Source organism: Astatotilapia calliptera, chromosome 23 (assembly GCF_964374335.1).
Source record: "Astatotilapia calliptera chromosome 23, fAstCal68.1, whole genome shotgun sequence".
In the NCBI taxonomy this organism is placed as follows: Eukaryota; Metazoa; Chordata; class Actinopteri; order Cichliformes; family Cichlidae; genus Astatotilapia; species Astatotilapia calliptera.
This window is the reverse complement of record NC_137443.1, coordinates 47,968,567-48,040,655: the sequence shown is the minus strand read 5'-3', so window position 1 is coordinate 48,040,655 and position 72,089 is coordinate 47,968,567. Positions and strand designations below refer to the sequence as shown.

The 72,089-nt window shown below is 40.8% G+C and overlaps 4 long non-coding RNA genes across 14 annotated transcripts; 2 read left to right on the top strand and 2 right to left on the bottom strand.

The window, feature by feature from the left end:
• The first annotated feature begins 13,065 nt into the window (after positions 1-13,065).
• On the top strand, positions 13,066-17,673 carry LOC145424476 (uncharacterized). 6 transcript variants are annotated; one of them, XR_013905568.1, is made up of 4 exons: positions 13,066-14,339; positions 15,918-16,034; positions 16,151-16,254; positions 16,359-17,673. It is a non-coding gene; the product is annotated as an uncharacterized LOC145424476 (long non-coding RNA). The 6 variants fall into 6 exon arrangements; XR_013905566.1 differs by adding an exon at positions 14,532-14,639 and having other exon boundaries at positions 16,151-17,673; XR_013905565.1 differs by having other exon boundaries at positions 16,151-17,673.
• Positions 17,674-37,991: 20,318 nt separating this feature from the next.
• LOC145424474 (uncharacterized) lies at positions 37,992-61,151 on the bottom strand. Of its 6 annotated transcripts, none has more exons than XR_013905557.1 (5): positions 60,874-61,000; positions 60,476-60,527; positions 60,003-60,125; positions 59,233-59,390; positions 57,707-57,912 (listed from the first exon to the last, which is right to left on the bottom strand). It is a non-coding gene; the product is annotated as an uncharacterized LOC145424474 (long non-coding RNA). The 6 variants fall into 6 exon arrangements; XR_013905560.1 differs by having other exon boundaries at positions 60,685-60,896; XR_013905559.1 differs by lacking the exons at positions 57,707-57,912; positions 59,233-59,390 and adding an exon at positions 37,992-38,415.
• On the top strand, positions 40,100-41,122 carry LOC145424475 (uncharacterized). The gene is made up of 2 exons (XR_013905562.1): positions 40,100-40,395; positions 40,555-41,122. It is a non-coding gene; the product is annotated as an uncharacterized LOC145424475 (long non-coding RNA).
• A 3,782-nt stretch (positions 61,152-64,933) lies between the features above and the next one.
• On the bottom strand, positions 64,934-66,332 carry LOC145424473 (uncharacterized). Its single transcript, XR_013905555.1, has 4 exons — positions 66,176-66,332; positions 65,776-65,854; positions 65,342-65,458; positions 64,934-65,173 (listed from the first exon to the last, which is right to left on the bottom strand). It is a non-coding gene; the product is annotated as an uncharacterized LOC145424473 (long non-coding RNA).
• Positions 66,333-72,089: the final 5,757 nt, after the last annotated feature.

Below are 72,089 nucleotides of genomic sequence, written 5' to 3'. Positions count from 1 at the left end.
TAAACTGTGTGGATCCAAGCGGAGGGATCACATTTTAGTCATTCAGTGATTCAAAGAATATGAACTTTTAATGTTCTTTCAGATGTTTTCTGACTCTGAATTTTCTTTTCTCAGTTCTGAGGTTTTTCTAATTTACAATTAAAACATTTTCAGCTTTTTTCCAACTTCTTCTTCTGTGTAACCTTCAGCTTTTAGCAGTTCAGCACTTTTGTTTTCAGGTTAAATTCGGATTTTTTTTTATCTCATTCAAAATTTTTAACTCAAAATTCAGCAATTAATTCATTTCAGTGCATACATTCAGATTCAAGCATTCACACTGCAGTTTCTTCAGAAAATGCACTTTCTAGTTATTAGTGTGAATGCTTGAAAAGCATTCACAGTATTGTTCTTCTAATCTTTATTATTAGTGTGAATGCTTGAAAAGCATTCACAGTATTGTTATTCGAATCTTTATTATTATTATTATTATTATTATATATTCCGTACGTTTTTTGGCATCTCACTCCTTCAAAACCGCTCAACTTAGAAAAACCATTCAAACACCGTTAGATTCCTATTCTTTTGGACATGAATGCTTCTACTTTTCTCATTTTTAACATTTATATTTTTAATTTTATTCAACTTTATTTAACAAAAATTTATAATGTATTTCAATGGAGAGACCCTTCAAATTCTCATTCAACTTCCTCCTCTTTAAACTCTTACTACTTCCACATACGTTGACATAGAGCCACCATTCAAACTTTAAAACGAAGACAAGACATTCAACTATTCAACTTGTATTTATCTTTTCAATATCTATTATACTTTTTCTTCAGTTCCAGTTTAAGTTTCATGATGTTTTTTCACCCGTTTCAGAGTTTATAATGGGTGTGTATGGGACGGAATGTTGGGGCTAGAGTGAGACAGCTCAACTGCTAGAGTGAGAGGAGCAAAAAAATTTATCTTAAAATCTTTTTTAAAACTGCTGCTGTGTCCGCAGCGTTTGCTCTACAGGTATGATTTTACCCTCAAAATGTAGCCATCGCTGTCCTCTTTCATCCAATGTGTTTACTATTGTACTAGGTGTTATGGTTTTTTCATAAATGCCACCAATGCACAGCCTCCTCCCTCCAACTCTTCCATAGACTCTAATGTTAAACTTGCTCAGAAGGTTCGTTTGAAAATCAGAAGAGCATGGTGTCTTTACACTGTCACCACGTCCATATAATAAGCTCCACAGGCATGAAAACTGAGAATTAGGTAGACTAGACATTGCTGTCGCTCACGGTGAAAGAATTTCGTCAATACGACTTTTACTTTTCATTTGGGAGCGATTTGTTTCAGCCTGACTTTTCTGTTCATTTTAAGCAGCAAAAGTGAGGCGCATGTCTGTGTACGTGTGTATGGAGCCATTGGGTGCGGTCACTATAGCAACCAGGCTCACACCTGCCTGCTTAACGAGCTCTGCCTGCCACTCTGCCAAGATTCATCTTAAACACTTCTCTTTCAACTGCTGCTGTGTCCACAGTGTTACAGCCATCATTTTACCCTCAAAACGTCGCCATCGTTGTTCTCTTTCCAACATCTTGTCTTTCAAAGCTCAGACATTTAAACTTTTTAAACTGTGTGGATCCAAGTGGAGGGATCACATTTTAGTCATTCAGTGATTCAAAGAATATGACCTTTTAATATTCTTTCAGATGTTTTCTGACTCTAAATGTTCTTTTCTCATTTCTTAGGTTTTTCTAATTTGCAATTAAAACATTTTCAGCTTTTTTCCAACTTCTTCTTCTGTGTAACGTCCAGCTTTTAGCAGTTCAGCACCTTTGTTTTCAGGTTAAATTCATTTTTTTTGTTTTGTTTTTTTATCTCATTCAATATTTTTAACTCAAAATTCAGCAATTAATTCATTTCAGTGCATACATTCAGATTCAAGCATTCACACTGCAGTTTCTTCAGAAAATGCACTTTCTAGTTATTATTATATATTCCGTACGTTTTTTGGCATCTAACTCCTTCAAAACCGTTCAACTTAGAAAAACCATTCAAACACCGTTAGATTCCTATTCTTTTGGACATGACTGCTTCTATTTTTCATATTTTTAACATTTATATTTTTCATTTTATTCAACTTTATTCAACAAAAATTTCCCATGTATTTCAATGGGGAGACCCTTCAAATTCTCATTCAACTTACTCATTTTTAAACTCTTACTACTTCCACATACATTGACATAGAGCCACCATTCAAACTTTAAAACGAAGACAAGACATTCAACTATTCAACTTGTATTTATCTTTTCAATATCTATTATACTTTTTCTTCAGTTCCAGTTTAAGTTTCATGATGTTTTTTCACCCGTTTCAGAGTTTATAATGGGTGTGTATGGGACGGAATGTTGGGGCTAGAGTGAGGCAGCTCAACTGCTAGAGTGAGAGGAGCAAAAAAATTAATCTTAAAATCTTTTTTAAAACTGCTGCTGTGTCCGCAGCGTTTGCTCTACAGGTATGATTTTACCCTCAAAACGTAGCCATCGCTGTCCTCTTTCATCCAATGTGTTTACTATTGTCCTAGGTGTTATGGTTCTTTCGTAAATGTCACCAATGCACAGCCTCCTCCCTCCAACTCTTCCATAGACTCTAATGTTAAAATGGCTCAGAAGGTTCGTTTGAAAATCAGAAGAGCATGGTGTCTTTCCACTGTCACCACGTCCATATAATAAACTCCACAGGCATGAAAACTGAGAATTCAGTAGACTAGACATTGCTGTCACTCACGGTGAAAGAATTTTGTCAATACGACCTATACTTTTCATTTGGGAACGATTTGTTTGGGCCTGACTTTTCTGTTCATTTTAAGCAGCAAAAGTGAGGCGCATGTCTGTGTACGTGTGTATGGAGCCATTGGGTGCGGTCACTATAGCAACCAGGCTCACACCTGCCTGCTTAACGAGCTCTGCCTGCCACTGTACCAAGATTCATCTTAAGCACTTCTCTTTCAACTGCTGCTGTGTCCACAGTGTTACAGCCATCATTTTACCCTCAAATTGTCGCCATTATTGTTCTCTTTCCAACACCGTATCTTTCAAAGCTCAGGCATTTAAACTTTTTAAACTGTGTGGATCAAAGTGGAGGGATCACATTTGAGTCATTCAGTGATTCAAAGAATATGACCTTTTAATATTCATTCAGATGTTTTCTGACTCTAAATGTTCTTTTCTCATTTCTTAGGGTTTTCTAATTTACATTTAAAACATTTTCAGTTTTTTTTCCAACTCCTTCTTCTGTGTAACCTTCAGCTTTTAGCAGTTCAGCACCTTTGTTTTCAGGTTAAATTCGTTTTTTTTTTTTGTTTTTTTTTTATCTCATTCAATATTTTTAACTCAAAATTCAGCAATTAATTCATTTCAGTGCATACATTCAGATTCAAGCATTCACACTGCAGTTTCTTCAGAAAATGCACTTTCTAGTTATATTTTATTATTATTATTATCTATTCCGTACGTTTTTTGAAAGCCTACTCCTTCAAAACCGTTCAACTTAGAAAAACCATTCAAACACCGTTAGATTCCTATTCTTTTGGACAACACTGCTTCTATTTTTCATATTTTTAACATTTATATTTTTAATTTTATTCAACTTTATTCAACAAAAATTTATAATGTATTTCAATGGGGAGACCCTTCAAATCCTCATTCAACTTACTCATTTTTAAACTCTTACTACTTCCACATACATTGACATAGAGCCACCATTCAAACTTTAAAACGAAGACAAGACATTCTACTATTCAACTTGTATTTATCTTTTCAATATCTATTATACTTTTTCTTCAGTTCCAGTTTAAGTTTCATGATGTTTTTTCACCCGTTTCAAAATTTATAATGGGTGTGTATGGGACGGAATGTTGGGGCTAGAGTGAGACAGCTCAACTGCTAGAGTGAGAGGAGCAAAAAAAATAATCTTAAAATCTTTTTTAAAACTGCTGCTGTGTCCGCAGCGTTTGCTCTACAGGTATGATTTTACCCTCAAAACGTAGCCATCGCTGTCCTCTTTCATCCAATGTGTTTACTATTGTACTAGGTGTTATGGTTCTTTCATAAATGTCACCAATGCACAGCCTCCTCCCTCCAACTCTTCCATAGACTCTAATGTTAAAATGGCTCAGAAGGTTCGTTTGAAAATCAGAAGAGCATGGTGTCTTTCCACTGTCACCACGTCCATATAATAAACTCCACAGACATGAAAACTGAGAATTCAGTAGACTAGACATTGCTGTCGCTCACGGTGAAAGAATTTTGTCAACACGACATGTACTTTTCATTTGGGAAGAATTTGTTTCGGCCTGACTTTTCTGTTCATTTTAAGCAGCAAAAGTGAGGTGCATGTCTGTGTCGTGTGTATGGAGCCATTGGGTGCAGTTACTATAGCAACCAGGCTCACATCTGCCTGCTTAACGAGCTCTCTCTCACTCTGCCAAGGTTAAACCTAAAAATGTTAGATTGTAGTAAGATTAACTTTTTCAATAGTACAATAAGACAGATTTGACAGGGTTTTGCCACAGATTAATAGTTTGTCACTAGTTAGTATATGCCAACTAAGTAGAGCATTGTGATTGGCACAAAGGTTTTTCAGATCTGGGCAGTTGGAGTCAGTTGATGACTTCAAAATCATCCTTTCTGACTGGATAATTAAAGCTCTCAGCATCTATTGGTCTGTAGTTAATTTCCCCACCTTTTAACTAACGTTTAACTAATCTAATCTCATTTAATGTTTCTGTTTATAGTCTGTATAGTTTATCTCCCCACGAATACACTCAAAGTAGTCTTAAAATAAAACCCACAAAACAGTTCAAGATTTAATACTTTTTATTTGCTCATTTAATGCCAGTTGCCCTGTTTTTCTGTATGTCACTCATTCGCTTATACTTGGGCAAAAAGTACCAATTTGTACACTAGTATAGTGTATTTTTTCCCTCTATCTCTCTATGTCTGTCACACACAGAGACCAACACACAGACATGTATATGCTCATTATTGCTGTTCAAACTGATGGTCAAATTTCCAAGCACCACCTGAACGCCTCATCTGTTTTTAACCTATCACTGGACCAACTGTCGTCATTCCGCTTCGCTCTCTGCTGTGGTAAGTACAGTACACTCAGTACTGCAGTGTTTTATTTTTATGATGGAAAAAATACATGTTTGACATTTAAACTCACATATCAAGTCCAACAGAGTTAAAAAGAATTCAAAGAAGAAAGAAAAAAGAATAACCTTCGCTATCATTTATATACGTTTATGATGTTTTGCTGTTAGCAGCAGTGCTAACGCTAGCTTCGATGCTAATGCTAGCAACAATGCTAATGCTAGCAACAATGCTAACGCTAGCTATAGTGCTAACACTAGCCTTAGCACTTGTTAACTGACAAAAATAATATTCCTGTGATATTTCTTGCCGGTCAGTGAGACAAAAGTAAGAAATGAGCTTTATTATTGCCATTGTGGCTCAGTTTTAACAGTAAGAGTGCTAGCGCTAGTAGCATTGCTAACGCTAGCTGCAATGCTAACGCTAGCTGCATTGCTAACACTAACTGAAGTGCTAATGCTAGCCGGAATGCTAGCGCTAGCAGCAATGCTAAGGCTAGTAACAGTCTAACAGTAGCCTTACATAAGTGGCAATACTTCAGTTAATTAGTTTGAATTGTAAAATGGCTGCTGTATCAGTTGGTGTGCTATATTACTCTATAATTACCCTGCTGACTATAAGTTCAGTGTATCATGTTGTGTGGGCTTTGTATTTCTGTTAGTCTGATAACACTGTACAGACAACTAACGTATTATTTCTCGTGTTACACTTTCAGGAACCTGACTGACACTGTGCTTTGCCTGGTAGGTGTGCACATACTGTAAGAGAAGTAGACCAAAATAATAAAATAATCTGACTAATATAAGATGTAAAGTGATGGGTTCAAACTTTGTGCTAGACCTTTTAAACACAATTTTATAATAAATACACATAAGTGCAGCTTAACAATTGGGCTAAAATATTTTTTTCGTACATTTTTGTAGTCACACTACATGTGATTAATTAATGATTCACTCAATCATATTTGTATTTAAAAATATTATTGCTGAATTTAATTAAATATTTATTCCTTTAAAAAGTGCCCAATTATGCAACTTTTTGCACATGGCAGCCGACAACAGTTTAGCTTGAATATTTGTTTTGTCCTTTTTCAGTAGTCACAATTAGTTCATACAATTACCATGTGATATAATTTTAATAAAATAATTTTTTTCTTGTTTTTTGTTCACAGTGTGCAGAAGAAGAACAAGGACCAGATCTCCAGTCTTCTCTCTCACATCCCAACCCCCCAACCCCTCTATCCTCTGTCCTGCTCCACCTGTTGTCTCTGCCTTCTTTCCATCTGTATTTCACTCTGTGGTTTGTGAGAAATTTTGCCAAACCAACAATCCTTTTGCGGTTTGATTTAAAGCCGTGTCTCTCCTGCTCTGTCTGTTCTCTCTGCTAAATTTTCTCTCTACCTGTTTTTCACTCTTGGCTTGCTGCTGAAAAACGCCAAGCCAACAAAGCAATAAAGAGTGCATATTTTGCCTCAACCTATGAACAAACTGAACAAACAAAGAAAAATCTGCGGTTTGATTTAAAGCCGTGTCTCTCCTGCTCTGTCTGTTCTCACTGCTAAATTTTCTCTCTACCTGTTTTTCACTCTTGGCTTGCTGCTGAAAAACGCCAAGCCATTAAAGCAATAAAGAGTGCATATATTGCCTCTACCTGAGAACAAACTGAACAAACAAAGAAAACTAATTCACGGTTTGATTGTGATTTCCCAGCCGTGTCTCTCCTGCTCTGCCTGTTCTCTCTTCTAAATTTTCTCTCTACCTGTTTTTCACTCTTGGCTTGCTGCTAAGTTGTGCCAAGCCAATAAAGAGAGTGCATAATATTCTCTCAACTGAAGAACAAACTGTCAAACGAAAGACAACTGTTTAAGACAAATAAAAACTGAAATATAAAAACAAAGACAACATCTCCTGGTGTGTGCCACTCTTATCTTGTGAACAATTTTTCTAAAGACTAAGAAACACTTGCAGGTGTGTGAAAATGCCAAGGAAGCAGAAAAAGTCACAAGCTGCAAAACAACGCTGGAAAAAGTTTCATGAGTTTCACAGTGTACCAACATGTGAACAAGCTGAGTTTGATTTTCCTCAGAGCTCTGCAGAAGACAGTGTGTCTACAAAGACCAATTCTGACAGTGTCAAACAGGCAGGTCAACATGTTCCTGCACATGTACAACAGGTATCTTATGCTGATGCTGTAAAGAGTGGACTGCAGCATGAATTTAATGAACAACATGAGGTGTCATGTGACCCACAGGTGGGTTATGCTGATTTTTTGAAAAGAGGCTGTCACAGTGATGTGGCAGGACCATCTCATGCAGAAAGACTGAACCTTGAAAACCAGCCCTCTGTTATACATGTCTGTGCATCTCGCAGCCAGGCTCATCCTAAATATGGAGACTCCAGAAACAAGCAGTGCACATGTAACTCACTCACATTTCTTGCTTTCCTTCATGAGAATGAAAACATGACTACAGCTGACCTAAATCTGGTCTTGGATAAAGGTGATGTGATGTACAAAGAGGCCAAGAAAAGATTTCCTAAAAATATTCATTTGGCAACCGATGAGCTGCCAGACAAAGTTGATGCTCGCAGGTCTATGTATGATGTCGACATGACACAGCCTTCCCGGTATGGGACATTTGAAGAACCTCCAGAGGAGGCAGTAGATACCTTTCTGAGCTTAGAAGCAGGACTGAGCTGCCTGTTGTCAGATGTGCAGTATGCCTTACTGATTATGAGTGGATTGTGTATCGCAGTGTTCAGATCCACATCAGGCATATATGGTTTCTTTGACCCACACCCCAGAACACCCAGTGGTCTTCCTCTACTACTACAGTCACGTAATCGTGGTACAGCTGTGATGCTGAAATTCACACTCCTCAGTGACATGATTAAGAGGCTCCAAGATTCTTATGAAATGATGGAGATATCACCCTCTTGTAACTATGAACTGAAGCCTGTGCAGTTCTACAGTATAAGCACAGTCAACCTGAGTGATACTATCACAGACACAGTCTGCAGACCAACAGCTGCCACTGCTGTGGCACCTACTCACTCTGATACAACTGTTGATGAAGCAAACCCCTCTACTCCAAGGAGAAACACAACCACTGATCCGACTGAAAATATCTTTTGTCAAATGTCCATTTGTACGCCACTGGTGAAACAAAAAGAAGTCCACATGACTCAGTTCACATCATATGAAGATCAGAATGAACCTCCTAATATACCAACTGAAGAACTATGCAGTGAATTAAGTTTCCTTCCATCAAGTGATGCTTTTTCATGTCAATCAAATGCTGCCATAACAAATGTTGCTGCCTGTGACCTTTCTGATATAGTTTTACAAAAACTGAAAAAAGTTAATAAACAACAAAGGAACAAAATGAAAAGAAGATTAATGGCATCAGAGAAACCCAGAAATCAGAGAAAAGAAAACCAAAAAAGGAAAGAACAACAAAAGTATGCTTCAAATAAAGATTACAAAGAAAAGAAAAAATCTTGCACAAGCGAGACATATAAAAACAATCCTGAAGTTAGACAAAAACAACAACAGTATATGAAAAGACGTTACTGTGAAAATGATGAATTCAGACAGAAACAACAGCAATATATTAGAAGACGTTACTGTGAAAATGATGAATTCAGACAGAAACAACAGCAATATATTAGAAGACGTTACTGTGAAAATGATGAATTCAGACAGAAACAACAGCAATATATTAGAAGACGTTACTGTGAAAATGATGAATTCAGACAGAAACAACAGCAATATATTAGAAGACGTTACTGTGAAAATGATGAATTCAGAAAGAAACAAAAACAATATGTTAAAAAACGTTTTTCTGAGAATGCTACAGTTAGAAAGAAACAACAACAATATATTAAAAGACGCTACTGTGACAATGCTGAATTTAGACAAAAACAAAAAAACTATATCACTAAAAGGTATCAAGAGAGCCCAGATTTCAGAGAGAGACAGAGATCTCGAGTGACTCAGCGTTATGCACGTGATAACGCATTCAGAGTAAGACACAAACAACTAATGAAACAACTAATGCGAGACAGGTATCAAAGTAATCTTGCCTTCAGGATTATGCACAATATGAGATGTGCAATGAAAATAAAAAGGAAATACAGATGGGTGAACAGACAAACCCAAGAGAGTGACAACAGTGTGATCAACGAGGCCATATCTGTGTTCAAATCACAAATCAAAGCTGGACCATCATACCCATGTACTGTATGTTTCAAGGCTTCATTTCCAAACCAAGTACGACCCTGCAGAAGGTCAAATTATGTCAAAAACCCACATGTAGTTACAACATGTTTGACAGGAAAGTTTGTTCATGTTTGTGATGAAAACTGCAGAAATGAGCAGTGCAATGTTCCCGATGAGAGAAAGAGAGAGTGGATTTGTCACACCTGCCACGATCATCTTAAAAATGGATCCATGCCAGCACTTGCTGTTGCCAATAAGTTGGATCTTGCTGATATTCCAGCTGAACTTTCTGATCTCAACATACTGGAGAGACATCTCATAGCCAAGTGCATACCATTTGCCAAGATCATTCCTCTTCCCAAAGGCAGACAAAGAGCAATTAGAGGAAATGTGGTCTGTGTCCCATCAGAGGTACAGGAAACTGTTGAAACACTACCTCGATTGAGAATTAATTCTCAGGTCATGAGAGTAAAATTGAAGAGACGCTTGTCTTACAAAGGTCATCAGCTGTTTCAGACTGTAAGCTGGTCTAAACTTGTGCAAGCACTGCATAAACTCAAGCAGATTCATCCACAGTATAAGGATGTGAGCATCAGAGATGATGCTGAGCTGTGTGATCCAACTCTTCCTGATGAAGATGATGAGGATGATGATGATGAAAACATGAATGAGGACGATTATGATGAGGCTGATTTAATGGAAATTGACAGCTGTGAGAAAAATGCACTGAGTGAAGCACAAAATATAAATGAACAGGACATTGACATGTTACCCTGTGATGGTGAACAATCGCATGAACAGATGAGAGATGATTCAGAGCAAGCAGATGGACTGACTAATGGTGGTTTTGCACTCGAGTCCTGTTTGCAGCCCCCTGATGTGGCTGAGGAGATATTATGTTTCAGTGAAGGAATCTACTCTGTTGCTCCTGCAGAGAGAAACAATCCAATAAGTTTTTTCAAAACACCTAAACTGGAGGCCATGGCCTTCCCTGTGCAGTTTCCTACAGGCCAAAACACACTTGATGAAAGAAGGCTGATCAAAGTATCCCCCAGTGGGTATTTCAAATCAAGACTTTTCTGCATTGATGATCGTTTTGCCAAAGACACAAACTATTTATTCTTTGCACAGTTTGTGACTGAAATACACTTGGCTACATCCAGCATGACAGTACAGTTAAGGAAGGCAAAGCCTCTGACCAGAGATGGTAGAAAAATAACCTCAGGCATGTTACAAGATAAACATGAGGTGGAGAAACTGGTGCGAAATAAAGATGCAGTGAGATTCATGCAGCCTCTGAGAGGAACCCCAGCCTATTGGGAGAAAACAACAAGAGATCTTTTTGCCATGATCAGACAGTTGGGAACTCCCACGTTCTTTTGCACATTTTCAGCTGCTGAAATGCGCTGGCCTGAAGTGATCGAGGCAATAACAAGGCAGCAAGGTGAACAAGTGAATTTTGAAGGACTCGACTGGTCAGCAAAGTGTGACATCCTGAGAAGCAATCCTGTCACAACAATGCGCATGTTTGACAAGAGAGTTGAAGCATTATTCAGAGATTTACTCTTATCTCCCGCAGAGCCACTTGGCAAAGTCATTGACTACTTTTACAGAGTTGAGTTTCAGCACAGAGGAAGCCCACACATACACTGCCTCCTGTGGGTAGAAGGTGCTCCTGTGTTTGAGGAGGATGATGAGCAAACTGTTCTTGATTTTATAAACAAATACATCACAGCTCAGCTGCCTGATCCACATAAACAACCTGAACTGTACAAAAAAGTAACAGAAGTGCAAAAACACAGTAAGAACCACACAAAGACGTGCTTTAGGAGTTTAAGCTCCGGGTGCCGTTTTGGTTTTCCCAAACCACCCTGCAATGAGACAATGATCACAAGACCCAGTGAGGATGATGCACTGGAAGTAGAAACGGCAAAGAACAAGCTCAGACCACTGAACCAGCTGCTGAATGAACCTGAAACTGCTTCCATGAGTTTAGAGCAGCTCTTGGAAAGATGCAAGTTGACACATGCAGAATATGAGAGATACCTGAATAAAATGAACATGAGGAGTACGATCATACTAAAGCGTGATCCAAAAGACTCTTGGATAAACGGCTATAATCCACATCTGCTTGAAGCCTGGAACAGTAATATCGACATAAGCTTTGTTTTAGATGCTTTTGGTGCTGCAAATTATTTAATGAAATATATATCAAAAAAAGAGGGCGGGCTATCTGAGTACCTGAAAACTGTCATTGAGAACTCCCATAAAGACAGTGTAAATGAGTGCGATGAAATGAGAGCCGTCATGCAGGCATATTCAAAGAAGCGAGAGATCAGTGCACAGGAGTGTGTTGCTCGTGCATGTGGTCTTCACATGAAGCAATGCTCACGTGCTGTAATATTCATTCCAACTGATGATAATCCTGTGAAAATGAGTCGTCCCCTGTCAGTTCTGGACAACACAACACCTGAGTCTTCCAATGTTTGGATGACATCTTTGAATGACAAATACAAAGCCAGACCTGAAACACCAGAGTATGAGGAGATGTGCATGGCAGACTTTGCTGCTACTTGCAGGATTGTCTATGGCCAACAGAAAAAAGGTAAAGATGTTTTGCCCCTTCTCAATGAGATGGGGTTTGTGCAAAGGCGCAAAAACAATAAGCCTGCTATCATCAGATTTCACCGCTGCTCACAAGAAAAACATCCAGAGCAATATTACGGAAGACTGCTTAAACTGTACCTTCCTCATCGTTCAGACCACGAACTGAAAACACCATCGTTGCCAACCTATCAGGCTTTCTATGGTGCTGGCTGTGTACAGCTACCAGGTACTGACCATCTTGAGTACGTGCAACACATTGTCAAAAGAAACAGAGAAAAATATGAGAAAAACAGTGAGGAGATCGAGAGCGCTGTTGAGGAATATGAGCAGAACAGAGGTGTGACTGACGAATGGTGTAATCTGGCACCTGAATCAGATCTCGTAAGGTTGCCACTTGTTGAACAAGAAAGAGAGCGAGACAATGAAAATGAACAGGAAGATGTGCCCGACTACAGCCGTCAGGCTGATGCTTCAACAGAAGTCAGAGCCATCAGGGAACCCCCTGCTATTGATCCCACATTGTTACGTCAGATGTTTCAGAATCTGAACAAGAAGCAAGCCTGCATATTTTATGCAGTTAGAGACTGGTGCATTAAAAGAGTCTGTGCTCTAAATCCAGAGCAGTTTTTCTTTTATATTAATGGTGGTGCTGGAACAGGAAAATCACATCTTATCAAATGCATCTACTCAGAAGCATCTAAGATACTGAGCAAAGTGCCCAGATATGCAGACGACGTTGACATATCAAAACCCACTGTCCTGTTAACTGCTTTCACTGGGACTGCAGCTTTTAACATTTCTGGAACAACACTGCATTCTCTTCTCAAGCTGCCTAGAAGCTTAAAACCTCCCATTCAGGGACTTGGCAATCAGCTGGATGAAGTCAGATCAGAACTTTTGAATGCTGAAATAATCGTCATTGACGAAGTGTCTATGGTGTCAAGACATCTGTTTGCATATGTAGATGCAAGACTCAAACAGATCAAAGGGACTCGGAGACCCTTTGGAGGCATGTCAGTCATTGCTGTCGGAGACTTCTATCAGCTACCCCCAGTGCGACAGTCTAAACCTCTCTGTGTGCACGACCCGTCTGAGATCGACCTGTGGCAGGAGCATTTTCAGATGATCACTCTGACTGAGATTATGCGTCAGAAAGATGATGTTGTCTTTGCAGAGATGCTGAACAGAATTCGTGTGAAAGGAAAGTTGGATGAGCTTTGCGAAGCAGATAGAAATTTGTTGTCACAGGCCATAACTGAACCAGCCCTTTGTCCAACTGATGCGTTGCACATTTTTGCAACTAATAAAGAAGTGGATGCACACAACTCTGCAACACTGGCTCTGCTCCACACTCATATCATTGACATCCATGCAGATGATTATAGAAAAGATCCTAGAACTGGCAGAATGGCACTTCAAGACAGACCATTGAAAGGAGGTAAAAACGAGTTACCAGACACACTGAAAGTTGCAGAAGGAGCTCGTGTCATGCTCACCAGAAACATTGACATACAAAATGGTTTGGTTAATGGAGCTTTTGGAATACTACTTAGAGTAGTTCACTCTGAAAACGACCAACACATCATCAAGCTTGGACTTAAAATGGATAATGAGACATCTGGAAAGAATAACCGCACACCAGCAGACGACATGGTGTACATTGAGAGAGCAGAGGAGAATCTGAAGCAGAAAGGAGTGGTACGAAGACAGTTCCCAGTGAAGCTGGCCTTTGCATGTACAATACATAAGGTACAGGGTATGACAACTACATCAGCTGTTGTCTCTCTTAAGAGCATTTTTGAGCCCGGCATGGCCTACGTAGCTGTCAGTAGAGTGACGTCTCTCAGTGGACTGTATCTTCTTGATATGGAAGAGAAAAAAATATTCACCAACCCAGAAATCACTGCAGCGCTTGAGAACATGAGACAAGCCAACCTTGATGACATGATGCCTCTTCTACACGTGAGGCAAACACTGAGCAGGTCAGAGGTTTTCACCATTGTTCATCATAATACAGAGGGACTGCCAGCTCACATTAATGACATCAAAAGTCACCATGAATTGTGTCTAGCAGATGTTTTGTGCCTAACAGAAACACACCTGCGGGGCTCTTTTGTCGCAGAGAGTCTCCACTTGGAAAATTACAATTTGTTCAAACGCAACAGACACCTGTCCTACACAAACTTTCCCCAGATGGCAAACAGAAGTGGTGGTGGAGTTGCTGTTTATGTGAAAAGTGACATTCAAGTGCATGAAAAACAGTACATCCATAATGTAACTGACCTTGAATTTCTGGCTTTAAAGGTTGAAGCACCAGTCAGTGCTCTGATTGCAGTTGTATACAGACCTCCAGACTACACTCTGAGGCCATTCCTGAAAAACCTGGTAAGCCTATTAGACTCATTGGAGATCATGGACTGTCATCCCATCATAGTTTGTGGTGATTTTAATGAGAATGTTTTATCCAGTGCAAACAAACCAATCATGGAGCTGTTTGAGTCTAGGGGATACGCACAGGTCATCACTGCCCCTACCACAGAGAAGAACACACTGCTTGACCTAATTTTCATTTCTCAGTCAGATCGATGTCTCCATTCTGGAGTCATGAAGACATACCATAGTTACCATGACCCAGTATACTGTGTATTGTCCTGTGATGATTCATGATCTAGATCTTTGAATACAGTAAGTAATTTCTATATTTTTGAATGACTTAAGAAAGTAGAGCGATATTTAAAAGTTGACGCCCTGCATTGCAGTATAATGGTTGAATTGTTTACATAAAATACAATTACATGAATTAAGTAATGATATCAGTAAAAGATGACAATTTTATTTATTACAGAAAATCTAAAATTCACTAACAGTAACCTATAAATGTCAGAAAAATCAAATATAGCAGTTTGAAACGAACAGTGTAGGCATATCCTCTCTGCAGCCAGGCTTCAACATCCTGCCAGGCTGCCCCAGTCTCACTGTGGCTGGGAGGGAGGGAGGGTGGACCAGAGGATTGCCTACACAACACATAAATGTTCAACAGCTTCTTCATTGTTTCTGAGAGAACAATAATGACTAAAGGTTGCTTTTTAAAAAACAAACAAACAAACAAACAAACAAACAAACAAACAAACAAACAAACAAACAAACAAACAAACAAACCTAATTACAGCAATAATGACAGTTAAGCCACTTTATGTGTGCCTCTATTTTGAAATACTATTTACAAAAATGTTATTATTTTGGTTTGTTATAAACTTTAAACTTTTTCAAAAGTATACGATTATATTTTTGGACAAATCTTTCAATGAAACATACATTTTTATGAGCTTTTATCATGTTTCGGCCAGTGCAATCATCAGGGTGGGTCTGGGTTGATAACTGCACATTTCTGGCCAGAAATGTTTCAGCAGTGTTACATAAGTAGTACATATGTAACACTTGCTTTCTGTTACCAGCTGATACCCTACATTTGTATAGACATTGGATGGTGTGAGGTTGGGGAGTTGAGTGGGGGGGGGGGGGGTTACGGTGGGAGCTGAGGGGGGGGGGGCGTTAGGTTTCCTTTTTTCTTTTTCTTTTTTAAGAGAGACACAGTCCTCCTGTGTCTTCTCCAAGCTTCACATGTAAGATCCAACAGTGTGAAGCACATAGCAGCTAGAAACTGTAATGCCACAGATCAGAGAGGCTTCATCATCACCATCTTCATCGCCGTACGATTAGAGCGTGAGACTTCACATCTGGAGCACAGGAGACATTCTGTGATAAGTCCTCCTTCTAGCTTGTCCCACAAGCAGTCGGTGAGATTTACTCACAACAAAAAGGGTTAATGACATAATTTCCATGAAAACATGTATTCATTCTTTGTAAAGTGTTTAAATTGTGTTTTCACTTGACCTTAGGAGTGTTAGAGTGTATTGTAATGTCTGTACTCAGGTGTTTCCCTCTGTGATCCATCCCCATCAGAGCTGAGACACTCAGGACTGAACAGACTGCACAGTTTCTGTGACCGAGCCTCCAAAACACCTTCTTTGAAACCACTCATGATAGAAGGGCTTCATATTTGCAGCAGCACTACTACAGGTATTCAGTTTATTACAGGATGTGTTTGTTTCTTAGGACCAGCTCTGAGTGCACACTACCTAACATATACACCTTTCTGTTCATTACAAACCAACTACTCTGGATCATATGGCCAGTTGGCAGGAATGTTGCTGCAGGAAAACATCCCTGGAGATCACCATCATTGTCAGACTGACTGTGCCTCCTCTGTGCAGTGTCAAGATCCTCTCTAAATGAGTGTGTAAGTTAACATTTTCATTATTTTATTCCCTTTGACAAGACAAGTATCACTGATATTTACATTTACAACTACATATGTTCCCGTTTTCTGCTCTTCTTTTAAAGTCCTCAGCTATCCTGCTTCTGTGCTGCTTGCCACACATCAAACACTGGCCGGATGACAGGGAGGATCCACTCTGAAGTCACTGGACATGATGAGGATCATATGGGACTTCATAGTTTCACAGAAACATTGTGCTCTGTGATTACAGGTTTTAAATGGACATAATGACTGCCTCTCTCTGATCAACAGGCTAAAGGATTGTTTTCATTGTTAGTGCTCTGTACAATGTATGCTTATTTAATATTTCATCACAGAGCAAACCTTTATTTATTTAACATTTTTTTATTTTGTTTTAATGTTGAATTAACTGTGGGGATTTTTTTAAGTGGGCACTTGGGATGTCATATGACCAGAAATGTGGTAACTGGAATTCAACAGTATGGAAGAAAAAATCTGCTGAGAACGAAACACATACAAAAACCCCCAAGAAAATTCAAATTCATTCCATGTAATCCAATCTAAAACATTTTAAACTGCTGAACAGCAACACAAACAGTGTTAAAAAACAGTGTTAACAGAATGATTATGATGATTTTGTACCAAAGTTTCAGGTCACATGGCACACCTAGTGTGTAGTGTGGGGTATCAGCTGGTAAGTATAGGTTTTTTCATATTTGTGTCCTTAGAGTTTAGATAGATAAAGCCTTGTGTATAATAATTAGTCATAACCACAACTCAAAGTCAGGGACTAACTAAATTTGGGACTTTGTGTCTGAGCCCAGGTTAAAACAATGTGTAAAAAAGCATTTAGTGGCATGGCTGAACAATGCTGTAAACTATTGATACTTATTTATCCATGTTCACAAAAAGGACTAATGTGTTTATTTGATTATTTGCATGTGTTAAACTGTGTCACCACCTTAGGCTTTCATTTGAGTTTACTCACAAATCTCTATACAGTTCTCTTTTACCACTGTGTGGATTCTGTTTACATTAAAACATAAAAAAGAATGAGTAATAAAAAGATGTGTAGACAGATCAGAAGATTAAGTAGACCGATAGAAACAGCTGTTCAGCCATGTTCTAAGAAACCAACACAATTTAAAGGTTCAGGATTGTGGTTTTAAAAGTTGAATTTTCATGTATTTCATATGTTGCTCATTATTTTTTATTTAGTTATTTAATTTAGTTATTTTTCTTTATTCTACCAGTCCTTTTCAGAAAGAAGCTGTAAAATATGACTTAAGATTTTTATGTTATTTTCTATGACATACAAAACAAATTGATGTATGTAATACTATTAAACATGATATACACATGTGTATATGTCTGAAAAACATCATGCTGTATATTAAAGTTTGTATTTTCTGCAGAATGTTTGTTCATCTTTTAAGTTCATTTCAATTAGAAGAATATGAACTTTTAATATTCATTCAGAGGTTTTCTGACTCTAAATTTTCTTTTGTCATTACTCATCTTTTTATTATTTACATTTTAAACATGCTTAGCTTTTTCCAACTTCTTCTGTGTGAACATCAGCTTTCAAAGGTTCTGCACTTTTATTTTCAGGTTAAAAATTCTGTATTTTCCAGCTCATTCAGATTTTAAACTTAACATTCAGCAATTAATTCATTTCAGTGCATACATTCAGATTCAAGCATTCACACTGCAGTTTCTTCAGAAAATGCACTTTCTAGTTAGTGTGAATGCTTGAAAAGCATTCACAGTATTGTTATTCTAATCTTTATTATTATTATATTTTATCTATTCCGTACGTTTTTTGTACTCCTACTCCTTCAAAACCGTTCAACTTAGAAAAACCATTCAAACACCGTTAGATTCCTATTCTTTTGGACATGACTGCTTCTACTTTTCTCATTTTTAACATTTATATTTTTAATTTTATTCAACTTTATTCAACAAAAATTTCCCATGTATTTCAATGGGGAGACCCTTCAAATTCTCATTCAACTTACTCATTTTTAAACTCCTACTACTTCCACATACGTTGACATAGAGCCACCATTCAAACTTTAAAACGAAGACAAGACATTCAACTATTGAACTTGTATTTATCTTTTCAATATCTATTATACTTTTTCTTCAGTTCCAGTTTAAGTTTCATGATGTTTTTTCACCCGTTTCAGAGTTTATAATGGGTGTGTATGGGACGGAATGTTGGGGCTAGAGTGAGGCAGCTCAACTGCTAGAGTGAGAGGAGCAAAAAAATTAATCTTAAAATCTTTTTTAAAACTGCTGCTGTGTCCGCAGCGTTTGCTCTACAGGTATGATTTTACCCTCAAAACGTAGCCATCGCTGTCCTCTTTCATCCAATGTGTTTACTATTGTCCTAGGTGTTATGGTTCTTTCGTAAATGTCACCAATGCACAGCCTCCTCCCTCCAACTCTTCCATAGACTCTAATGTTAAAATGGCTCAGAAGGTTCGTTTGAAAATCAGAAGAGCATGGTGTCTTTCCACTGTCACCACGTCCATATAATAAACTCCACAGGCATGAAAACTGAGAATTAGGTAGACTAGAAGCTGCTGTCGCTGACGGTGAAAGAATTTTGTCAATACGACTTTTACTTTTCATTTGGGAACGATTTGTTTCGGCCTGACTTTTCTGTTCATTTTAAGCAGCAAAAGTGAGGCGCATGTCTGTGTACGTGTGTATGGAGCCATTGGGTGCGGTCACTATAGCAACCAGGCTCACACCTGCCTGCTTAACGAGCTCTCTCTCTCACTCTGCCAAGATTCATCTTAAGCACTTCTCTTTCAACTGCTGCTGTGTCCACAGTGTTACAGCCATCATTTTACCCTCAAATTGTCGCCATTATTGTTCTCTTTCCAACACCGTATCTTTCAAAGCTCAGGCATTTAAACTTTTTAAACTGTGTGGATCAAAGTGGAGGGATCACATTTGAGTCATTCAGTGATTCAAAGAATATGACCTTTTAATATTCATTCAGATGTTTTCTGACTCTAAATGTTCTTTTCTCATTTCTTAGGGTTTTCTAATTTACATTTAAAACATTTTCAGTTTTTTTCCAACTCCTTCTTCTGTGTAACCTTCAGCTTTTAGCAGTTCAGCACTTTTGTTTTCAGGTTAAATTCATTTTTTTTTTTTTGTTTTTTTTTTTAATCTCATTCAATATTTTTAACTCAAAATTCAGCAATTAATTCATTTCAGTGCATACACTCAGATTCAAGCATTCACACTGCAGTTTCTTCAGAAAATGCACTTTCTAGTTATTATATTTTATTCTGTATTCCGTACGTTTTTTGTAATCCTATAACTTCAAAACCGTTCAACTTAGAAAAACCATTCAAACACCGTTAGATTCCTATTCTTTTGGACAACACTGCTTCTATTTTTCATATTTTTAACATTTATATTTTTAATTTTATTCAACTTTATTCAACAAAAATTTATAATGTATTTCAATGGGGAGACCCTTCAAATCCTCATTCAACTTACTCATTTTTAAACTCTTACTACTTCCACATACATTGACATAGAGCCACCATTCAAACTTTAAAACGAAGACAAGACATTCAACTATTCAACTTGTATTTATCTTTTCAATATCTATTATACTTTTTCTTCAGTTCCAGTTTAAGTTTCATGATGTTTTTTCACCCGTTTCAGAGTTTATAATGGGTGTGTATGGGACGGAATGTTGGGGCTAGAGTGAGGCAGCTCAACTGCTAGAGTGAGAGGAGCAAAAAAATTAATCTTAAAATCTTTTTTAAAACTGCTGCTGTGTCCGCAGCGTTTGCTCTACAGGTATGATTTTACCCTCAAAACGTAGCCATCGCTGTCCTCTTTCATCCAATGTGTTTACTATTGTCCTAGGTGTTATGGTTCTTTCGTAAATGTCACCAATGCACAGCCTCCTCCCTCCAACTCTTCCATAGACTCTAATGTTAAAATGGCTCAGAAGGTTCGTTTGAAAATCAGAAGAGCATGGTGTCTTTCCACTGTCACCACGTCCATATAATAAACTCCACAGGCATGAAAACTGAGAATTCAGTAGACTAGACATTGCTGTCACTCACGGTGAAAGAATTTTGTCAATACGACCTATACTTTTCATTTGGGAATGATTTGTTTGGGCCTGACTTTTCTGTTCATTTTAAGCAGCAAAAGTGAGGCGCATGTCTGTGTACGTGTGTATGGAGCCATTGGGTGCGGTCACTATAGCAACCAGGCTCACACCTGCCTGCTTAACGAGCTCTGCCTGCCACTGTACCAAGATTCATCTTAAGCACTTCTCTTTCAACTGCTGCTGTGTCCACAGTGTTACAGCCATCATTTTACCCTCAAATTGTCGCCATTATTGTTCTCTTTCCAACACCGTATCTTTCAAAGCTCAGGCATTTAAACTTTTTAAACTGTGTGGATCAAAGTGGAGGGATCACATTTTAGTCATTCAGTGATTCAAAGAATATGACCTTTTAATATTCATTCAGATGTTTTCTGACTCTAAATGTTCTTTTCTCATTTCTTAGGGTTTTCTAATTTACATTTAAAACATTTTCAGTTTTTTTCCAACTCCTTCTTCTGTGTAACCTTCAGCTTTTAGCAGTTCAGCACCTTTGTTTTCAGGTTAAATTCGTTTTTTTTTTTGTTTTTTTTTATCTCATTCAATATTTTTAACTCAAAATTCAGCAATTAATTCATTTCAGTGCATACATTCAGATTCAAGCATTCACACTGCAGTTTCTTCAGAAAATGCACTTTCTAGTTATTATATTTTATTCTGTATTCCGTACGTTTTTTGTAAGCCTACTCCTTCAAAACCGTTCAACTTAGAAAAACCATTCAAACACCGTTAGATTCCTATTCTTTTGGACAACACTGCTTCTATTTTTCATATTTTTAACATTTATATTTTTAATTTTATTCAACTTTATTCAACAAAAATTTATAATGTATTTCAATGGGGAGACCCTTCAAATCCTCATTCAACTTACTCATTTTTAAACTCTTACTACTTCCACATACATTGACATAGAGCCACCATTCAAACTTTAAAACGAAGACAAGACATTCAACTATTCAACTTGTATTTATCTTTTCAATATCTATTATACTTTTTCTTCAGTTCCAGTTTAAGTTTCATGATGTTTTTTCACCCGTTTCAGAGTTTATAATGGGTGTGTATGGGACGGAATGTTGGGGCTAGAGTGAGACAGCTCAACTGCTAGAGTGAGAGGAGCAAAAAAATTAATCTTAAAATCTTTTTTAAAACTGCTGCTGTGTCCACAGCGTTTGCTCTACAGGTATGATTTTACCCTCAAAACGTAGCCATGGCTGTCCTCTTTCATCCAATGTGTTTACTATTGTACTAGGTGTTATGGTTCTTTCATAAATGTCACCAATGCACAGCCTCCTCCCTCCAACTCTTCCATAGACTCTAATGTTAAAATGGCTCAGAAGGTTCGTTTGAAAATTAGAAGAGCATGGTGTCTTTACACTGTCACCACGTCCATATAATAAACTCCACAGGCATGAAAACTGAGAATTAGGTAGACTAGACATGGCTGTCGCTCACGGTGAAAGAATTTTGTCAATACGACTTTTACTTTTCATTTGGGAACGATTTGTTTCGGCCTGACTTTTCTGTTCATTTTAAGCAGCAAAAGTGAGGCGCATGTCTGTGTACGTGTGTATGGAGCCATTGGGTGCGGTCACTATAGCAACCAGGCTCACACCTGCCTGCTTAACGAGCTCTCTCTGCCACTCTGCCAAGATTCATCTTAAACACTTCTCTTTCAACTGCTGCTGTGTCCACAGTGTTAAAGCCATCATTTTACCCTCAAAACGTCGCCATCGTTGTTCTCTTTCCAACATCTTGTCTTTCAAAGCTCAGGCATTTAAACTTTTTAAACTGTGTGGATCCAAGTGGAGGGATCACATTTTAGTCATTCAGTGATTCAAAGAATATGACCTTTTAATATTCTTTCAGATGTTTTCTGACTCTAAATGTTCTTTTCTCATTTCTTAGGGTTTTCTAATTTGCAATTAAAACATTTTCAGCTTTTTTCCAACTTCTTCTTCTGTGTAACCTTCAGCTTTTAGCAGTTCAGCACTTTTGTTTTCAGGTTAAATTCGGGTTTTTTTTTAAAATCTCATTCAAAATTTTTAACTTAAATTCAGTAATTATTTCATTTCAATGCATACATTCAGATTCAAGCATTCACACTGCAGTTTCTTCAGAAAATGCACTTTCTAGTTATTATTATTATATTTTATTCTGTATTCCGTACGTTTTTTGTAATCCTACTCCTTCAAAACCGTTCAACTTAGAAAAACCATTCCAACACCGTTAGATTCCTATTCTTTTGGACAACACTGCTTCCATTTTTCATATTTTTAACATTTATATTTTTAATTTTATTCAACTTTATTCAACAAAAATTTATAATGTATTTCAATGGGGAGACCCTTCAAATCCTCATTCAACTTACTCATTTTTAAACTCTTACTACTTCCACATACATTGACATAGAGCCACCATTCAAACTTTAAAACGAAGACAAGACATTCAACTATTCAACTTGCATTTATCTTTTCAATATCTATTATACTTTTTCTTCAGTTCCAGTTTAAGTTTCATGATGTTTTTTCACCCGTTTCAGAGTTTATAATGGGTGTGTATGGGACGGAATGTTGGGGCTAGAGTGAGACAGCTCAACTGCTAGAGTGAGAGGAGCAAAAAAATTAATCTTAAAATCTTTTTTAAAACTGCTGCTGTGTCCACAGCGTTTGCTCTACAGGTATGATTTTACCCTCAAAACGTAGCCATGGCTGTCCTCTTTCATCCAATGTGTTTACTATTGTACTAGGTGTTATGGTTCTTTCATAAATGTCACCAATGCACAGCCTCCTCCCTCCAACTCTTCCATAGACTCTAATGTTAAAATGGCTCAGAAGGTTCGTTTGAAAATCAGAAGAGCATGGTGTCTTTACACTGTCACCACGTCCATATAATAAACTCCACAGGCATGAAAACTGAGAATTAGGTAGACTAGACATGGCTGTCGCTCACGGTGAAAGAATTTTGTCAATACGACATGTACTTTTCATTTGGGAAGAATTTGTTTGGGCCTGACTTTTCTGTTCATTTTAAGCAGCAAAAGTGAGGCGCATGTCTGTGTACGTGTGTATGGAGCCATTGGGTGCGGTCACTATAGCAACCAGGCTCACACCTGCCTGCTTAACGAGCTCTGCCTGCCACTCTGCCAAGATTCATCTTAAGCACTTCTCTTTCAACTGCTGCTGTGTCCACAGTGTCACAGCCATCATTTTACCCTCAAATTGTCGCCATTATTGTTCTCTTTCCAACACCGTGTCTTTCAAAGCTCAGGCATTTAAACTTTTTAAACTGTGTGGATCAAAGTGGAGGGATCACATTTGAGTCATTCAGTGATTCAAAGAATATGACCTTTTGATATTCATTCAGATGTTTTCTGACTCTAAATGTTCTTTTCTCATTTCTTAGGGTTTTCTAATTTACATTTAAAACATTTTCAGTTTTTTTCCAACTCCTTCTTCTGTGTAACCTTCAGCTTTTAGCAGTTCAGCACCTTTGTTTTCAGGTTAAATTCGGGGTTTTTTTTGTTTTTTTTTTTAATCTCATTCAATATTTTTAACTCAAAATTCAGCAATTAATTCATTTCAGTGCATACATTCAGATTCAAGCATTCACACTGCAGTTTCTTCAGAAAATGCACTTTCTAGTTATTATTAGTGTGAATGCTTGAAAAGCATTCACAGTATTGTTCTTCTAATCTTTATTCTATTTTATTTATTATTCTGTATTCCGTACGTTTTTTGTAATCTATCTCCTTCAAAACCGTTCAACTTAGAAAAACCATTCAAACACCGTTAGATTCCTATTCTTTTGGACATGACTGCTTCTATTTTTCTCATTTCTAACATTTATATTTTTAATTTTATTCAACTTTATTTAACAAAAATTTATAATGTATTTCAATGGAGAGACCCTTCAAATTCTCATTCAAATTCCTCCTCTTTAAACTGTATCTACTTCCACATACATTGACATAGAGCCACCATTCAAACTTTAAAACGAAGACAAGACATTCAACTATTCAACTTGTATTTATCTTTTCAATATCTATTATACTTTTTCTTCAGTTCCAGTTTAAGTTTCATGATGTTTTTTCACCCGTTTCAGAGTTTATAATGGGTGTGTATGGGACGGAATGTTGGGGCTAGAGTGAGGCAGCTCAACTGCTAGAGTGAGAGGAGCAAAAAAAATAATCTTAAAATCTTTTTTAAAACTGCTGCTGTGTCCGCAGCGTTTGCTCTACAGGTATGATTTTACCCTCAAAACGTAGCCATGGCTGTCCTCTTTCATCCAATGTGTTTACTATTATCCTAGGTGTTATGGTTCTTTCATAAATGTCACCAATGCACAGCCTCCTCCCTCCAACTCTTCCATAGACTCTAATGTTAAAATGGCTCAGAAGGTTCGTTTGAAAATCAGAAGAGCATGGTGTCTTTACACTGTCACCACGTCCATATAATAAGCTCCACAGGCATGAAAACTGAGAATTAGGTAGACTAGACATGGCTGTCGCTCACGGTGAAAGAATTTTGTCAGTACGACATGTACTTTTCATTTGGGAACGATTTGTTTCGGCCTGACTTTTCTGTTCATTTTAAGCAGCAAAAGTGAGGCGCATGTCTGTGTGCGTGTGTATGGAGCCATTGGGTGCGGTCACTATAGCAACCAGGCTCACACCTGCCTGCTTAACGAGCTCTGCCTGCCACTGTACCAAGATTCATCTTAAACACTTCTCTTTCAACTGCTGCTGTGTCCACAGTGTTACAGCCATCATTTTACCCTCAAAACGTCGCCATCGTTGTTCTCTTTCCAACATCTTGTCTTTCAAAGCTCAGGCATTTAAACTTTTTAAACTGTGTGGATCAAAGTGGAGGGATCACATTTTAGTCATTCAGTGATTCAAAGAATATGACCTTTTAATATTCATTCAGATGTTTTCTGACTCTAAATGTTCTTTTCTCATTTCTTAGGTTTTTCTAATTTACAATTAAAACATTTTCAGCTTTTTTCCAACTTCTTCTTCTGTGTAACCTTCAGCTTTTAGCAGTTCAGCACCTTTGTTTTCAGGTTAAATTCGGGTTTTTTTTTTAATCTCATTCAAAATTTTTAACTTAAATTCAGTAATTATTTCATTTCAATGCATACATTCAGATTCAAGCATTCACACTGCAGTTTCTTCAGAAAATGCACTTTCTAGTTATTATTAGTGTGAATGCTTGAAAAGCATTCACAGTATTGTTCTTCTAATCTTTATTCTATTTTATTTATTATTATTCTGTATTCCGTACGTTTTTTGTAATCTATCTCCTTCAAAACCGTTCAACTTAGAAAAACCATTCAAACACCGTTAGATTCCTATTCTTTTGGACAACACTGCTTCTATTTTTCTCATTTTTAACATTTATATTTTTAATTTTATTCAACTTTTTTCAACAAAAATTTATAATGTATTTCAATGGGGAGACCCTTCAAATCCTCATTCAACTTACTCATTTTTAAACTGTATCTACTTCAACATACGTTGACATAGAGCCACCATTCAAACTTTAAAACGAAGACAAGACATTCAACTATTCAACTTGTATTTATCTTTTCAATATCTATTATACTTTTTCTTCAGTTCCAGTTTAAGTTTCATGATGTTTTTTCACCCGTTTCAGAGTTTATAATGGGTGTGTATGGGACGGAATGTTGGGGCTAGAGTGAGGCAGCTCAACTGCTAGAGTGAGAGGAGCAAAAAAATTAATCTTAAAATCTTTTTTAAAACTGCTGCTGTGTCTGCAGCGTTTGCTCTACAGGTATGATTTTACCCTCAAAACGTAGCCATCGCTGTCCTCTTTCATCCAATGTGTTTACTATTGTCCTAGATGTTATGGTTCTTTCATAAATGTCACCAATGCACAGCCTCCTCCCTCCAACTCTTCCATAGACTCTAATGTTAAAATGGCTCAGAAGGTTCGTTTGAAAATCAGAAGAGCATGGTGTCTTTACACTGTCACCACGTCCATATAATAAGCTCCACAGGCATGAAAACTGAGAATTAGGTAGACTAGACATTGCTGTCGCTCACGGTGAAAGAATTTTGTCAATACGACTTTTACTTTTCATTTGGGAGCGATTTGTTTCGGCCTGACTTTTCTGTTCATTTTAAGCAGCAAAAGTGAGGCGCATGTCTGTGTACGTGTGTATGGAGCCCTTGGGTGCAGTCACTATAGCAACCAGGCTCACACCTGCCTGCTTAACGAGCTCTCTCTCTCACTCTGCCAAGATTCAACTTAAACACTTCTCTTTCAACTGCTGCTGTGTCCACAGTGTTACAGCCATCATTTTACCCTCAAAACGTCGCCATCGTTGTTCTCTTTCCAACATCTTGTCTTTCAAAGCTCAGAGATATAAACTTTTTAAACTGTGTGGATCCAAGTGGAGGGATCACATTTTAGTCATTCAGTGATTCAAAGAATATGACCTTTTAATATTCATTCAGATGTTTTCTGACTCTAAAGGTTCTTTTCTCATTTCTTAGGGTTTTCTAATTTACAATTAAAACATTTTCAGCTTTTTTCCAACTTCTTCTTCTGTGTAACCTTCAGCTTTTAGCAGTTCAGCACTTTTGTTTTCAGGTTAAATTCGTTTTTTTTTTTTTTATCTCATTCAAGATTTTTAACTTAAATTCAGTAATTAATTCATTTCAGTGCATACATTCAGATTCAAGCATTCACACTGCAGTTTCTTCAGAAAATGCACTTTCTAGTTATTATATTTTATTCTGTATTCCGTACGTTTTTTGTAATCCTACTCCTTCAAAACCGTTCAACTTAGAAAAACCATTCCAACACCGTTAGATTCCTATTCTTTTGGACAACACTGCTTCCATTTTTCATATTTTTAACATTTATATTTTTAATTTTATTCAACTTTATTCAACAAAAATTTATAATGTATTTCAATGGGGAGACCCTTCAAATCCTCATTCAACTTACTCATTTTTAAACTCTTACTACTTCCACATACATTGACATAGAGCCACCATTCAAACTTTAAAACGAAGACAAGACATTCAACTATTCAACTTGCATTTATCTTTTCAATATCTATTATACTTTTTCTTCAGTTCCAGTTTAAGTTTCATGATGTTTTTTCACCCGTTTCAGAGTTTATAATGGGTGTGTATGGGACGGAATGTTGGGGCTAGAGTGAGGCAGCTCAACTGCTAGAGTGAGAGGAGCAAAAAAATTAATCTTAAAATCTTTTTTAAAACTGCTGCTGTGTCCGCAGCGTTTGCTCTACAGGTATGATTTTACCCTCAAAACGTAGCCATGGCTGTCCTCTTTCATCCAATGTGTTTACTATTGTCCTAGGTGTTACGGTTCTCTCATAAATGTCACCAATGCACAGCCTCCTCCCTCCAACTCTTCCATAGACTCTAATGTTAAAATGGCTCAGAAGGTTCGTTTGAAAATCAGAAGAGCATGGTGTCTTTCCACTGTCACCACGTCCATATAATAAACTCCACAGACATGAAAACTGAGAATTTGGTAGACTAGACATTGCTGTCGCTCACAGTGAAAGAATTTTGTCAATACGACCTATACTTTTCATTTGGGAACGATTTGTTTCGGCCTGACTTTTCTGTTCATTTTAAGGAGCAAAAGTGAGGCGCATGTCTGTGTACGTGTGTATGGAGCCATTGGGTGCAGTCACTATAGCAACCAGGCTCACACCTGCCTGCTTAACGAGCTCTGCCTGCCACTGTGCCAAGATTCATCTTAAGCACTTCTCTTTCAACTGCTGCTGTGTCCACAGTGTTACAGCCATCATTTTACCCTCAAAACGTCGCCATTATTGTTCTCTTTCCAACACAGTGTCTTTCAAAGCTCAGACATTTAAACTTTTTAAACTGTGTGGATCAAAGTGGAGGGATCACATTTTCTTCATTCAGTGATTCAAAGAATATGAACTTTTAATATTCATTCAGATGTTTTCTGACTCTAAATGTTCTTTTCTCATTTCTTAGGGTTTTCTAATTTACATTTAAAACATTTTCAGCTTTTTTCCAACTTCTGCTTCTGTGTAACCTTCAGCTTTTAGCAGTTCAGCACCTTTGTTTTCAGGTTAAATTTGGTTGTTTTTTTTTTTGTTTTTTTTTTAATTTCATTCAATATTTTTAACTCAAAATTCAGCAATTAATTCATTTCAGTGCATACATTCAGATTCAAGCATTCACACTGCAGTTTCTTCAGAAAATGCACTTTCTAGTTTTATTTTATTTTCAGTTGTTACAGACATGACTGAGGGATAGGAAAGGGAGAGAGAAATATGAAGGAAAAGAAAAACAGAAGGGAAGAGGGACAGTGAGAAAGGGCACTTAAAAAGAGAAAGAAGAGAAAACAAGCAAAAACAACAGAGCAACATACTAAACACAACACCATCACGTTAATCTAGCTGAGTGTAAACAGCAGTAAATACTAAATATTGAATGTTGTTGTGCAGCAAGCAGGACAGACAGCGCACAATGTGCTTGGAAATAGCACCAATAGAGGTGAACAGTGAACACCTGTGTGGATCAGCGCGCTTGTATTCAAATGGTTTCCACATGTAATGGTCTGCTAGAGGATGTAGAGAGCCATAGCCCCGTCCCCCAGGGCATGAAGCAGGCATGGAGGAGATCCAGGCTCCAGACATCCAGAAGCCCCAGAGTGCGAGAGCCCAAGGAGGACCACCGGAGGGGCATCCGTGCCACCCTCCTGGGAAGAGCTGAGGAGAGCCCCAGACGAGGGGTCACCCAGTAGCCACGGAGCAGCAGCCAGAGGGGGCTGCAGTGGCGTGCCCGCCGGCTCTGCCGGCAGCCAGCTGTGCCAGAGTGAACCGAGCCGCAGGAGGCCCGAGGGCCCCCTTTGCCCCGGAAGAGGCCTGACCGAGCAACAGGCACCAGGCCCCGCCAAGTAGTCACCGGGAGTGAGCTGGTACATACCTGAGCGCCCAGCCCCAGACACCAAGAACCACCAACGCACCTGGGAGTTCCCAGAGAGGTGGAGTGTAAGACCCGACCTGACATATAGACACAGACAAACAGGCACACACAGACACAAACATGCATTCCCACCCTCATGCACACATATACAAATACTCAGCACTCACCCAACGTAGGGATAGACATACATGGACACTGTACACACAATCACACTCCCCAAACATACTCTATACCCCGGGTCCAGGTACCCTCGCCCCCAGAGGGGGAAACGGCACCTAGACCCAGGAGATGTTACCCTTTCCCCCGGGGAGGCAAGCAGGCGGAGTGGTCAGGTTGAGATCGGCGAAATCCTTTGGACGCTGCCAGGTCTCCAACGGATATATGAAGTCAAGTTTATGATCATTAAGAAGATCATAGACAAGAGGTCCCTTGCTGGAGAGGGATCGGACATTAAGCAATCCGACGGAGATGGGATAGTCGCCGCTAGCTTTGCAAGCCGACCTGGCAGGGCTAGCAAGCACACTGCGGTCAGCAGTCCATCAACCAGTCTTCTTAGCGGAGAAGCGATGAGATGACCACAGGGATGGTATCGGGTTCCAGCTGTTGATCCTGTAATTCCATCTGGATCGGGTGCAGCAGTAAAGCCAGCAGAAGGGTCGGGAGGTGCTGGAAGCGTCGATAGAATCGTTCTGGTACCGTGTACCCCAGAGTGGAGGAGACAGGCCGGACTGCAGAACAAACCCAGCGGGAAGAGTCTGGAAGAACAGGACCTTAGCAGTCATGATGTTACAATGTCCAGAATCCAGCTGATGCTAACAGCTGACAGTAAATATGTCCAAAAACACGCCAGTCAAACAGGTAAGGCAGAGAAGCACTTTACCTAGGACGACAATGTAGGTTCAGGGAATAAAACAAACTTGTGTAGCTATACTAAGCAATAAGTATGGAAAGTATAGAGAGAGAGCAGCGGCAGCCAAAACATGCCAGTGTCCACGGGGGGAGTGGATATGTGCACGGACATGTGCAAGGTGCAAAATGTGCAAATATAATATAATACAGATGTGACTGAGGTGTGCAAACAAGCCTATTGTTCCCAGGTCCAGTTTGTAGTGCATTTGTGGAAGATTGTGTTGCTTTGAGTCTTTTGGTGAGTAATGTTGGTGTTTGTAAAGGTGCATGTGTCACGGGGTGGAAATGGACACGTTTTTATCTCGCATGAGTTGCTGTGTTTTATTAAACAGCCCTGGCCGAGGAGAACACACAATAAAAAACAATAAAACATAAACACACTAAAAGTCCAGTGGCATCAGCCACGGCGATAAAGTCCAGGAAAATCGGAGCAGGCAAGGAAAGCCCGGTGGCGTCCCCGGCCGCCCTGTCAGTCTCTCCGCTCCGGAGTACTGAAAAAGAGACGGGCAGCGACAGTCACTGTTCTTTCCAGTGGCTCGGGTTATTGCAGCACAATATGTCACGGGACTTACCACACTATTACATACGTGTATAGAGTTGGGAGATGGGTGTCCTCACTATCTGCTGCAGAGACGTCTTTTCAGCGAGGGTGCAGTTCCCGTGCCAGAGTGTGATGTAGCAGCAGAGGATGCTGTCAGTGGTTCCCTGGTAAAACGATGTGGGAGGAGGGAGACTGGCCTTCTTCAGTTTCCTAAGAAAGTGAAGACGTTGTTGGGCTTTCTTCATGATGGTGGTGGTGTTCAGGTTGCAGGAGAGGTCATCTGATCCGGAGTATGAGTTATGTGTCCTGTGATTAAAAACCATTTAGTCCTTATACAACCGTTGGAGGAGCCTGGTTCGCATTGCTAGCAATAAGTTGGACTTGTGTCCGGTGGATGTTGTCATTGATTTTGTACATAATTTTTATGAACAGAATTTCTAGACGTAGCCAAGTGGCAGAAGGCTTCAACTGTGGTTCTTTTGCCTTCATTGGGTGATTGCTTCCAGCTCGCACTGGAGCGGTTTGCAGAAGGAGAATCAGCACCTCCAAGTCTGAGGCCATGGTCCTCAGCCGGACAAGGGTGGTGTCTCGCTGGTCCAGGAACGCCTCGGTGTTCCCCCAGATAAACTAGAGGAGGTGGCTGGGGGGAGGGAGGTCTGGGCTTCTCTGCGTAGGCTGCTGCCCCTGCGACCCGGCCCCGGATAAGAAGAAGAAATGGATGGATCAGAGAGAAAAAGGTTTCAGGGAATATTGCTAAATGTTCAGAGAGAATGCTGCAACTCTCCTTCCTGGGCCAGTAAATCAATATATTGATCACTTAGTAAATGGTTTAGTAACATGGAGTTAGAACGGAGAGACATAACATAACATCACATAATCAACATTTAATTTAACAGTTTTACTCTTTGGTGCAGTGAGTCAGGTTATATTGTTATATATTTATATATTTTGATTAAATTGTTTTTTGATGTTTGTTTTTTGCTGGTCTGAGTTCATTTCTAGAAATAAGAGCTGCTCCATCCACAGTGGGATGGATGCTGTCTCTCCTAAAGACCATTTTTTCTCCCAGAAAGTTTCCCAGTTATCTTTAAAGCCCACGTTGTGTTTTTGGACACCACAGGTCCCTGAGTAACCTCACAGGCCTGGCAGTCATCAGCCCCAAGGGTCTGTTACTTCAAAGGGCTGGAGTGGAAGAGCTATTCATACTAATGTAGATAATACTCAGGTTTTTACCTTTGCTGTTTCACAGTAAGTTAAAAAAGGGAATGTCCACAATATACTTTTTAATGCAGGAGATTTTTAAAAAGTAATTTAGCGGTAGCAAGGTAAAAACAGGATCAAATATGAATAAAAACGGAGTCAAATCATCTGAATTATACTCACCATGTTTTTCGGAGTGTAAGGCACACTTAAAATCCTTTACTTTAATAATAATAAAGTAATAATAATAATAATAATGGATTGCATTTATATAGCGCTTTTCGAGACCCTCAAAGCGCTTTACAATGCCACTATTCAGTCACTCTCACATTCACACACTGGTGGAGGCAGCTACAGGTGTAGCCACAGCTGCCCTGGGGCAGACTGACAGAAGCGAGGCTGCCATATCGCGCCATCACCAGTTGCGCCTTATGTATGAATTCTAGTTGTGCTCACTGCCCTCGAACTGATTTTATGTGGAACACGGCGCCCAGAAATCTGTCAAAAATGTTTTAGTAGCACTTTGCTAGCTATGAAGCTGCACCGCATGATGGATTGTCGGAGCATTACGGCTACTGTAGTCAGGACCAGCACCTGTTAAGAGATGCTTACAAAGCAGATTTCAAACTCTATCAGTCACACAGTCGAACATGGGAATAGAGCAGCTGCGAGAGAATTCAGCATTGATGAATCAGTGGTACAGAAGTGGAGGAAGCAAGAAGATGACCTGCACCAAGCAAAGAAGATCAAACAGTTTCGGAGGGACCAAAGCGAGATGGCCACAGTTAGAGGACAACATTGAACAGTGGGTTATTGAACAGAGAACACCAGGTAGAAGCGTCTCTACAGTCTGTATTTGACTCAAGGCAACAGCGGTAGCATGTGACATGAAGATCAGTCACTTTCGAGCAGGTCCTTCTTGGGCGTAACAAGAACTACACTCTCGCAGCAACTGCCAAAGGATTACGAAGAAAGGCTGGTCATTTTCTGCACCTACTGCAAGAATAAGATCACTGAAAAGAATATGTGGCCAGAACACATCACCAACATCGACAGTAATTTGCCTTATAGTGCGAAAAATACGGTATCTAGTGACCTTGTTCTGATCTTTGTGAGCAGAAAGAGGACGAGCACACCGGGATCCAAAGGTGCACTTATCAAGTGTGCTGAGCTGATTGGAAATCCAAACCTCTCTCATTCTTCATATTGATTAAACTTGATTATAGGTTGATCAGTATTAAGAAATTAAGCATAATTAACTATTGTCGAAGCTGTAACATGTGTATGTACACAATATCTACACATTAAAACATTTTCATTACTCAAACTGCATTTCTCATTTAACATGTTAATCATACCTGCAGCTTCATTTATATCTCTAATTAAAAATATATATTCACTATTAGCAAAAGCACATACAGAGAAGCTCTGTTCTAGCACTCTGTATCATTGTAAAGATAAAAGGCTGGACGTTAAGACGTTTTACCGTCTCTCAGATGTAATGAGAGGAAATCGCACCTTTCTCATCAGAGTAAAACTTTAAGAACACTTGACTGTTGCTGCTGATTGGAGCTTTCTGAACTGTTGTGTAAGATTCACTGTGAATAAACGCATTGTCGTTCACATGACGCCATGCATTGGGTCTCTTTGACATCCAGATGAACACACGAAGGTTACACTATGAATATAGAAGTTTTATAAAGGTTCAAGGTTCAAGGTTCTTTATTTGTCACATGCATAGTTATACAACTATAACACACAGTGAAATGTAGCCTGACACGCTCCTCGACATGTGCAAAAAAATTGGGGGGGGGGGGGGTGTAGGGGAAGAACATTATATATATATACATATAGTATATACACTGGGTGAATGTGCAGTAGTAGCAGCAAGCAGGTGAATTCCGTACGTTATTATGAATAGACATATTTTACAGGATAGACAATATAAACATATTTAAAATGAAAGGAATTGAAATGTACATTGTGCCTTGGTTTAGTGTCTGGAAGAGTCCTGACTCAGTCAATTATAGATGATGTGAGAGGGCGGGTGTGTGTGTTTAGGGCACGGATGGCTTGGGGATAGAAGCTCCTCTTGAGTCTCTCTGTCCTTGCCCGGAAGATGCGGAACCTTCTACCAGATTGCAGAAGTTGGAACAGTTTGTTGCCAGGATGGGACGGGTCCTTCAGTATCTGCTCTAGTCCGGCATCTCCTGGTGTAGGTGTCCTGAAGCGGGGGGAGAGCAATCCTGCAGCAGCATTCTGCTGTACGGATCACTCTCTGGAGAGCTTTTTGGTCCTTCACACAGCTGTTCCCAAACCACGAGATTTGCAATTGCATGAGCTACACAGATTGAACCACTGAAAACACATCTGTGCATGGAAACAGGAACAGGCAGTGATACAATACCACTGTGATCTAAAAGCAAGCCACCACCAGGAACAGTAACCTGTCAATCAAATGCAGCTGTGAGACAAATATTGTGATACACAAATTAAGTCTTAGTAGGAATAAAATAAAACATGTTTATTATGTAAATCTTGTTACGGGGAACAACAAACAGATAAAGCAGTTGCATACAAAGTTATTTATTACGTATTATTGACCAGAATGGGTAAAAGCCAAGGAAAAGCCCGGGTTGTGGCTGAGCTAATGGCTGAGAGCCGGACGAGGGGGAGGATGAACTGGCTGGGGGCTTTGATGGGACAGTCTTAGCTTACTAAATATGTCACTATTTTACTACAAAAAGAAGAAAAGGGAGAGAGGACAGAGTCGTGCTGCCACCTTTAAAGTCTACACAACAACTTGAAAACTAAACCACCCTGCTGCACTCTTTACCTTCCCTCACCAGCTTTTAAAAATCATGGCTACCCAATCGGTTAGGTCATGGTGGTCAATAAGACTAGAAAATGCTACACAGAGGTGAGTCCACTGAAGGATTACTCCAAGAGCGCTGAACAAGTATTCACAGGAATGATGTGACGTAGTGTGATGTGTGGGCCCGTTGTGTCAGGTGAGCAGCATCTGAGACAGAATGAGACGTCAGATCATAAAAGGTTTGGTTTTATGGGGTTGCTTTCATTCAGTTCTCCAACCCTCTGACTCACTGTGTCGCTGAGCCTGCAGCTCTCAGAGCTTTCTTCTTGTTCTTTCATCCAAATATGACTTAAGTGCTTGTTCATAGTGAATCTGCATAACTGATGGTTTATAAATACAATTAGATTGTTTTTAAAAGAATAATTGAGCAAAATTATTTGTTGTTTGTTTATGCATTTCTCTTGCAGTCATGTCAGAGGCGAGCATGAGCCAGTTTGTCTATATGGTCACAAGATTTTGAGGATGTTGAGCTAAAAAACAATGTTTTGTAACACAACAGTGTTAAAGTAGATTCTTAGTAAAGTGCAGTTACCATTGACTCCAATGTTAATTTGGCTGGTATAAAATATGTTGTGGTGCTGCTGAACTTTAATATAGCCAGTGTTGGGACTAACGCGTTATTAAGTAACGCGTTACAGTAACTACGTTATTATTGTGGTAACGAGCACGGTAACTAGTTATTATGCCAAAATCAGGAATGCGTTACTCGTTACTGGGATTTAGATAGGCTCGTTACTTCGTGTGGTGGCTATCACGGAGCTTCCACAGATTCAATAACATTAGCAAGTGGTGGAGGCCAGCAGGTGGATGAACGAAAAGGGAGGCAAGAGGAGAGACCCGAAGCAGCCGCCGGTCCAAGTGTGAACTGAACTTCAGGTAAGAAGTTATGACCTGCAGTCTCTCTGGGTCAGATATAAACCAAGCTTAGGTGGAGTTTATTTTCGTTATTCGGACTTTTTCCGTACTGCGTGCTAGCTAGCATGACGGAGTTTCTATACAGCTGGGTGGTGCTATGAAGTTAATGATGTTGAACTTTATTTTGTTCATAAGTTATTAGAGTTGCCAACCGTCCCGTCTGGTATTCAGAGAAAATATTACGCGTTTCTTATTGAGGTGAAAAGGAACAGTTTGTCCCGTAATTCAGCTACAATGGAAAAGACACAAAGCTGGAGTTATTCTGTGTATTTGCTGCACAGCTGCCTCTTCTTCTCTCATTCTCTCCCCCTCCCTCTCCCGTTTCTACTTCAATCATGAAACTGATCAATGATCAGCTGATCGGCTCTCTTGTTTGTTTATCGCTCACTTTGCGCCAGAAAGAGGAAACCAGCGGATGTCGTGCTAAACAACAGCAGCACGTTTAAGCTTGATCAGCTGTTGTTAGAATTTATTTAATATTAATTTCTAGTATCAGCTGATGTTTGCTGGAGCCACAGCTGTAAACCTGTTGGTCATGATATGGTTTGGTTATCTGGTGAGAGGGAAACGTGAAGATGAAACCAGGAGATGTCCTTACTGGATCATCAGAGCTGAACAGGTGATGGAGAAACAGGTTTACCTTTTAGGTGACATGGATGAGTTGAAGTTATGAACTGTTTCTGAGAAACAAATAACACCAGGATCCTTTTCTAAGCAGCTGACAGCTGGTAACTGTGCAGGGGCGGGTCTAGCAAAGTGCTGCCAGGGGGCCAGGTAGGCATTAACAGGGAGAGGGGGGCACAAAGAAATACTTTTCTTTCTTATTCTCATTTAAAATGTCTCACTTTTAATAAATAATTATCTGAATTTTACAACAAACGATTGATAGATTGATGCATATATACCATCAGAACAGTGAACATCACTGTCACAACAGCGTTTGTTTTCATTCAAAGGCTTTATGATTTTTCCTATAATGGTGGGACGGTCTCTAGTCAAAATGCCCGGGACGATTTTCTGTCCCAGTCCAGCCCTGTATGCAGCTCATCTGCAGTCTGGTGTTACCTACATCTTCCTATTCAGAAGGCAGAGTTTCCGAGTTCTGAGTACAATCAAAGCACCACGACTGCAGTTTTTGTGTTGGATGTAAAAGGCGCACATGACGCTGTGACGTAGGCTAGAATCATGGCAGCAGTCAATGACAGTCCAGGCGTGGGATTTCTCTCGTGGAAATATGCACATTATCTTTTCCTTTCTATTGATAGGTGGCACAGTGCACTGTGGCAAGTAAGCAAGCTAGAAGACTGGCAAAGTTATGGAAGCAACACATTAACAAGAGAATTCTGAGTAAAACCAAAGTTACTTTCCCTAGTAACTAGTTACTTTGAAAGTAACGAGTAACTTGAAGTAACTGAGTTACTTTTGAGAGAAGTAACTAGTAATGTAACTAAGTTACTATTTTAAAGTAACTTACCCAACACTGAATATAGCTGACAGCTGCTTCACTGTCCTCAGTGTGATAAATCAGTGTCTATGTCCAGATCTGAAGGGTTTACAGAGTTGATGGACCCTTAGCCACCCGACACAGGCTGAACGAGTTAAAAACAGATACACAGATGTACTCAGAGTCTCAAGGGAGGAACTATTCCCAAAGGACGATCCACTGCACTATGATTGGGATTTGCTGAATTATTAATTGAATTAACTGAGATCATTGTATAGAGAGAGACAGGCTTCAGATATTTGTCATTCATGTGATTCAGTCGACGTTTATGCTTTGCTGAGACTGTAATATTTCCAATATTGCACAGAACGCCCATCTCACATCTAGCAGAGCTGCTTTTAGCAGTGAGGTTTTTTCCTCTATATTACATTTGGTTGGCACTGTATCAGATTTACAGACTGACTAATACAATAGCCTTTTGATGCTACATTACTCTTACAAGTGACAAGCCAAGCCATCAGCTCATAGGCATGCAACCCACACGGAGGAGAGCACATTTATCTCTCCCTCAGCTGATCTTTGCCTGTGACTGAAAAATGTGTCGCATTTGCATATGTTCAGCTCAGTATGATCCATTATTAAACCTCAGGTGAAACGACCTGGCTTTAATAAGTGATAAACCCCAATGCTTGTCATTTAAATTCATCATGTGAAGAAAAAAGACGTCAAACTCAGATATCAAAATGTCACTCAGCTTCACTGTTTGTCTTTTAATAAAGCTCTTACACACATATGAAAACACACATATATGCAGCAGCTGCTCGTTGTGTTGTATTGTGTGCCACTGCCATCTAGTGACGGAGTCAAAGCTCACTGGTTTGTTTTTGTGTCAGGTCTGAATTAAATGACACGTGTACAGAGCTACACACACATACCATCACAGAGAAAGCAAACAGAAGTGCACTTGATTGGAATCAGTGTAAGAAGGATATGAAGCTAACAACCTCCAGTCTTGATTCAGGAATCAGCGATCATGTGGTCCTGAGATTAAAGGAAGAGGATCAGTTGCAAAGGTCGGTGCTGCAGCATTGGGCGATCGCACCAGGTGTTGTGATGTAGCTCTGACACAACGCCATGTTCATGCACTGACGGAACGAAGCGCCTAGAATAATGAAACAGAGTGTACGCTTAAAGTGAGCGTGTGAACATACTTACTGAGCAGGCATAACTTCACACATGATTTAAATGGCCTGGTAAATGGCCTGTATTTATATAGCGCTTTACTCGTCCCTAAGGACCCCAAAGCGCTTTACATATCCAGTCATCCACCCATTCACACACTGGTGATGGCAGCTACATTGTAGCCACAGCCACCCTGGGGCGCACTGACAGAGGCGAGGCTGCCGGACACTGGCACCACCGGGCCCTCTGACCACCACCAGTAGGCAACGGGTGAAGTGTCTTGCCCAAGGACACAACGACCGAGACTGTCCAACCGGGGCTCGAACCGGCAACCTTCCAATTACAAGGCGAACTCCCAACTCTTGAGCCACAATCGCCCCGTTTTAGAGATTCATTCAATCTGTCTCAACACATTTCTTTTTTTGGTATCATTCCTTACCTTTAGTAGTATTTAAAACCCTCAAATACACATACAGCTGGGTGATCCTGGGTCTGTGCTGCAGATTTGAGTTCATTATGGTTTTGTGTTTTGCATTTAGCAGGTTTTCATATTCTAATTTCCTAATGCATCTGAGTCATTAGATCATTTGTTATTTCAAGTTCCTGGTTTTTGTTGTGTTACATTTAGTTTCTGGTCTGTATCTTGTCATCACCGCCTCTTGTTGTAGTATGCTTTGATTCCCTGCTCATATTCCTGTCTGTCTGGTTTCCCTGTGTCTAGTTCACATATCTCAGTCTAGGTCTCAATGTTTTATTTTGATACACCAGCCTCATGCGTATGATGTTCAGTTTTGCTTTCCTTGTCTCATGTGTTCCCACGTTGCTGCAGATCTGCTCGTCTTTGCCACCATGGCCAGTCCACACCTCACCTGTCTCTTTGCTGGCAGAAAGAGGAACCTGCCCCCGCTGCACCCTCAGTTTCCTTTGGTTCCCTCATCAAGGAGGAACCGGCACTCCCAACACCGTCAGAGCCTACAGCTCCACCTGGGTTTGACCTCAGAGCAGCCAAACGCTCCTCCGGGTGAATTAGAAGAACCTTTTCTCTTGTGCTTTCTCCGAGCCAGAGAAAATTAAAACAGGGGCTTTAAATTTGACTGAGTTGTTTGTTCCTGAGTCTGTAGGTTTGTCTTTTTTAATGAATCATGTGATGTTCAGCGAGCAGGAGCTGAGTCTGTATTTTGTGCTTTCAGTGTTGACCAAAGCAGAAGTTTCTTGTTTGTTTCTGAGACATTTGTTCCAAGCTTTTACAGTTTGAGGTCTGACCTCAGTGTGGCTAAGATGGCACAATCAAAGAAGTGAAAAAGTGTTTTCAACCTCAAAGCCAGCAAAAAGTAAGACTGAGGTTTTTGTTCCTGAGACTGTCGACATGGACAAAGTGCGTTCCAGAACCAGCTGAAAATAAAGGAGCAGATTTCTGTGCAATTAACGAAGCACTGTGTGTTTCTGAGACAACTATAAACAACATACTGCTCCTGAGCTGGTCGATAATGACAGATGCCAGCCTCTTATTGCTTTTCCCAGCCGGCCAGTATTGATAAGTGTGTGTTTTCTGCTTCTGAATCCTCGGCACTGCTAAGTGCAGTTTGCTTTGCGTCTGAGTCGACTATCTGAGGACTTTGAACTTAAACACAGATAAACCAAGCTGGTTTTCTCTAACACTGTCAGCATTTCTGAGCTCGATGATTCAGGGATGCTTGGTTATACTTGGTTATTCCTCTGTTATGATTCAGTGTTATGGATATTTGTGTTTCTTTGTCACACCAGACACACCATAGTTTGTGTCCTGTGTTATTGCTGCTATGTGAGTCCCAGGTGGAGGCTGACCATTGGTGGAGGACTGGCAGAGGCCGGCTATAAATGAGGACCCTTCTCAACCGGCACGCTCCGCCTACTTCCTGTTCCCAACGAACTGTGCATGTGGCTGCGTGTGGATCTGTATTCTGGAAGCTTTTGCTGTGTTGTAAGTAGTTTGTTGTAAATAGATGGTAGCTGTTTTGGTTGGTCTTCCTTGAGAGCAGGGAGTGTGGGGGCATTTTCCTCTTTTTATTGTCCTTGTGTTGCACGCCGGTTTCCCCTGGGCTGGGGTGTAACACCTCTGACTGATGTTTGTCTTCCAAAGCTGGCAGCCGTGAGTCAGCTATGAGCCCTGCTCAGCCCCAGTCGTTGAGCATCCTCCCAATCTGCAGGTTCTCACGCTGCCACCTGTGGACTCCACACAGCTGCCACCGGCTTCCATATTGCCTTCAGCATCTGGGACAGAGCCTGGACCGGCTTCCCCAGCGCCAGTGTGTGCGCCCAAGCCGGGGGTCCCCGCATCGCCTCCACCCAAGTCTGATCCTGCCCCGTCTGGTCTTTAGGCAGCCTGGAGATAAACTATCTGAGCCTACAGCCTCCCAGCCGGGCTTCCACAGCTTCCCTGTTTCTAGTCTCAGCTCCCCAACATTGGACACTTTTAAAACCCGTTTGAAACCCTACTTCTATTCCTTGGCTTTTAAATCAGAATGAGTTTATTGCTTTTATTTATCTTATTTCTCACTCAAATCTTCTAATTTTCTGATTCTTTTTCTAAGCTCTTATCATATCCCTTTTTTTTTTTTCTTTAAATTATCTTGATTGTACAGCACCTTGGTCAACGGTTGTTGTTTTAAATGTGCTATATAAATAAATTGGACTTTGACTAGATTAAACATCTAAGTCTACGTCTAGTTTGTCACCTTACAGTAAAGGTTGTTCCCAGTCACTTTAAGTTGCTCCGAGTGATCAGTATTATGGTGACAATCTTCTATTCTGGGAGGGATCTTTTTTTAATTGACTTTTTTTAGGAAGGAAATCCGTGGCATCGCTATTGGAAAGGAAACTTCTTCAAGCTGGCAAAAATATTGTGATGCTACCATAGGGTACTTACTGACGCTTTGAAATATAACATCAGCACAGGCATTTTGTCCTGCCGGACAGGTCTGGATGCTTGTAGGAGTACAGAGGTCACTCTGCCATGAGAAACAAAAGTTACACCTCAGTGCCTCTCCTGGAAACCACACACACACACACATATTAAAATAATGCAGATATAAGAGATCATTCTGAGCACTTATTGACGTCTTTTTTGTCATTCTTCTTGAATTCTTGAATTGATAAACAAATGGTATGAAAAAGAATAAAGAAACATACCCTGATACAAAGTCAGGAAGAAAAGAATGACACCCAGTGCAGCTCTCATGTTTTGGTCTGGAAGTTAAAGAAAACAAAAGTATGTTTACACCGTGTTTCAAATTATTATGCAAATTGTGTTTAAGTGTCATAAAGATTAAATAAGCTGTTCTTCGATAAAAACCATGGATGGGAGTGTGTCTCAGGACTGTGTTTCACTGAAATCAACCTCGGACCCCTGTGATCGTTAGTTTGCCAGCTGAGCCCAATTAAAGGAAAAACTACTAAAGGAGGATGTTCCACATTATTAAGCAGGCCTCCATTTTCAAGAAACAGAGGAATGAAAAAGGATCTCTGCTGCTGAAAAGTGTGAAATAGTTGAATGCCTTGGACACGTAACGAGATATTTCACAAATATTTCAGCGTGATCACCATCATGTTAAGAGATTTGTGAGTCAGAGCACACATGGGTCCGTGCAGGTAAAGGCACAATGATGAAGGTTTCAGACAAATGCATCAGATTAAGAGAGCAGCTGCTAAAAGGCCATCACAAAGCAGCAAACACATGTTTGAAGCTGCTGGTGCCTCTGGAGCCCTGCGAACATCAAGCTGTAGGATCCTCCAGAGACCTGCAGCTGTGCATAAACCACCTCCAACCAATGCTCACAAGCAGAAACGCTGCAGTGGGCCCAGAACTACAAGAAGACTCGTTTTCAAACGGTCTTGGTCACTGATGAGTGCAGCGCAGCCCTGGATGGTCCAGATGGATGCAGAGGTGGACGGCCACCGTGTCCCAACAAGGCTGCATCGTCAGCGAGGAGGTGGAGTCATGTTTGAGCTGGAATCACAGGGAGAGAGCTGGTCGGCCCCTTTAGGGTCCCTGAAGGAGTGAAAATGACCTCTGCAGAGGATGTGGAGTTTCTGACTGACCACTTTCTTCCATGGTAGAAAGAGAAGAACTGTGCCTTCTGCAACACAACCATCTTCATGCAACACAATGCACCACCTCATGCTACAAGGAACACCTCTGCATCATTGGCTGCTGTCGGCATAAAGGGAGAGAAACTCATGGTGTGGTCCCCATTCCTCCCTGACTTCAATCCTATTGGGAACCTTTGGAACATCCTCAAGCAAACAAATATGAGGGTGGGAGGCCGTTCACATCCAAACAGCAGCTCCGGGAGGCTATTCTGACATCCTGCAAACACATTCAAGCAGAAACTTTCCAAAAACTTCCAAGAATTGTAGAACTGCTATCAAATAAGGGGTCCTGTGTTAATGTGTAACTTGACCTGTTAGGATGTTTCTGATTTCAGTGAAATTGATCCACTAATGCTGCAAATTCAACAAATCACCATTTTCAATTCTCTACAACCTGTAAAATCTTTTGAAACTGTGTGTGCGTAATAATTTGGAAGCGTGCGTTTCAAGTTTTGTATTTTTGAAAAACTGTTTTCATCGGGAGTTTAGTTCAGTAACATTTGAATTATACTCTAATGGCTGACGACTCGAAAATTATGCCGACTGTCATTTAAATCGACTATGTAGGAAAAACAGAGAAAAATATCATAATCATTTGGAACGCGGTGTAAGCTCCTGTGCCCAAGAAAAGTACTCGACAGGATTGATTGCCCCACTACCCACAGGAAGAGCTTGTAGGGGTTTGGTGCTTTGTAAATAAGGAGGCAATCAGGGGCGGAGCTCGTGGCAATCCAATCGTTAGCTTCCAAAACTGGCTTGTGGTTCATGGAATGTCAGTTCTTTGGGGAAAAGGAGTCTGAGTGAGACTGAAAGACATGTAGATAGGGATGGGTATCGTTTAGGTTTTATCTGATACCGGTGCCAAATCGGTACTTTTGAAACGGTGCCGGTGCTCAAACGGTGCTTAAAGAATGGAGAACACAAAATTGGTCCAAAAACCTCTCATGTTCAGCTGTTTTTTTGTAAAAAGATAACAATGTTAGCCTTTTCTGCAGCTATGGGGCATATATGGTATCACTCTTGGCTGGAAGCAGTGCTTAAACAATGGAAAAAATACAAACTTTGTCCAAAAACCTCTCATGTTTAACTGTTTCCCACTTTTTCTTTGGTCATTTTAGCCTTTTTGGCCAGGGTGAAGGGAGCATCTGCCATCAAACAAGAAGACAGCCGCATGTAGCTATGATGATGTTTGCTAGTTCACCTTACATGCATTAATGTAATAACGTGGTTAGCCTACTCAACGTAAATTACACACAAACAACATTAAGCTCCTCACGCAGAGAAGAACGGCTGCTGCTGCCATCAAATACGGCGCATTTCTCGGCTTTTAAAAAAAACGCTATGCGTCGCCAGCTGTTTCATCGGATTGGAGGTGTTACCTCCTTTGACAGTATCACAGTATCAGCTTAAAGCACTTGTTGCTGCTGAGTTTGCATCTTTTGCTGTGAAGTACAGCCAGACTTTGACCGCTTCGCCTTGGGCATTTTAATCTGTAGCTCTGCTCTAAAAGAACGTACGTACCTGGACCCGCCTACTATCCTCGGAAACGTAAAATGATTGGCTAGAAGTGTATCACAGCTCAGGAAAAAAAAGCACCGAAATAAAGCACCGAAATGTGCACTGCTTTTCGGTCTGGTTACTACCGTTTATGTCAGAACCGGTGCCATCATGGCACCGGACACCGGTACCCATCCCTACATGTAGATGTAGTCGGGCTCACCTCAGTGGACAGCCACCAAGGGTGACTTCAAAGGATTCGTTTGACAGTTGGGGTTTTCTTTGCAGCTTCTTTAGGGTCTTTACCTCACAATATAGTAGTGCCTTGAAGCAACTGCTGCTGTGATTTGGTTTTACATGAACTGAATTGAATTGAATTGAATTACACTTGCATTCCCCGGTTCGCTGTGTTTGGGTTTTCCCCAGTGGATGCATCCATGTACCTTCTGGTCACAGAACAGGTCCTGACTGTTGTGTTGCTTGTGTGCCAAGTGACAGTATTCAGCCTTCTTTGAGTCACTGGACGGGGTGCTAAAGTGTGCTCCGTCTGGGGACTCCATTGTTTTGCTGAAGGACTTTAACTCTCAATGGGTCAATGACAGTGTGACCTGGAGTGGTCTAATATGAACCCAAATAGGGTTCTGTTATTGGACTGTGGAGCATAAGGATGTCAAAGTGCACTTGGCACCAGGTCATCCTAGGTCACAGATCAATGATCAATTTTGTAATTATCAGATCTAAGGATGATCAGACATCCTTAGATCAAGACGAGGAAGATCATCTAATCAAAGGCTGTTGGTAGTCCCACAAACATGTTTTAAGACCAGAGGAGGCCCCGGGTTGTGGAATGCTCTGCCTCGATCATTACATTGCCTTGATTGTATTTATTCTTTAAAACAGCAGCTTAAGACTCATTTATTTAGGTTGGCTTTTACCTAGATTTGTGCTGTATGTTCGATTGTGCTGTTTTATGTATATCTGTTTTATATTATTGTAAAGCACTTTCTGGTTTTTATCCAGTGAAGAGTGCTATATAAATAAATAAAGTAAAGTAAGCTGGGGTAACCTGCTGGCAGGCAAAACTAAAGAAGTCAGTTGGATGAGTAACAAAATGTTTCTCCTACAGAAAAAGCAACGTGCAGATGAACAGAATCAGCTTCCTGGGAGTTCCTAAACTGGATGATTAAGGATGTATCAAGAGTAATTAGCAGTTTCTCAAGGTAACTTTTTGCACACTGTCCAGTCCAGCGAAGTTAATTAAGTTTTTATTTATAAACAATTATAAGGATAAGTAATGATTTCAAATTCAGTACTATATATATCTATATATATATATTTATATATATATAGATATAGATATATATGTCCCACTAAAAACGGCTGTTTTTATTTTGATTAATTTGTTGCCCAATGAGCAGTCATTTTGAAATGACTGATCGTTTGTCAGTGACATACAAACACAAACCAAATATGCCACTAACTGCACTCTGCAAAATCCCTTTGTTCACTTTAAAGCATCCGCATTATTTAAGCCTTTATGTGTCAGTGTTGTTTGCAGCACTTTGAAGACCTTTCCATATCAGCATGTCAGATATGAGCAAACCTCCCTAGTTATGAACAAAATGGAATCTACTTTACAAATAGGGATGGGTACCGGTGTCCGGTGCCATCATGACATAAACGGTAGTAACCAGACCGAAAAGCAGCGCACATTTCGGTGCTTTATTTCGGTGCTTTTTTTTCCTGAGCTGTGATACACTTCTAGCCAATCATTTTACGTTTCCGAGGATAGTAGGCGGGGCCAGGTACGTACGTTCTTTTAGAGCAGAGCTACAGATTAAAAATGTCCAAGGCGAAGCGGTCAAAAGTCTGGCTGTACTTCACAGCAAAAGATGCAAACTCAGCAGCAACAAGTGCTTTAAGCTGATACTGTGATACTGTCAAAGGAGGTAACACCTCAAATCCGATGAAACACCTGGCGACGCATAGCGTTTTTTTTAAAAGAAAAAGAGGAAAACAGCTAAACATGAGAGGTTTTTGGACAAAGTTTGTGTTTTTCCCATTGATTAAGCACTGCTTCCAGCCAAGAGTGATGCCATATATGCCCCATAGCTGCAGAAAAGGCTAACATTGTTATCTTTTCACAAAAACCAGCTGAACATGAGAGGTTTTTGGACCAATTTTGTGTTCTCCATTCTTTAAGCACCGGTTTGAGCACCGTTTGAGCACCGGCACCGTTTCAAAAGTACCGATTTGGCACCGGTATCAGATAAAACCTAAACGATACCCATCCCTATTTACAAAGTTTGCAGATTTAATTTACTTGTGAGTTGTTACCTTGTGCTTAGATCGTCAGCTCCCAATCTGTGTCCTGTATCTTGGAAGGAGGTGTTGGCTTTACAGTGGGTGCTGTCTTTTATAACCATTGCACAATCAGCCAAAGGAGACGATGTATTGTGGAATAGGTTTTGGTGGGGATATCATGTGACTGAGGCTTGTTGAAAATTGTTGTTTCACATGAAATCCCCACCAAAATAAGGAAGTAACAGTGTGTTACTTCCTTATTTTGGTGGGGATTTCATGTGACTGAGGCTTGTTGAAAATTGTTGTTTCACATGAAATCCCCACCAAAAGTAAGTAACACTGTATATATATATATATATATATATATATATATATATATATATATATATATATATATTAGGGGTGCAACGATACTCGTATCGATATTGAACTGTTCGATACAGTGCTTTCGGTTCAGTACGCATATGTATCGAACAATACAAATTTTTTAATTTATGTTATCAACTTTCCTTCTGACGATGCTGTCTGTGTTGAGCGCTCAGTGGATCTGCGCTCGACAGTGCAGCCTAGGCGGAGTAGTCGAACGCAGATTCACTGAGCGCAGGGCAAGCTAGCCAGACAGAAGTTAAGCTCTCCTTCCAACATGGTAAATTGAACCTCCCCCACCCTCATTCAGATCTGGCGTTTGGAACTATTTTGGTTTTCATGTGACGTATGACCCTGAAGGTAAGCGCGTCATGGACTAAAGTAAAACAGTGTGTCGGATGTGCCATGCAATGCTCAATTACATGGGTGGGAACTAGTGTGTTAGTGCAGTTAGCTCGTTAACGTGTTGACACCGTCCAGCCCCACGCACGGGGCGATCGGCGGTAGCTCGTTAACGGAGATTTGCCATGTTGTGGTGTTAACGTCATTTCAGATTAACGCTGACAGCACTAGTGGGAACACAACGAATATGACTGCACATTTACACCGACATCATCCTAGTGCAAAGACAAGTGGAAGCAGACAAAAACAAGCAAGCATGCTACTAACTTTAGCTGAGTCATTTAGACAGCCGTTAGCACAGGATTCTCCTTATGGGGACCTGATATGTTTAATATGCTGCTGAGAATATAGTCCAGAAGAAGCGTATAGTAGAGCTTTTATTTTGAAAGAGCCATTTCTCTGTAATAAACTCTCTTTTCCAAAGATGAGACGGAGCAATACTGGAAGAGCATATGGGAGAAGGACGCAACCCATAACGGCAATGCTCAGTGGCTAGAGGATCTGAGGGCAGACCACAGCGACCTCCCTGAACAGGGTCCAGTAACCATCACAGTGGCAGATATCCAAGAAAGGGTCTCCAGTATGAAGAGTTGGACAGCACCAGGGCCCGACATGGTTCACGCCTACTGGCTGAAGAAGCTGACTGCACTCCACGAGCGTCTGGCAGCACAAATGAACCAGCTGCTAGTTAACGAGAGACACCCGGAATGGCTAACCGAAGGCCGGACGGTCCTGATCCCCAAGGACCCCAAGAAGGGACCGGTCCCCTCCAAGTACCGACCAATAACCTGCCTCAGTACTACATGGAAGCTCCTGTCAGGCATCATATCGGCTAAGATGAACAGGCACATGGGTCAATACATGAGTGGGGCACAGAAAGGGATTGGCAAGAATACCAGAGGCACAAAACACCAGCTACTGGTAGACCGAGCAGTCAGCCAAGACTGCAAGACCAGACTGACCAACGTGTGCACTGCCTGGATTGATTACAAGAAGGCCTATGACTCAATGCCCCACAGCTGGATACTGGAATGCCTAGAATTGTACAAGATCAATGGGACCCTAAGAGCCTTCATCAGGAACTCAATGGGGATGTGGCGTACAACACTAGAGGCCAACTCCAAGCCCATAGCACAAGTCACCATCAAGTGCGGGATCTACCAAGGAGATGCTCTGTCCCCACTGCTGTTCTGCATAGGCCTGAACCCCCTCAGTGAGATCATTAACAAGACTGGCTACGGATACCGACTACGGAACGGAGCAGTTGTCAGCCACCTCCTGTACATGGACGACATCAAGCTGTATGCCAAGAGTGAACGAGACATCGATTCACTGATCCACACTACCAGGCTATACAGCAATGACATTGGAATGTCATTCGGACTGGAGAAGTGTAGTCGGATGGTGACAAAGAGAGGGAAGGTAGTCAGAACAGAGGGGATTGAACTACCAGAAGGCAACATTGCAGACATAGAGGACAGTTACAAGTACCTGGGGATCCTGCAGGCAAATGGGAACCATGAAGAGGCCGCTAGAAAAGCTGCAACCACCAAGTACCTGCAGAGGGTCAGGCAAGTCCTGAGGAGTCAGCTGAATGGTAAGAACAAGATCCTGGCCATCAACACCTGTGCCCTGCCCGTGATCAGGTACCCTGCTGGGGTAATAAGCTGACATCAAGACAAGAAAGCTCCTTACCATGCATGGAGGGTTTCACCCTGAGGCTGTACGCTAAGCGGAAGGAAGGGGGCCGGGGACTGGTGAGTGTCAGCACCACAGTCCAGGATGAGACAACGAACATCCAAGAATACATTGGGAAGATGGCCCCAACTGACCGAGTGCTCAGTGAATACCTCAGGCAGCAGAAACCGAAGAAAGAGGGAGACGAGGAACCATCATGGAAGGACAGGCCCCTGCACGGTATATACCACCGGCAGATAGAGGAGGTGGCTGATATCCAGAAATCCTTCCAGTGGCTGGACAAAGCTGGACTGAAAGACAGCACAGAGGCACTAATCATGGCAGCACAAGAACAAGCTCTGAGTACAAGATCCATAGAGGCTGGGGTCTATCACACCAGGCAAGACCCCAGGTGCAGGCTGTGTAAAGATGCCCCAGAGACAATCCAGCACATAACAGCAGGGTGCAAGATGCTAGCAGGCAAGGCATACATGGAACGCCATAACCAAGTGGCCGGCATAGTGTACAGGAACATCTGTGCCGAGTATAACCTGGAAGTCCCGAGGTCAAAATGGGAGATGCCCCCAAGGGTGGTGGAGAATGACCGAGCTAAGATCCTGTGGGACTTCCAGATACAGACGGACAAAATGGTGGTGGCTAACCAACCGGACATAGTGGTGGTAGACAAACAGAAGAAGACGGCCGTAGTGATCGATGTAGCGGTTCCGAATGACAGCAATATCAGGAAGAAGGAACACGAGAAGCTGGAGAAATACCAAGGGCTCAGAGAAGAGCTCGAGAGGATGTGGAGGGTGAAGGTAACGGTGGTCCCCGTGGTAATCGGAGCACTAGGTGCGGTGACTCCCAAGCTAGGCGAGTGGCTCCAGCAGATCCCGGGAACAACATCGGAGATCTCTGTCCAGAAGAGCGCAGTCCTGGGAACAGCTAAGATACTGCGCAGGACCCTCAAGCTCCCAGGCCTCTGGTAGAGGACCCGAGCTTGAAGGATAAACCGCCCGCAGGGGCGTGCTGGGTGTTCTTTTTTTTTTATATATGTATATATACATATATACAGTGTTACTTACTTTTGGTGGGAATTTCATGTGCTTGTTGAAAATTTTCGCTTCACATGAAACATGAAATCCCCACCAAAAGTAAGTAACACTGTGTACATATATATATATATATATATATATATATATATATATATATATTAGGGGTGCAACGATATTCGTATCGATATTGAACCGTTCGATACAGTGCTTTCGGTTCGGTACGCATATGTATCGAACAATACAACATTTGTTTTCCTTCTGACGATGCTGTCTGTGTTGAGCGCTCAGTGAATCTGTGTTCGACTACTCCGCCTAGGCTGCACTGTCCAGCGCAGATCCACTGAGCGCTCAACACAGACAGCATAGTCAGAAGGAAGAGCGCAGGGCAAGCTAGCGAGACAGAAGTTAAGCTCTCCTTGCAACAGGCAAATTGAACCTCATTCAGATCTGGCGTTTGGAATTATTTTGGTTTTCATGTGATGTATGACCCTGAAGGTAAGCGAGTCATGGACTAAAGTAAAACAGTATGTTGGATGTGCCATGCAATGCTCAATTGGTGTGAACTAGTGTGTTAGCGCAGTTAGCTCGTTAACATGTTGGCCGTCTAGCCCCATGCACGGAGTGATCGGCGGTAGCTCGTTAACGGAGATTTTCCGTGTTGTGGCGTTAAGGTCATTTCAACGAGATTAACCTGAAAGCACTAGTGGGAACACAACGAATATGACTGCACATTTACGCCGACATCATCCTAGTGCAAAGACAAGTGGAAGCAGACAAAAAAAAGCAAGCATGCTACTAACTTTAGCCGAGTCATTTAGACAGCTGTTTAATATGCTGCTGAGAATATAGCCCAGAAGAAACGGATAGTATAGCTTTTATTTTGGAAAGAGACATTTCTCTGTAATAAACTCTCTTTTCCAAAGATGAGTGATTCCTCAATCAGATACAGGGCTCGCAATATCGCTAGCCCGACGTCCCGGAGCTAGCGATTTTTTCAGTCGGGCTACCAAAATTCTATCTCTTCCCTGCCTGTCGGGCTATTGTAGGAAAAATATATGTCAATGCTTTTGCATTCTTTCAGAAATGTAGCTGGGTAATTATGTCATTGGCATCGGTGAGCCACTGTCAATATGTGACATATTGAAATCGCGTTTGAATTTGCGCTTGTTTTTTTGCTTTCACTTTGCAATCGTGCGAACTGTGTATAGAGAGCGACAGCACTGATCTGTGAGTGATGATAATTTGTGCACCAATTCCTCTGACATCGTCTTATTAATCGTTAGCTTACTACGCAAACATGACAAGTGAAATCTCCCGCAGCAAGCTTAAACATGTGAGAGGTTGATCGCGCAGAGAATCGCTGAGCTTATGTGAGTGTGTGTGTAAAAGCATTTCAGTTCTGCTGAGCCAAATAAGACAGGTCAGGGTGAAGAAGTGACAGCCAAAGAAAAGCTTACCACAAAACGGAGAAGTTATGACAAATGAGACTATAAGGCAAAAAGAAAGTGCAGCTTTATGGTTTCATGGACAAAATAATTTCTGTGGCTGCAATATGACGAGCTAAATAACCAGGGCTGCACATAAGTGGTCCGCAGGTGTGCATTCGCTGTCAAAATAAAAAACACGCACAAGGGTTAGGGTTAAATTTAAAAACTGTACTTTTGAGTTAAAATATATATTTATAATTTTAATAAATGACAAATTAAAAATGCATGAACATTTTTTTTGTATCGAAAAAATATCGAACCGTGACACCAAAGTATCGAACCGAACCGAACCGTGAATTTTGTGTATCGTTGCACCCCTAATATATATATATATATACGGTGCAGAAGTATTATAGTATTAGTATTATTGCTTGTATTGTTTCACTGTAAATAAAACCACTGTAGTTTGCCCTGAAGAGCACTGCACTTGGGTTCGCTTTCTTCCTACCTCTCCTTGACAGAAAGCTTCACGTTGGTTTGGTTTGATCTGGTTGTTGTTGTGCTTGAAGACAGAGCAATGACCCAGACCTAGATTTATTTCTGATTACTAGATATTTTCTTTTAAAATCCTTTTTTCTTCATGACTCCTTCCACCTTGATGAGAGTCGCAGTTCCAGAACATTAAAAAAAACATTTACACAGCTTAATATCATTGTGTTGTACTGTGGGGTGGCATTTTTTGTTTCTTACACCTCTTACACCCATCTTTGTCCAAACAGCTATACAGCCAAATAGATCGTGTTCAGTATTGGTCAAGTTACTTGAAAAAAGTAATTAGTTACTAATTACTGATTACTTCTTCAAGAAAGTAATCCCATTACTTTACTGATTATTTGGTTTGAAAAGTAATTAGTTACTTTATTACTTACTGTAATAATGTGAATTATTGTTTACAGTATGAGTTGTGTTCCACAGTGCTGTGTTACTACACGAGTGTTTTAGTGTGACACAAGGAATGACTGTGTGGGCCGAAACGTTAGGCTGTATGTTGTGCATGGCAGGAGACTCAATCTGAGTCACATGACATGTTAATAAATCTTACTACCCCGTTGGGTAGGAAATAGATATTCTGTAGTCTGAATGGGACCAGAATATAACATGGTGGCAGTGGTGTAAGCTGCACGGACGGATTGAACCTCCCAGAGATGTCTTAAAATGGCGCCGGTGAGGTCGGCTGCCGTGCTGGATGCTCTGCCCCAACTTCTCCACTTTTTGCAGTTTTTCGTCACTTATATCTGCGATAATCTTACATGGGCATCATGCAAAACACACAAATCCGCTACAGTAGAGACACTTTGGTTTCTATTGGTCTACAATACACGAACATTTCACCATGTTTAACTCCGGACCCAACCTGGCCTACGAGAGATCCTACGAGAGAACAAAGGATGCGACCCTAAGCGACGGCCTCGAGGTAAAAGAGCCGGCATCAGGAACAGGAACAGGAAAACAAGTCTCCCCCTCCATCTCACTCAGCACTGAGTCTTGAAACTGGACAGCATCGTTACTTCAGAGCACCCAACAGCCAAGGAGTGGAACGTGGATCAGATAAAAGCAGAATATGCCGAAGTCTTCACAGGAAATGGCTGTTTGGAGGGAGAGTTCAGGCTCGGATGAAACTGTGAAACTAGTGTAGTTCCCAAAACGACGTGTGCCTACTACAATGATGAACCCGTTAAAGAGGGAGCTTCAGGATCTTCAGCGCAGGGGGATCATCAGACCAGTGGAAGGCAGCAAGTTAAGCTACCAACATTGGCTATATAATAAAACAGTACTTTTTAAAAACATGATGCACAACCTCAATACGTTATAAAGGAATAGAACTTTCAGCCCAATTCTGCATTATCTATCATATAAAACTGAATCAAATGAAAACGTCTCTTATTAAAAATTGTTTTATTACTTTTAATCTTTTAACTTTATTGCATCAGGCAAAAATTAAATTATATGCAACAGTCTTTGACTTAAAGAAATCTGTTTAACATTTAAATCTTGTTGTTGAATTGTGCTATACAAATAAACTTGCCTTGCCTTGCCTATTTTCTAACCAGCATATAAAATAAAACATTTTTTTCTGTTTACACTCACTCTTTCAAATAAAAGCAAGTAAAACACAGTAAAAAATAAATAAAACAAAATCACGTTTTAGTAACGCAGTAATGCAGCATGCTTATGAGAAAGTATCAGTAATCTGGAAAGTAGTAGTCAGATTACACTAACGTGTTACTGTCCATCTCTGATCGTGCTGCATCTCATCTGACAAAAGGGCACAGTCAAGTACACACAAGGGAGGCTGGCCTCAACAATGTGTGTGGGAGAAGAGTTCAGCTAACTGCTCTGCACTGTGTTGGCACGTGCTAATGAAGTGCAAGAACAGTGAATCTGTAACTTCCTTAAACTGTTGTACAGCACCTTCAGAAAGACGTCTACTTTAATGAAATTTGTTCCTCAATGCTGTTTAATTCATTTTTGTAAATTATGCTATTAAGAAAAAATTGAACAAACTAGTGTTTTCAGGGAAATAGGCTTAAATTTTCCATTTCTATGCCATGTGTCAAGCGATGGGTTGGATCATTTACATTTTGAGAGGAGTGAGTTGAGGTAAATAATGAATGAAATGCAGTGCAGAAGTTGTTGATTTAAGCATCTACAAAATGTTTAAATCATCCACTATAATTATTTTATTAATTTAGCATGAAATTAAAAAGTTTGTGAGAGCAAATTAAAACTAGCACGTTAGAGTCAAGCGGACAATTGAGATATCAGCAAATTAAACAGTTTTTTGAGTTTTCCAGTTTCCAGTGTACAAGGCTAAGAGTCAGGCTTTCTAATGAATGAAAAATGTCTGCGTTTTCAGTTGATTAATGGGGTTGGGGATGAGATTTTAGGGCGATTCAATTCCATTTTATTTATATAGCGCCAAATCACAACAGCAGTCGCCTCAAAGCGCTTTATATTGCACAGTCGATCGTACAATAATAGATAGGATGACAGGAGGCAAGAAGCTACTAAGTATGTAACACTGCAACCCACTTTCCTTGGAGGTGGTCACGGCCCACCCTTGAGGCTTATTGCACCACTTTATACTAATCCACATGCAGTTAACTATTCAATAAGAAGAAGACAATAGGACATACATAAATATGATTAAATAATGTGTCAAAGCTTTACATCTTAAAAGAGACCCCAGAACAAACAAAAATGAGATGCTGAAATAATTCGTGTTGGCAAATCTGGTTTTTCAAAAACAACAAAGAACAAAAGTGTTTCCTAGATTTCAAGTACTCGGGAAGTGTATTCCATTAACTGGTAGCTTTAAGTGAAAATGCAGATCGAGAGGAAGCAGAGCTTAAAATGATCTCTTAAAGCTTGTTTGTAAAGAGATTTGATAGATTTCAGTGTTGAGACCAACATGAGGTGTAATAAGTTGCAGTATATGAGAAAATATAATAGCATTCAAGTATACACTTGTGGTCTCTCTCATAAGTGAATCATGAATTTTTCACAAGGTATATTTAAGTGTATTGCCCATCACATGCACTTCTTGAAGCAGAGTGTGGGATCGTCGACGACGATGGCGACGTGCCTGTCGTCGAGCAGAGAGGGGATGGAAAAAAGATAGGCTCCATGTTTCCTTTGACATTCTATGTCGAAGTCGCACAGCATATCAAAAATCTGTTCAGATGGCTAAAGCGGCCTTCTTATCGGACATCATTGTGGCCAATGGTCACAATCCTCGAGTTTTATTTAAAATCTTTAATTCAGTGGTCAACCCTCGGTCAGATGTGCTGAGGGAGGCCTCCACAGCTCTCTGTGAGCGATTTTTGAATTATTTCACAGATAAAATTGCATCATTAAAGGCCCTGCATTTACCGGCGGTTAGCCAAGTTCCAACTTTAAGATGCTCTTCGGCCTTTTACCAGTTTGAACCTATCTACTCTTAACACTAAAGGAAATAATAGATCAGTTGAGAAGCTCAAACTCTTTACATGACATTCTTCCATCTCGTATTATTAAGGATGGCGTTGATGTAATCGGGCCTTGCATTCTATCTCTAATAAACTCATCATTGCTATCGTGTCACGTTCGGACTGCTTTTAAACATGCGGTTGTGGAACCTGTCATTAAGAAAAGTGGCCTTGACCACAAAGACTTTGCAAATTATAGGCCGATCTCTAAATGACCTTTTATGGCAAACAAGTCGTTCTTCAGCAATTAGAGGCCTATCTAGATGCTAATCACATTAGCGACAGATTTCAGTCTGGGTCTAAACCACATCATCATGTCATAGTACAGAAACTGCTCTGCTGAGAGATTTTAATGACCTTCTTTTAATTGTGGATTCAGGGCACCCTGTGGTCTTGGTTTTACTGGATTTGTCTTCTGCCTTTGATGTAGTGGACCACAGCATTCTGCTAACAAGACTGGAATATTTAGTAGGCATTAAAGGGAACGCCCTTGAATGGTTTAAATCGTATCAAAAGTTCCCTTTCTGTTACGATGGGGAGCTACTCTTCCTCTGTTACCCCTTTTCATTGTGGTGTGCCCCAGGGCTCTGTTCTTGGCCCTATGTTGTTCTCATTGTACATGTTACCCTTGGGCTCTATATTTGACAAAAATAAAATTTCTTTTCATCTTTATGCTGATGATATTCAAATCTATTTTCGTCTGACGGACGATACCCCATCTTCACTATGCTGCTTTCTTGATTGTATGAGGAAGGTTAAAGGCTGGCTATCCAGTAACTCCCTTTTGTTAAATGAAAAGAAAACAGAAATTATTATCTTTCATAGCCACATCCCTCGGGGACAATTAACCGATATATTTGGGCCCTTTGCTACCTCCCTCTCTGATACAGTACGTAACTTGGGTGTCCTTTTGGACAGTTCCTTCAAACTTGATAAACAAGTGTCCTCTGTAGTATAGTCTAGCTTTTACCAACTACGACAAATCTCTAAAGCTAAGCATTACATACCGCGAACGGATCTTGAAAAACTTATACATGCATTTGTTACCTCAAGATTAGACTACTGCAACTCCTTTTACCTGGGCCTCCAATCTGCCCTTCTTCATAAACTACAACTTGCCCAAAATGCAGCGGCACACCTTTTAACTGGTACTACAAGGTTTGATTCTATTACCCCGATCCTGGCTGCCAATCAAATATCGGATTGATTTTAAGATTTTATTGTTTACATTCAAAAGCCACTCAGCCTGTATACTCCTAGTTGAGCACTTCAGTCATCGAGTCAAATGCTCTTGGTGCAACCTCGGTCCCGGCTGAAAACCAGACGTGATCGTGCTTTTGTCATTGCTGCACCGAACATCTGGAACAGTCTTCCAGCTGATATTTGCGCAATGATTAGTTAGTGATTTATCGGATGTACACTTTGTACTTTTATTGCGTTTGTATGTCATTCTATTATTTCATATTTTACTTTTCAGAAGCACTTTGGAGTACCTCTGGTCTTTTAAAAGGGCTATCTAACTAAAGTATTGATTGACTGAATATTTAGTGTGAATGGCTAAATACAATTTTATCCAGTTTAAGACACTTATGATTAACTGATGGTGTAGAAGCTTTTTAATAAGCAGTGAATGTGTCAAATGCTTTGTGCAAGTCCAAAGATACTGCAGCCAGTTTTGGTTAAATGGTTTACTCTAAATCCAACTGCAACAGATGAAGCAAAGCTCCTCTTTCCAAACGTTCTTCCAGCTATTCAGTAACAACTTAAATGGTAAATGGCTTGTATTTGTATAGCGCACTGGTGATGGCAGCTACATTGAAGCCACAGCTGCCCTGGGGCGCACTGACAGAGGTGAGGCTGCCGGACACTGGCGCCACCGGGAACCTCTGACCACCACCAGTAGGCAACGGGTGAAGTGTCTTACCCAAGGACACAACGACCAAGACTGTCCAAGCCGGGGAGGTATGTATATATATATATATATATATATATATACATATATATATGCATTAAATTCGAGACATGTTCTGGTTGTGCTGCAGGAAAAGTCCTTGAGTGTGTGCGGGAAGGGGAGCAGGAGTCTGTTATTGTTCTGGAGCAGGAGAGTGAGTTGTACCAGACGACTCCTTGGGATTAATATGTTAAAATAGTGACATCTGTTGGTGACAAATATAAAGAACAGCTTGAATCTACAAATTAAAGTGCTTCGTGATTACTGCCCACTCTACAGAGTGGAGTTGATAATTCTGTCTCATATTGGGCTACCCTTGTGTTGCTTTGAACATGTATTTTTAGCAGGTGACAGGTGATAATGACGTGGGGGTAGAATTGATTGGGAACTGGAAAGGGAAAATGCTAATGAACTTGTAAAGTAAAAACATGATGCATTAAAGGTTACCCTGTTTGGTTTTTATTTAAGAAGGGAATGTGTTCCTCTGTGCGATGGCCGAGTCTGTTTCTTTTCTAGGAGGTCATTTCTCCTGCCTTAGAGAAAATCCTCACATGGAACAGAAGAGGCTGGAGCGCACAGAAACTGCAATGCAAGTTGGTAGAGATGCAGGTATACAGGCGTCCTGGGACCACAGACTATCATCTAAAAAGAAGATCAAACAACAGGCATACTGAATTTTACAGTATTCATGCAAAGATATCTTTGTCTGTGTCATCTTTTATAATTGCAGCTTTCTTCATGAACTTATTCACTGACAATGCGTTTCTCACCATTACATGCACTCACAGTGCTTATAAGTTGTCTTTCTGGCCTAAAGAAAAACGTTTCTTCATTTTAGGAATAATTTGAATGTCTTCGGTCACACAGCTGCAAATCCCTGTTGCAAACAGCAGGGACACAGAATTACCTCAGTGTGATAAATCATTGTGTCACGGTTCATTTTGAGTTTCTTATGTTTTGGTTTATTTTTGAATGATGGATTGTTTTCTGTTCTCTGGTGCTTTGTTGATTATTATGATAAATCTGTTTCAGTTATTCTGGTATATTTCTGTATTATGATTAATGTTCTGGTTGTATTTTGTTATTATTGCAGCTTTAGTTCAGTGTCTAGTCTTTCTCTCTCTCTCTAATCCGTGTCTTATTTAAGTGTTTCCTGTTTTACTTTGAAGGTTCATGTCTGATGTCAGTGTTTCTGGCTTTGCTGTCTCGTTAGGTCTCATTGCTTGCTCAGTGTATTTAAGCTCAGTGTTTCTTTGTGTCAGTGTCGTGTCGAACCCTCAGAATGGCCTGTGTGGTCCAGTTTGTGTGTTCACGGTTTGGTTTCTGTTTTTGTTTCGTGCCGCAATAAAGCTGAGGTTTCCAGTTACAATTCTGTCTCAGAGTCCTGCATTTGGATCCTCATCCCCGCCTGCCCGCACACAGAGCCCTGACACATTATCTGTGTCAAGATCTGAGGGGTTTTTCCAGAGTTGATGACTGGACTCATAGCCACCTGACACCTGAGTTAAAAAAAGGACAAAAGTCCAACTGCACAAAGCTCATACAGATTTATTTTACAGTCTCAGAAGGGAGGAACTATTCCCACAGGAGAATCCACTGCACTGTGATTGGGAATGGCTGGATTATTTCCTGTTCAATAGGTACTAATTGAGATCAGTGTATAGAGATACAGGCTTCAAATATGTCATTCTATGTGATTCAGTTTATGTAACAAGAAAGAGCGAGTGTGGGCTTTTTGTTTTTTCCTCTTTATTAAATGTGGTTGTCCCTGTATCAGATTTCCAGACTGATGAGTGGCTGCTCGCGGTGTTTATAGTGTACCACTGCCATCTAGTGTCATTCAGAGTCAAAGCTCACTGGTTTATTTTGGACCTCACAGAAGACACCAAATACCATCACAGAGAAAGCAAACAGAAGTGCACTTGATTGGAAGCAGTGTAAGAAGGATGTGAAGCTAACAACCTCCAGTCTTGATTCAGGAATCAGCGATCATGTGGTTGTGGACTTAAAGGAAGAGGATCAGTTGCAAAGGTCGGTGCTGCAGCATTGGGCGATCGCACCAGGTGTTGTGACGTAGCTCTGACACACCGCCATGTTCATGCACTGACGGAACGAAGACCCTACAATAATGAAACACAGACGCTTAAAGTGAGCGTGTGAACATACTTACTGAGCAGGCATATAATGATACATTAGTTTAGATCAGGGATGTCAAACTCCATTTACACTGTGGGCCACTTACAGCCCCTTTTATCTATATTTTAACTGTTATTGATGAAATGATGCTTACTTTGGTGTAGTGTGAATTTAAACAGTAAAAGCTACGAAAATACAGTAAAAAGTCCAAAATCAGTGCCCTCCATCAAAATTTACAAAACTGTCCAGTGGACCGGATTGGAGTCTTTTGGAGACCGATTCTGGTCCCCAGGCCATATGTTTGACATGTGTTTATATATTCACGTAAGACAATGAATAAAATAATAAAAACAATCAGATGCACATGCAGCATATGTAATTTTTGTGTGTGTTATCATTCCTTATCTTTATGCAGTGTTTAAAAGTCTCAAATACAGGTATAGACGGATGACCTGTCGAACCTCTCGGAGGATCTGTGGCTCGGTTACTGCTGTGGGTTGTTTCAAGTAACTCTTATCCTGTGGTGATAACTTCTGTTCTGATGGGAGTAATCTCTTGTATAATGTGACACACTACACCTTCCACAGAGTACTTACTCAGAGCGCCTTGTAATATCACGGCACCACAGGCATTAGCCCGTCCCGAGCAGGTCTGGATGCTTGTAGGAGTGCAGAGGACACTGTCGTCTGAGAAACAAAAGTTGCATCGCAGCGCCTCTCCTGGAAACGACACACACACACGTGAAAATAATGTAAGAGATCATTCTGGCTTGAGATACAAAACATTTTTACAGTATATCTAACACATTATACAGGATTTAAATAACTAATGTGGACTCTTCAATAATAAAAATAAAATGTTAACTAAAAAGGTGAAAATGGAAAAGAGACATTTTTTACTCCCGTTAAAGCTTCAAAGTCACAATAAAAAGTTGGTACTTGTTTGTATTTCTTTAAATGATTATTTCTCTGTTTTGTAATAAATAACCTGATTACTGTTGTGCTTCAGTCTTTAAGTGGAATTAATAAAATGCATAAGTTGCATGTATGCCAAGAATAAAGAAACATACCCTGACACAGAGTCAGCAACAGAAGAATGGCACCCACCGCAGCTCTCATGATCTGCAAGAAAACAGAAAAGTATTTATAACCTCCTGTGCCCGAGGAAACGACTCTTCATCAGTGATATGACTTTTCAGATGAAAAGGAAAATCTGTTTGTTGATCAGTCGTTTTGAAACAGCTTTTGTTGTCAGAGACACACCAACACAAATACTCACTGTCTCTGTTCTCTTTAAAGCATCAACATTATTTAAGCCTGTAAGTGTCAGAGTTCTTTGCAGCTCTTTAAAGTCATCTTCATATCAGCATGTCAGATGCTTGAAATGTGCAAGTGAACTATCGTATAAACAAAACAGAGTCTGCTTCACAGTTTGCAGGTAAGAACTAATCTACGTGTGAGTTGTTACCTCGTGCTCAGACCCTCAGCTCCAAATGCGTGTCCCGTATGTTGGAAGGAAGTGTGCGCTGTCTTTAACAACCATAGCACAAAGCAGAAGAGCCTGTCTGTTGTGTAACGGTGGGTCAGTACAGGGTTCAACAAAACACACTTTCTAGTCGTGTTGCAAGAAAGAAATTTACAAGGAAACTACATCCCACTGATGGATCACGCACCAGAAGCTTTTTCTCAGAAGTGCAGACCTGATTTCATTGCTGAGTTAAACGGAGTCTTAAAAAGAGGAAAAACAAAGAACAGCTTTCATCTGTTAAATGTTCTTTTAATTATCTTCCTGTTTTTAGATGCTGCTTCCCTTTCTTTCAACAGTTGCAGCAGTAATTCTGTCTTTTGGTGGAGAGTTCATGTTGCAACAGCAGAGGCTGAAGAGTGTGCAATGATTTAAGAGTACACAGAGGGATGGATGACGGATAGATCGCTCTAGCAGCACATGCTATAGTGTAGCTGGGTAAGACACTGGAAGTGTAAAGTGTAAATCAGGAACTTGGTGACTGCACGTAAATTTTTGAGCTTCAACATAATGTCCAGTAGTAAGTTCCTGATTATGTTGAAGCTCAAAAATTTACGTGCAGTCACCATTTAGGTCACTTCAGCATTTTACAGGACATCCCACTAAAGTCACCTATGTGTCGTCATGCTTGATGCATTGTGCTTTTCTCATGTTTAACATGTAAAGCTTTCCTGCAGGCGTGTTGTACAGACCTTCAGGTGTCAATATCCTGAAATGAGAAGAATAATGAGGCAAGAGTTAGCATTTTGCACTATCCCAGATACCATAGGGCAGGGGTGGGGAACGTCAAGGGCCGGTGTCCTGGAGGTTTAGATGTGTCCTTGATCCAACACAGCTGATTCAAATGGCTAAATGACCTCCTCAACATGTCATAAAGTTCTCCAGAGGCCTGGGAATGAAGTAATCATTCGATTCAGGTGTGCTGACCCAGGGTGAGATCTAAAACCTGCAGCACACCGGCCCTCGAGGCCTGGAGCTGGACACCCCTGCCATAGGGGTACACCCTGGACAGACTGTCAAGCTGATGCAGGGCTAACACAGAGAGACTCATTCACACATATGGGCCATTTAGAAAGGCCAGTTACCTAACCCCACTATCTGCATGTTTCTGGACTGTGGAAGGAAGCCAGAGTACCTGAGACAACCTGCACACAGGGACAATATGCAAACTCCACACAGAAACACTCCGGCCAGCCGGTGGAGTTAAACTCAGCCATGTCTTACAGGTAAAGTGTTAAACAGGCTAGCTACTGTCGACAGTTTGAGACGCTTTAACTGAATAAAGTCCAGTGCTGCCATTGATGTCAATGATTTTATTTCTTATTTTTAGTCACATCATTATAGGCCTAAAAATGTGCTGCAAACACCCGTGGCAACGATTTATCGTACTCAATAGTTCTGTTTGTTTGTTACCTGTCGACACAAACGACGCTCTTCATTTTATCCTCCCCATCACCTCGTTATGACAGTCCACGAGTACACGTCAGACTGTGGTCCTCCTAACAAACCATCAGACAGAACTTGGTTTGCTGCTGTTCTGTCTTTTATTGCAAGGAAAATAGGAATAAAATAACTTTAAACTAACAAGTTTATTGTCCCACATCTTTGCTTTTTGCATTAAAAGCAAAATAAAACAGTCACATGTGGCTGTTGTTGTGCTGCTTTTGAAGGCAGGTGCAGCCCTGACACTCCAGTTTGTTTATGACTGATTGCAAAATAACAGACTTTTCAGCACTGACGCAAGAAAGGACTCTACCCAACTTTTTCATCACATTATTGCCATGTTAGAAAGTTCAGAGGACAGACTTGACTCCGCCCTCAAACCAGCGTTCCTCCCTGTCCAGGATGTTACATCCTCATCATTGAAAGAGTCCACTGGCCTGTAGGTGTAGATAGACTGCAGAGTCCAGGCCTGACGAGGTGGCTCTGCTGTGTTGGTCCATCCTCTCAGCCAGAGCTTGTTTGGTTTCCTCGATGTATAAATCCTGGCACTCCTCCTGCACTTAACAGCGTACACTATGTTACTCTGTTTGTGTCGGGGACCCGATCCTTGGGCTGGACCAGTTTTTGGCGCAGCGTGTTTTGGGGTTTAAAAGCCACAGAGACCTGGTGTTTAGAGAAAATGTGTCTCAGCTGTTCTGATACTCCTGACACGTACGGGGGTTTTCCTCTGCTCTTTCCAGGTGGGTGACACGGTTGCCCCTCTGATGATCCTCCTTGGGCTCTTGTGCTCTGGGGGGCCTATGGATTTCTGGGGCCTGGATCTCCTCCATGCCTGCTTCATGCCCTGGGGGGCGGGGCCATGGCTCCCCACACCCCCTAGCACAGGGGTCGGCAACCTGCGGCTCTTTAGTTCTTATACTGCGGCTCTGCGTGGTTTGGGAAAATAAATTAGAAGCTATTAGCTGAAGTGTATTTTATTTATGTTCTTTTTTAACTTGTAGTTCTAAATTGGAAGATTATTGTGATATTGAAATATAAAAATGAAAATATATTATATTATTTGTTCATCGCTCAAAATAAGCGTCACACTCGTGGAAGCCGGTGTAGCCGCCGAAACGCCGTGCATTTATCGAGACTTTCAGCCCCAGGTAGGTCAGTTATGGATCTTTGGATCCACATTATGTCAGCAGCTGTTCTCCACCGTGAACTATGTTAAAAACAAACACGCTCGCGCCTCACAGACGACAGCTTACAGTCCTGTAAAGATGAAAGTGACTTCGTACAGCCCCGACCTGCAGACGCTGTGCGCAGAGGTTCAGGAGCAGAAGTCCCGTTGTAAACATATCACGGCAGACCCGACGATGTTTGCATGAACTCGCTTTTCAGCTTCTCTTTATTGACCACTTTTCACACACGGCTGCTGTACGCACACAGCCGGCTGTAGCTTTGCAGCTCACAGCCCGACACACACCAACACAACAGAACAGACGTTAAGGCGGCGAGGCGTGATTGCGGGTGCAGCTCAGGTGCGTCCGCCTCCCCTACAGACCACGCCCCGCCACACACATTAACCAGGTAAAATACATATTTGGGCAGAATTTTGCAAATATCTATTTTGCATCTTTCAGCAGCATCGAGCTTTTTTCCAATTATTTTTTAAAAGTCGGGTCAAGGCTCCAAAAGCACAAAGGCGATATAAGGAGGGCTCACAACAGTTTTTGTCTGCTGGATCATTTTAGTTCAGCTGGGTGTCTTTCCTTTGGTTATATTTCTTTAAGAGTTCAAAATGTGTTAATTACATAAATAAAATGTAATTTTCTCTGTAGCACTTCATGGATTTCATAAGCAACACACCTTAGTTGTTCACACAAAGCATAAAGGTACAAAACAATATATACAGTGTTATCTTCATTCTAGATGTCAAAAAGTATTCGCGGCTCCCAGTGTTTTCTTTTGCGTGGAAACTGGCTCCAAATGGCTCTCTGGGTCTTAAAGGTCGCTGACCCCTGCACTAGCAGATCGTTACATGGAGAAACCTTTTGAATACAAGATCCACACAGGTGCTCACAGACACAAACTACAGCTTTCTCGGCTGCTACCTCCAACAACATTGTGCGCTGTTGGTCCTGCGTGCTGCACAATAACTTTCAATATTTAGCATTTACTGTTAGTTACAGTTACCCAGGTTATTGCTGTGGTGTCGTGTTTATTGTGTTGCTCTCCTTTTGTTTGTTTGGGGTTTTTGTTCTCTCTCAGCAGGTGATCCAGGTGATTTTTTTTTTCGTGCCCTTCCTCACTGTCCCCTTTCCCCCTGTTTTTCTTTCCCTCCCTCTCTTTCTTTTTCCCTTTCCTATCCCCAGCCATGTCTGTCCCGTCTGTAACAAGTGAAAGTAAAATAAAATAACAAAGGTCAGTCAAATGGACCGAATGGCAAGGCTGGGATGATCCAGTTGGTAAAGTGAATCTGTTGAGCATCTTTTTTGGCCTTCAGATAATAATTCTGACGGCGAAAGAACCAAACAGGACAGGCAAAAATAAAAAACAGTCCTTACACACACAATTATCCTTTTGTTATCCTTTCAATCCTTTTTATTGAAATGAAAGGCCAGACAGTCAAAAGAAAATAAAACAGTGGTTAAAAGTGACTCCATGTCTTCTGATATCATTGTGACATCTTCATGCAGAAGTTTCCCTCATCAGTTGCACCGATCATCAGTACATGTGAAGACGTTATAGCTGGAAATGGACTTCAAAGCAAAGGCATCAGCTCTCCTCATGCATCTTTTGAAGTACGAGTATCCTGCAAAAGAGCAAAGTGAAAACTCAGACTGTACAGATTTGAATTCAAAGAAACACCATCATCAAAAATAACATGAAATAACAATAGTGTGTGTGTGTGTGTGTGTGTGTGTGTGTGTGTGTGTGTGTGTGTGTGTGTGTGTGTGTGTGTGTGTGTAACCATACTTACTGGGAAATGTGCTGATGACAAGGGCACAGACCTCATCAGGTCTCTGGCAGGTCTCCACTGTGTTGGTGCAGCTGCCACCAGCTGTTATTGGAACGCAGCGGTTACACCGCAGAGCCTCTGACAGAAGACAAAGACAGAGATATACACATGAATATGACTGTTTAATATTAGTGAACACTGATGGCAAATCTACTGAATTAAAAACAGAAGAGAAACATGTTGAAGTCCAGCTCTTCAGTGTTACTGCCCCTAACAGAAGATTGGTGGCACTGGCTCGTTTTCAGTCACATTTTGCAGTTTTAGTTAAGTTAAAATTTCTTTTCTTTTTTTATAGCGCAACAGTTGCCTCGATGTGCTTTATACAGTAAAGTAAATATACAACTCCTCCGACTTTGAACTGAACAGAACAAAAGCAATCTGTAAATCTAACTTACCACTGCTGATGAAGATCATGAGGAGGATGACAGCAAGTGCAAAGGCTTTCATTTTCTTCTCTTGCAGGAGAGTTGGTCTCTGCAAAGATTACTTGGATTACAATATACTCACTCATATGACCAAATGCTGCTGAGTGTGAATCAAAAACAAGGCTCTGAGAAAACATCAGCTTTTTCCCTTTCTTCAAACACAGAAATCCTTCATTTCTTATTGTGTCTTATTTTTGTTCCCATGTCCAGGCGTCTCTGTCTGTGTCGTCCTTTCCCAGTCCTTTCCCAGTCCTCCTGCTGCTGATGCTGCCAAACCCTCACCACGAACAGCCCACATGTCTCTGTGATCACACGCTTGCACCAAAGAACAGTTAAAAAGGACATTTCGATTTAGAAAGTGAAGAATTACCTGATGATGTTTCCTTTAGCAAAGGTACAGCTTCACTAGACTGAGCGCTTCACTCAGGAATTTATAGTCTGCTGAGACGTTACACAAACACTGGATATTCCATTTTAATGAAAGCCGACTACAGAAGATTACAACATCATGTTAATGAGCTACCACTCTGCAAAGAAACAACGCAAACACACAATTTCACTCCAAGTGAAAAGCGCTGTATAAGAATCAGTCCAAATACACCGTGTTGATTTATCTTTATTATTTATGTATTTATTATTATTAATTCTTGAATTGTTATTTCCCAGAACACAGAATGTCAATCTACAGGTTCATTTCTGCTCACCTGTAATTTGACTGTTGTTATCCTTTCATCCCTGCCGGACTGTAGCTGTCCTCAAATGTCATTCCTGCCTAACATGTGTTCCTAAAGCAGCCTAGTTAGTATACGTCTATGTCTCAGCCTTCTACACTTACATTTAATTGTCTGGTGTTTGCACATGAACATCCACTGTTGTGTCCATTACTGAAGCTGTTCAGCAGCAGAAATAACACAGCTGCGTAGGACACAATGTCCTTATTTATCTAACATGCAACACAGTAAATCAGACACACCAGTCCCTCTTACACCATCACTGGTTACTGGTACTCTGAGTTTTATTTGAGTATAGTTAGGAAAATACAGCCAAACAAAGATGGTTTCCACAAATCGTCTTGTCAGGTGAAGTATCGATCTTCACACCCTGAGTGATTCCCAGCTTCAGACGCTCCAGCATCTGTTAGCAGGACTCGTATGTGTACATCTGTATATGTATGTAATTTATAATTTGTTCATAATTGTCCCACATTACCCAAAATGTTGAAAAGTATAATCAGTGGCATGAAATCATCTTTAAAATTTGCTATTAAAACAGAAACAGTTTGAGTGTGGTGCCATTGAGAAATCCAGTAAACGAGTCATGTTAGTGAGTAAAGCCGCTGGAATAAACCAAGCATGACTCACAGGGTCACAGCAGGGGGCAGCAGGTCAGGAACTCTGCTGAGGAACGCTCACAGTTTCTGTGGGAGTGTCCTGCGTGTCCGTGACACATGGACTGGTTGGCTTTAGTGAGTCAGAAGTGTCTTTAAATTCAGTCTTCAGCAGAGAGCTCAAATCATCAGATGGGGACATCTGATTGGACGTAAAAAGCTCCAAATGACCATGTACCAAAATCTAAATCCGTACACTAAATGACGTCTGTAAAAAACATCTGGCACCAGGCTGCATGCCTGTATTTGAGCTCTGATGACCTGACTGTTGCAATGACATTAATATTAATGTTGCATGTAGTTATAATAATATCAACAGCTTTAACCCGATCAGTCTGACAGCACAGAGGCCGAGCAGGTTTTCTTTCTTGTGTTGGTCCAAGTGTAAATGTCTTCTATGTTCCAAAACGGCATTTTTTTCATTGCTCTAGCTCAGTGGATTTAGTCGAATTAGATTCGATTTTTAATTAGGGTAAGATACAGGAACCAATGAACCGAAGCCTTTAAAATGAACACGTGCAAATCTTAGTGCAAGACAAAGTGTCTAAATGTGCATTTATAGTAAATCTGCAGAGGTTGATTCTGTTCATATCGTCACTCATCCAGGTGACGTCCTCAGTCTCAGCTGACTGCAGGTTTCCAGCCTTATGCAAATGTGCAGTTTATAAGATGGGACCGGTCCCTTCTTGGGGTCCTTGGGGATCAGGACCGTCCGGCCTTCGGTTAGCCATTCCGGGTGTCTCTCGTTAACTAGCAGCTGGTTCATTTGTGCTGCCAGACGCTCGTGGAGTGCAGTCAGCTTCTTCAGCCAGTAGGCGTGAACCATGTCGGGCCCTGGTGCTGTCCAACTCTTCATACTGGAGACCCTTTCTTGGATATCTGCCACTGTGATGGTTACTGGACCCTGTTCAGGGAGGTCGCTGTGGTCTGCCCTCAGATCCTCTAGCCACTGAGCATTGCCGTTATGGGTTGCATCCTTCTCCCATATGCTCTTCCAGTATTGCTCTGTCTCCAGCCTTGGTGGTGCTGTTCTCTTATTGTTCCCTTGCCACTGAGAGTACACCTTTGCTGGTTCTGTGGAGAACAGCTGGTTTATTCTCCTGCCTTCTATCTCTCTGGTGTACCTCCTCAAGCGGCTGGCCAAGGCTGTGAGTCTTTGCTTGGCAGTTTCCAAGGCCTCAGGTATGGACAGCTTGCTGTATTTCTTAGGCACCTTATTTGTCGCACCTTTCTGCAACTCCGTTAGTTGGCTAACCTCCCTCCGTGCTACTTTGATCTTGCCCTCTAGCCTCCTTCTCCATGGAGGGTACTGCCCCTTGTGGCTGTTCAACTTGTAGCCAAGCATCTCACTGATCACTGCTGCCGTATTGTAGATCAGCTTGTTAGTGTCGGTAATCGTGGTTGTAGGTATTGCCCGTAGTGCTGCATTAACATCATCTAGCAGACCTTCTGAGGGTACTTCACGTAATCTTGATAACTGGCTACGGGGGATCCAGGTTTCAAGCTTGGCCATGATCCTATTTTTCAGGTCAGCTCCTCTCGCACTCAACGATCCTTCTCCTATCGCACTTGGGGCTATGTGCCCAATCTCGGGTGGGGGTGATGATATCTCCCCCTTGACCTGGCGTCCTGACTCCTCCTTGCCGTAGCATTTGTGTTGTACCTCGTCAATCTCTAGCTGTGAGAGCAGTCCCTTCTTTCGAATGTTGGAACACTGAGCTACTAGTTGTTTCGCCGTCATTGTGGATGTTGGGTATCGAAGAATCCATAGGTCCGTCATCCTATTCATGTAGCCCCTTCCGCCAGGGTTACTTGCGTAGTAGCATTCCAACAACGCCCTGTTTTCATCTCTTAACCACCGATGCCTTCTTGTTCCAGTAGCCCACTTGTCGTCATATATATATATATATATATATATATATAGAGAGAGAGAGAGAGAGAGATAAAAGGACCCAGAACCATGACAGAAACTGTTGTTCACAGTTGTTCTGATGTTGTATCCATTTAATTATTGTAGTAAAATAATTGATTTCTGTGCATTTGTTTTCCAGATGCATTAAATTCAAGACATGTTCTGGTTGTGCTGCAGGAAAAGTCCTTGAGTGTGTGCGGGAAGGGGAGCAGGAGTCTGTTATTGTTCTGGAGCAGGAGAGTGAGTTGTACCAGACGACTCCTCAGGATTAACGGCCCATCTTTCTGTACCTCCTCAATAAACTGTGGTGAGAACAAAACATCTGGTGCTTGAGAGGTTATAGGAACGTTACAATATGTTAAAATAGTGACATCTGTTGGTGACAAATATAAAGAACAGCTTGAATCTACAAATTAAAGTGCTTCGTGATTACTGCCCACTCTACAGAGTGGAGTTGATAACTCTGTCTGATATTGGGCTACCCTTGTGTTGCTTTGATCATGTATTTTTAGTGGGTGACAAAATTATGGGATAATGACGTGGGGGTAGAATTGATTGGGAACTGGAAAGGGAAAATGCTAATGAACTTGTAAAGTAAAAACATGATGCATTAAAGGTTACCCTGTTTGGTTTTTATTGAAGAAGGGAATGTGTTCCTCTGTGCGATGGCCGAGTCTGTTTCTTTTCTAGGAGGTCATTTCTCCTGCCTTAGAGAAAATCCTCACATGGAACAGAAGAGGCTGGAGCGCACAGAAACTGCAATGCAAGTTGGTAGAGATGCAGGTATACAGGCGTCCTGGGACCACAGACTATCATCTAAAAGGAAGATCAAACAGCTGCAAATCCCGTTCTCACTCCCGACGCGTAAAATACTGACGATTTGTCATGTCCCTTAACCTCTCATGCTGACGCTAAAGGTACCCTTCCACGTTTTTATGCGACGCTGTGGGTTGTCAATTCATTCCAATATGAACCCACTCGTGGCGATCAGAGACGCTTTGAGCAGAGGCTCTAGCCATCCATTTACTCCAATAATAACCCCGTCACGGCGAAACATGACGCCGTGAAGCACAATCTAACTGGAGAACCGGGGACCCTCTCCGCGAACGGGTTTTTCACCCTAATTTAATGCTTTCTTCTAATGACATCGTTAACATTTCTCAACAAAAACACGTGAAAGTATCACTGATAATTCAACAATAAAATCGCTTCATGTTGTGGCCATCACACAGTGTTTTCCAAACTGATTCACAATCTGAAAGTGCGCAGATTTAACGTACATAATCCTTTGTTAGGTTTATTATTTTCATTTCACACGTAAAACACATTTATAGATTCATTCACCACTCCTGTTAGTTTTGGATGCGCTCGGCTCCAACCAATCAGACCAATTTACGCAGACGGCGCACTAATCCCGTAACTGCACACTACCAATAATCCTCAACCGCCGTTGCTATGGAAATGAAGATAACAACAGCTTGGTGCTACCCGTTATTCCTTTATTTACTCTAAAATAATAACCAGCGATAATACGAAAATAAACTGGCCCAGTGTTTAATTATGTAATTACAAATTGCAAATTTAATTTTTTTATTTCATTTTATTTTTTACAAATTGCAATATTTATCTACAGCGCGCCTTTAGCGACACGTCAACAGGTCTTAAGCAAGGCGATTGGATGGTTTTTACTGCAATGCATCTTGGGAGTCGTAGTAAATGTATCTTTCAACTCACGGTCCTGCAGCGAATTTTTCGACTCGACACGAGGCAGCTAAGTAAGTTGTGATAAACTGTGGGCAATTTGCATGTTCACTGAAATATTAATTTCAGTGATATTAAACTGATATTAAACAGTAGAAGAAACTGCTCTCAGTTTTTTGTGGGAATGGTAATGCAGCACGATACACCCATGGACCAACCTGCAGTCAGTACAGTGAAGCAGGACAAATGGACAGAGATGTTACCAGTGAATGGAGCCCTGGTAACCTTCAAACTGGACACAGGAGCCAAGGCTAATCTGGTGAATGAGCTGGATGTGAAAGCGATGAAAACGAAACCACACATATTCCAAAATAACAGTTTACTCCAAGCATATAATGGAGAACCAATCAAAACCAAAGGTAAATGCAGGCTCAGGGTACAAGTAAAAGAAAAATATCACAGTCTGATGTTTATCATTGTGCCAGAGGGACATGAATCTCTGTTGAGAGATAAAGCATGTGAGAGACTCGGCCTAGTCAGACGGGTATACAGTAGGGCTGGGCCATATTATACCGTTCACGGTAATACCGGTATAATGTTAGGCAACGATAGGAAAATGAAATATCGCGATAGAATGGGAGTAAAACGCGCATGCGCAGTGCCTTTGTTTTCATACGCACATGGCCGATTGTTGAGTGAAACAGATGAACCAGAATTGGTTTGTAAAAATGGTGCAACTTCCGTGATGTGGAACTGGTTTGGTGTTTGTCCATCAGATACACAACAAAGTACATTTTTTTGCAGAACATGCAAGCGGCCGTTGTTATTGTCATATTTGTCGGACTAAGATGCTCTTAAATCTGGGAGTAATCTGGGTCCTAAACTCCGTATGCTTCAGGTCAAACAACACTGCAGCATCACTTAGAGTTAAAAACTGTCTAAATTCTTTCATCTTTAATAAAACGATCAGCATTGCTGCTTTACCAGGTGTAACTATGAAGTTTAACTTCCAGGCATCCATGAAAACAAAAGTTATTACATTTAACGGAGTTAGAAGTTAGCAGGAAGCTAGCGGAAGTTAGCTCGCTAGTTTCGCTAGTTACCTAAGCATGATATAGCATGTTCTGACTGAGAGATTTCTGAAAAAAATCAAACGTACAGCTCTGCTATCACTTCCAACATAAATGAAGACAGAAAACTAAACAGCAGTGACGTTTGTAGGGTTACTGAAGTTGGGCTAGCTGGTATATAATGATGTGCTACGTGATCGCTAGCGACACAGCT